The sequence below is a fragment of the Haemaphysalis longicornis genome, unplaced genomic scaffold (assembly GCF_048455015.1).
Source record: "Haemaphysalis longicornis isolate Haplotype H1 unplaced genomic scaffold, Haemaphysalis longicornis Haplotype H1 scaffold_3, whole genome shotgun sequence".
NCBI lineage: Eukaryota > Metazoa > Arthropoda > Arachnida > Ixodida > Ixodidae > Haemaphysalis > Haemaphysalis longicornis.
Genome location: NW_027526335.1, coordinates 171,607,198 through 171,668,145, shown reverse-complemented (window position 1 = coordinate 171,668,145; position 60,948 = coordinate 171,607,198). Strand labels below are relative to the sequence as shown.

At 48.1% G+C, this 60,948-nt stretch overlaps 1 protein-coding gene across 1 annotated transcript; it reads left to right on the top strand.

Annotated features, from left to right (window-relative positions):
* Nucleotides 1-15,940: 15,940 nt before the first annotated feature.
* Nucleotides 15,941-27,973, top strand: LOC144173538 (sulfotransferase ssu-1-like). The gene is made up of 3 exons (XM_077701917.1): nt 15,941-16,063; nt 16,224-16,295; nt 25,885-27,973. Exons 2-3 carry the CDS (start codon nt 16,239-16,241, stop codon nt 26,860-26,862), a joined length of 1,035 nt encoding a protein of 344 aa, XP_077558043.1. The 5' UTR covers nt 15,941-16,063; nt 16,224-16,238; the 3' UTR covers nt 26,863-27,973.
* Nucleotides 27,974-60,948: the final 32,975 nt, after the last annotated feature.

Below are 60,948 nucleotides of genomic sequence, written 5' to 3'. Positions count from 1 at the left end.
TTATATTTAATAGGCCTCCTGCTCGGACGTTCCCACGGCCATGGAGCGATAGTAAACGCTTCCTGTTTAAATGGAAGACATGCACATGTAATCTCGCCAGTGTGGTCACTGTGCAAGAACTAGTGGTCTTCCTGCACTCTAAACGGAAATACTCGGTATAAGGAGTAAATGGCTTTTCCTCTAGCCCACTACGTATACGGAGTGTTATTTACTCCTCCATGAGGAAGTACCCTGGAAACTCCCATAAGAGAGGGAGCTCTTTCAGGCATTCGGTAGAGTATTTCTTGCTCCGATAAGAAAAAGAGCTTTTGGGGGCATTTCGTGCTGTCCATTACTCCGCTGAGGAGAGGAGTTTTTCTTGCATTTAGCGGAGTATTTGATGTCATTCGGAACCACCCTGAACGAGGGCGTGCTTAAGCATCCGGCGGAGCATTTCATGTAACCAAAAGCTCCGCCATGAATTTGAGTGTTTTCGAATGTCTAGTGAAGAATTTTGTGTTTTTAAGAACCGCGCTGAGCAGTCATCAGCTAGGAACGGAATGGGCCTGCCTCGGCCGCCTGCAGAGGTGCATGCCGTGACGTATGTGCGCCGTTTTGGCGAACCAAGAACTGTAGGACCTGACTGCCACTCTCCCGCACGAGGGCTTTCGCACCTCAGTCTAATGTGGACTCCTATGAGTGATAGAAAAACTGACAAGAACGTCTAGCGTATGACAAGGCATCCTTTGGTAACAGAAAGCTATTATACAACCATTCATCACCATTACAGCACTCTCTATCCATGAGTAGCGCTGCCACGTGAGGAAATTTCAAGCTTATAGCGTTCTCTAGGCTCGTCGAACAGATGGGACAATTATCTGTTGCACAACGCATCCTTCAATGGCCACTTTCACACGAGCCGCGCGGTGGGTACCTGTGACCTGGCTGATTTCCAAACACACTGAGCGTCATTGCTGACCAGTCAGACGGTGCGCAGTTCAACTGCGAATGGAACAGCGCCTGGCACTCGTTCGTCATCGTCTCCGTCCAGTAGTAAAAAGGGCCATGAAGATAAAATAAAAGTCTCGTTAGTTTAAAATACTGCCTTGTCTGATAACTATGGTACCCATTTTATCGTAAGGGTTACATATATAACCTAGATATCAAAGCAAACATTTGAAGCAGCGGCCACTCCCAAGCCCTTTCCCGACGATTTCACAATGACGTCACAGACTCTTGTTTGTGCGATTGGTCACTGACCGAACCCACCGACAAGAAACACGGCCGGACGAAGGTAATGAGGTCGATACTTAAGTTTGATCGCACCATTTAAATGCTAGCGTGCACAATTAACACACTTGAAATCACAGCCCAGTCTAAAATGACCAAGGAATACCGGAGAAACCTAACAAGAATTCCTGTTGTACGACAAAAACGTTTTTGTGACAACAGAAGCCCTGTGGTTGCGACAAAGCCATCTGATGTTACGACACACATTCGTGTCGTGAAGACAAAGTCGATTTTCTCAACGACAAACATTCCTGTAGTCACAACAGAACTGTCTGTCGCTACGACAGCCATCACGCTACCGTGACATAGCCTGCTGCCAGAATAATGACACAAGAATACGACAAGACGACAGTACAACACGCCAAAATATGACAAAATACAGGAAGGCCCGATTTTTGTTTTTGCGCATGATAGGCCACTTCAGTCTCTGTTACCACACAGAACCGCGAAATTTAAGTTTTTCAATATTTCTACCGTTTCTTCTTTGTTTAAAAAGCGTTTTTGTTGGTGTAATGGAGCTGAGATAGTTACCAAAAACGGGTTCTTTTGAAATAAACAGAATTAATATACAGAAATAAACAGGCCCTTGAATCTCTCCGTTGCAACGTCGCCTATGAAGTTTTTTTTTTTTTTTTTTTGCAGCTTCGGTGGCTGACGCTTTCTTTTCAAATAGACCTGGGGTGGTAGTCTCGTGTTTTGTCCGTTTAGTGTCCGTTTCGAAGTGTCCGTTTTGAGCAAGCCCTGTCTGGCTAAAGGCGAACACCCGGATGTGACTCAAGGCAAACACGGCGCAGCTATGAGCCGCAGCGTTTCTAAACAGACGATTTCGAGCAGGCGATTTTTCGTCCCCTTGTTGTTAGTTTGCTGGCGGAACAATACACACATATTAGATAGTTTAAAATGGGTTTATCAGTTTAAATTGTGTTTAGAATAACAGGTCTGCAAAAGTCAACCCAAAGCCCTCCTACAACTGGAAGTGCGTCACAAAAAAACGGACGCAAAACGGACGTTTTCAAAACGGACAAACACGAGAATACCACCTCTGAACTGTTCAAAGCGGCTACGCCCGCGTACTACTGTCTACCTCCGATGCGCCGCAGTCGGCGATGTTTACAACCGCGCTCTAGCAGACGGCGCCTCCGGCAAATCCGCGTGCACGTGCCGTGAGCGCCGAACGGCTTGCGCGGGTTATCGAGGTCTGCGGCATTTTCCCCCAATTATCCAACGACGTGGGGCTTGTGGCTCTTTTCCTGGCACCGCAAGCAAGCGTATACTTGCCAGAAATGCCTTTTTTTGTTTGTTTGTTGAAGTGGTGGGGCTATGTTTCAGATAATGAGAGTACGAGTTGGCGCGGGAGATTGGTGCTCATGCCCAAACCGTTTATGCGCCGTTTATGCGCTGCGGGAGTGTGGGCTCAACAACCCGTCTGTTTGTCTCGCGTGTACAGTCGCGAACAAATGAAACGCGACCAGGAAAAAATGAATCAGAACGCACAAATGGCGCGATTGCTTTCTAGGCAAGTCCAACTGACGCGGGGCTTAACTACAGTAAAAAAGTTGTGAAATGTGGCTTTCCAACAGACGTGACAGTAACGAAATCACAGTGATTAAATTACAGTAATTAAAAACTTTCTGCTATAATGAGTAATGTAATGAATATTTTTGAGTGTTGGTAATTTAGTAATGTAATAAAGATCTTCAGGCCAGAAATTTCATGGAACTTACTCATGACTTTTCCATTTACTTTTCCATCAAACACGATTTCAAACATGCTGCTACTGCGCACTGCGCAGTAGCAGCAGAGTAGCGCACGCAGCCGTACGTTCGCTGATGACGGGAACAGTTCCTGAGACGCAGCAGAAAAGCGCCGGGGCCGAGAAGACTGCAGTTCGCGCTGCGCACAAATTTCATATTAGGGAGTGTAGTAATCGTCAGTGCATTTTTTACGCCTATCCTTGCTTCTGTTTATTTTTTGCCATCATCTGGTAACCGTACACCACCGTTAGCTGCCGACTGCGCAACTTGCGAAGGGGGCATCGGTGGAGGGTGTCAGCGTAGGTGAGGAGGAGCCCCGGAGTGGCTCCGAGTAAATCGATTACACCGGAATGAAAACTAGGGGGGGGGGGGGGGCAGGTCAGACATATACTACTTTGCACTGAAAACAGATCCAAACCTACATGAAAGCGGTCGACAGGCCCGGATAACATTCCTTCGAGAAAAGTTCCAAAACTATGAAAACAACACTATATGCCGTAGCCGGGATGGCAGAAATTGTCGTATTTGTGCTGTGGCAATCACTGTAATTGCGTTACCTTGCTACGCATGGGAATTGAATCCTCTTTGCGATCCTCAGCGGAACGATCGAATAGATGCTTGAACATCACACGCTCAGTAGGCCATTAGTCTCTTGGCTGCATGGCATAGCTTGAGAAATGTTCTCTAATCCATGATGATAAAAGTTCACAACACACGGACACACGGTTCTGCAAGGGAGCTACGCAGCCGACCAAGATCCACTCCAACTCGCAAACCGGGCTCGCTCGTGAGCACGAGTATCACATTCCCCTATCCGACAAATATGGAAAGATGGGAACATTTCATCGCCGAAGACTCACGGACTCTGCTCAGGATTCAAGCCAACACTTGTTTCCACAAATCTACATGGGCGAAGATGTGTGGTAATGAATGTGCGACATTAACTTTAAGCTGTCTAAATACGGGTGTACACCCGAAGCCTGGTCATACGCAAGCATACGCTCTGTGGTGAACAACTCAAACTAAGTCTGGACGCTATAGAATAGACGAAAACACAACAACTACTCAAAGATTTCATATGCAACTTATGACAACACATGACAGGCTTTCTAACCAACTGTCACCTCAAGATTAGCGTGAGCTGATTCTGGGGGCCTGGAATTCTGGCTTGATCCCATACGGTCTAACATCTCTTTATTTCCTCTTCCCGAACTTTCCATCTTATTCAACAACCACATTTCTCTCTCTCTCTCTCTCTCTCTCTCTCTCTCTCTCTATCTCTCTCTGTCTGTCTCTGTATCTCTCTCTATTTGTCTGATAAAAAGCCCAAACGGTCAGTCAGGCCACCACGACAACCACTTTTAAACTTTGACACTTTCTTACTCTCTCGAGCTGAAGAACACCCCGCAGCCGCAACTTTTCGAGCCCATATAATAAGCCACGTAAGATTAGATGTCTTAGGAGTTTCCTGTGCCGCGGTGCTTAAAACCATTGTGGCTAGCCTAGATCTTGTCAGTGCATTTCAGTACCTAGAAAGCGCGAACGGTAAATACAGCAGCGGCGTTCCAAAACACTCCCTCGTCACGGCAGTAATGCTAGCGCTTCATACATCTCATAAGACCTAAACGCAGATTTCATCTGCAACATTTTTCAGTGCCGGCCAAAATTATGCGCTTTCACTATAGAGAAATAAGGCAATATTTATAACTGTTGCAAGTAAGCGTCATGAAAACATCAAAATTGCAAAAGCATGCACAACCGCTTTGCAAGACGGAAGCATGTCACCAAAATTGAAAGCCACTCAGACTGAGCTTCGGAAAAAAATCATGAATTCACGGAGAATTCATGACGCCGAGAATAGGACCCTTATGTATATCTGTTTGACTGATTGTAGGGTCTAACACGCCGACGCAACGCAGGTGATGAGGTGCGTCGTAGTGGAGGGCTCCGGATTAACTTCGACCACCCGGGCATCTTTAACGTGCGCCAAAATCTGATACGGACCGGCGTTTTTGCTTTTCGATTCCATCCGAAAAGCGCCCGTCGCGGCCGGGAATCCAACCCACGTCCTCGTGCTTAACAGCACAACGCCTTAGCCACTGAGCCACCGCGGCAGGTCTCATGTATATCTACCCGTTTGTTTTGTCCAACTTTTATTACCATCGTGTTTTGTCGTTTCGAGATAATTCCAACTTGCCTAAAATGTCCGTGCCGTTGTCTGGAGTTGTCCGTGCGCACAGCATTGTAAGCCATCTATCGAATGCGGCGCACACTGATGATGATGATGATGATCTTGCAGTTATACCCTTTACAGCGGGTGGGTGAGAGATCTCTACCCTAAACATTAAAAAAGGGTAAACACTACGCACGCACTCTACGTACAGAGCTCAGAACCCGTGAAGGCCCAGTGGCCGAAGAACCCGAACCCATCATCCTAGTCCTACGCCAGACCACGACCCATTACTGTCTGCCAAGGTTCGCCCTCTTCCACTGTAGTTAGAGTTCCTGTATATAGCTCCCCTAGGGGAGCAGAGTTGCGCGTCTATCCGCCATCGAGTTCCAGGTCATGCAGGAAATCCACCCGTCTCGCTTGTAGGAGCTGCCGCCGGGCCGCCGCGCAAGGAGCAGCGGCGAAGAGTGACGAGAAGCGCCGCGGACGAAAAGTGGCGCACTATAGTTGGCTGCTTAGCTACGCCGCTTCCGCCGATTCCGCAACCACCGATGCCCAGTTGAGCAGAACTGAGTGAATACGGGGTCTAGTGCGCAGCACTGAAAGCGTGCTTTCCTGGCGAACTGCAACTGGCGGCATGTGGCAATCAGACGCGGAACTCTCGCGCTACCATCCGCGCGCCATCTAGGGAGAGCGCCTTAAACTGCTGTAGCAGAGAGCGCGAATTTCAAAGGGTACAAAGCGCAAAAACAAAGCAAAAACCATAAACTGTCCACGATAATTCGCGGAAAAAGAGCAGTTGCAATTGCAGTTGAAACTGCAGTGACTACAGTGAGCTACACGAGACGGCACAGCGGTGCAATGCGTATATAAGCGCGTTCCGGAATCAACTGACGATCATCAGTGGAACGTGCATAGACCTCGTCTTTGCCAACTGCAATCTAGCCCCCCCTCGAAGAACCACTTACTCTGCACTTCAGCGATCACAAGGCAATGATGGTGAAGGGTAAACGCAATCCGGAACTCGTCACAATGTACCACGAATATCGTCAATAAAACAGTGTATATATACAGTGCACACACGTTCGTCGATTCAATAATGCATTTAATGCGCGATAATTTGTGTCAATTCAGCCCAAATGGGGGAATAAAATCACACATCTCCACGCCGTGTACGATGCCGAGGGTGCGAAGTGCTGGGACGCGAATTGTCTTTCACGTGGCGCCTGTCATTTACAGTGCATTTACTGCACCTCAAAATCATTTAAAACTCAGAGTGCATCAGCACGCACGCACGATGACACTCATCACACAGGCAATACACAACTTCCGTCCCAGTGCTTCGCACCCTCGTCATCGTTCACGGCGTGGAGACGTGTGATTTTATGTTTGGATGACCTTTAAATTCTTCGTTTCAGTTTTTTATGCCTTTCTATGTCGTTGTTTTTCTCAAGCGCGGATGTCTTTGACTGTCGTCATCTTGCTATTTTAAAGTGTGCCAGAACAAAAACTGCAGCTGTACCAGGGCAGAATAATGAACACTGAGTGATTGTTTGATTGATGGACCATTACTTAATGTTTTACCGTAAGAGCAATGTGAGGGGCTTACATGACGGTGGGAAAATGCCAACAAGGAAGTTAGTGCTTCGTGGTTACATAATAAACGCACAAATTTTGCAATCAGTGGCGCAAAATTTCAATTTTTAATTTACAAAGACGTATTTGGCTTATACAAGGCATGAAGGTAAAAACTGCTGCACGGCGAAAAACAAAAGCGTATAGTGATGTTTTAAACGCAGCCCCCGTAAAAAGAGAAAAAACTTGATTGCGGCAGGTATCAGTGGCTAAATGGTTTTGAATTCTTGCTTAAAATTTAAATTCACTGTTATCATCATGTCTAGAAATCATTTTCGGTTTCGTAATTGAAAAAACAACCAGCTCAACAAGGCAAGGCCGAGGAAGGGTACCAACACAGCGCTGTACCCTTTTACATCTTTCTCTTTCTTGTGAAGCCGGCGCATTCCCCCCCCCCCCCCCCGCTCCCCCCTCACACACACAAAAAACCTCTCTTCATAAAAAATTCCTGAAGTGCGTAAGGGCCACGAAGAAGAAAACAACTTTTCTTCTACGCTGGCAACGTGCCTAGATAGGCGAGGTGGCGTAGCACTGGGCCCTTCTCTTCATATCCGGGTTCAAATTCGCAGGGATCACACACGTGGTTTTTGTTTACTGTTTGTAGCGGCGGCCATTTTCTTGACCGGGCAACTACAACAATAACGGGGCTTTTTCGCAAAGGGGGCAGTTAAGCTTTTTCGCCTTAAAAATCGTGACAACGAACAAACCTGTCGTGGGCTCCATTTGCACAAAGACGCATAAAGTTCGGGGTCGGAACATTTTATCATTTATATAATACGATTCCGGGGCACAAGCTGCTGCTGAAGCTGAATGTGGCCACCCGAAAGCCAGGAACTGTTGGAACTGTTCTCCACTGGCCAACCCACTAGCGATTGGCCAAGAAACGGGGTAGCTTATAGGGATAATGCGTCCCCCCTCAAGGCTTTATGAAATGAGTCTGTAAGAATCTAAGCCCTCCAACCAGGGCAGTAGTAGCCATGTTCAACCTCGTAGCCACGTGATTAGACAGCCGGCTTAAAAAAGTGGCTGAACGTCAGCTCAGTTCAAAGCAAATGCACGCAATTTATTGTGATAACGATTCTCTGACCAAATGTACACGAAATGCTTAAAGAGAGGCACCTAATCCAGCTTCTTTTTCAGGGTTTACTCTCAGTGCCCATGTGGCGGCCGTCAGGTTTGCGAAGCGGACGTTCGCACAAACGTAATACATGATATAGACAACATTCAGAAAAAGAACCATTCCCTGTGATACCAGCAGTCGAAATGTATGAATTTTTGAATGCAAACAGATGAATAAATAATAAATTTTAATCAGTTTTCTTTAGGGATAAAATTCAATCAATCTATCCATTGCTCAACGTCAATGACTTGATAATTTCAATCCATCGGTAGATTTGAAGCATATAATGCCAACACTACCATGGATGTGTTTATTGTACCAAGATGGTAAGTTCGGTGAGTGGTACGGGTTCATACTGAAAAAATAACCAGCGCAAGAAAGACAAGGACGAGAAAGGATACAAACACAGAGCCGAAATACAACTAAACAAAAGCGTCGAAAAACACGAAAATACGATGTAGCAATAAACAAAGTTGTTATTAGGTGTTGCCAGGATTTCGTTTTCAAAGCAGTTAAACGTACTTAAAAGGGAAAGAAATTTCCTCAACCCTCGTTTAAGGCCATCCAAGGTTACCTTCTATTGACACATACATGCCTTTGTCGCAATCTTAAACCGTTGGTCAGCTTGAAATGACCAGGCATTATCATACGAAAACATATTTAATGTGGACAACTCCAGTGACTTCTCTACTTCATTGGTCACCACCGCTGACACTAGAGCTGCCAAAACCAAATTTAACAGCATGATCATGAATGGCACAAAATGTTTTATTTTTATTGCGAACCAGCCTAGACAATGAAGATGACGAAGAAAAAAGACGCCATGGCTGCCAGCGCAGGCTCGCCGGCCGCACCTACTCGGACTCCGACTCCGAAAGGAATGGCTGCCAACGCAGACTCGCCTGTCCGACATTCTCGGACTCCGAAGAGAATGGCTGCCAGTGCAGACTCGCTGGTCCCACCTCCTCGGACTTCGAAAGGAATGGCTGCCAACGCAGACTCGCCTGTCCAACATCCTCGCACTTCGAAAGCCATGGCTGCCAGTGCAGACTCTCCGGTCCCACATCCTCGGACTTCGAAACGCATGGCTGCCAACGCGGAATCGCTGGTCCCACATCCTCGCAGTTCGAAAGGCATAGCTGCCAACGCAGGCTCACCGGTACCACCTCCTCGCATTTCTAAAGGCTTGGCTGCCAACGCAGACGCGCCTATCCCGCCATCTAAGAATTTGAAAATTACGGCACTTAAAGACATTCTGACAACCAGTGGTGCTGGCTGGGGCAGATCTGCGCTGCCTGTGCCGTGGTGTTTGTTACAGCCCTCTTCGCAGCCATTGTGGGATTGGGCGTCTACATCATCAAGCAGCGAAGTCACCCCGAATTCACCAGTACCCCGTTTTGCTGTCCTGAAGAAGCCCAAGAAATGTATCAATACGTGAACAACAGCGTGTATTCTTGCAAATACTTTTTCGCGTACGTGTGTAGAAACCGCACTCGTGGATCCCCGGTGTTCAACATGAGGTGGTGGAATAAGGTTGTTCTAACGGGAGTGCCACCGGAGGGTACCCAGATCAGCAACGCTGGGCTCTTCCTTAACGCCTACAAGTCATGCGTGGAAACCCTTTCACACCATGAACTGTTCTTTACTGAACTGGCTGTGGTTTTCGCCAAAACAATGAGCCAGCTGCTCTTGACGCCGCACACCAGAAACGCCTTAGCGTACTGCATCACCATGTTTCATCGATACAAACTTTCATATGTAAATAAAGCATCTTTATACGAGTCTTCTGCCGTTCTCAATTTTCCAGTCCATCTGTTGTGCAGCTCGAATCCGTTGTCAGAACTGGCTCTCAAGGGTGCAGCTCTCGCCCTTAGAAGCACACTCAACATGAGGGCGACTGAGAAAGGAGCAACTCAAATTAAGGAGCGATTTGCACCCCTTATCCAAGCGGATGCCACCGTTCTCCAAATATCTTCGTTGAGTGGCGTAGCCGGTAGGTATCTCCAGTCTCCATATATATTGCGTCTGGAAATCCGCCGATCTCCTACACTGATTTCTCCCGATTAGATGGTATGTGATAGTTGCATTGCCTCTCGAATGTTATCGAGAAGCGCTAGGTATGTTTATGCCCAACTGCGGGCCCGGAGGACTTAAAGTACGCAAGTGCCAAGCATGTGGTTGTTTCAAAGAGAGTTCTTAGTTAGACCGATGTCGTTCTGTCAAAAACATTAATGCATTTCTCCATATACCAGTTGATCCACCAAAAATCTCTGATAAGATATCTGGACACACGAAGCGCACGCGAAAGCGGCCTTTCATTTTGTCGAAAGGGTTGCTTGAAAATCACCACCACTGAACTGTTCTCGGTATGACAATACACGCACTGATCATGAAGGAGGAGTGCGATAGCATGCCTTTATCTCATAAACATCTTATTGATAAACACTTAGATTGTTCGTAGATAAGTTCTCGATAAGACAACACACGCACTGACCATGAAGGAGAAGTGCGATAGCATGCCCTTATCTCATAAACCTCTTATTGATAAACACTTAGATCGTTCGTAGATAAGTTCTCGATAAGACAATACACGCACTGATCATGAAGGAGGAGTGCGATAGAATGCATTTATATCAAACAACCTCGTATTGACACCTGGCCCCCGGATCGACGGGCTCCGTTTGGCCGGACATGCCCATTTTGCACCACGTCGGCATCGACCTCCGACATACACCATCTTCTGTGGACTTGCCGTGGCCTCCAACGTTCCCGACAGCAAGTACTACATAGTGTGGGACTCAACCCAGGCCGACCTCCCGACTACAGACGCTGGCTCTTTGGGCCGTATCACCGGAGCCTTTTAGACTTTCTTAGTGAAAACTTCCTCTTTATGTACATTTAAACACACTCGCCTCCACCGTTTTATGCTGCAGAGCAAACTTTCGCAATTAAAAAAAAAAACTTAGATCGTTCGTAGATACGTTCTCGATAAGACAATACACGCACTGATCTTGAAGGAGGAGTGCGATAGCATGCATTTATATCAAACAACCTCCTATTGATAACACTTTGATCGTTCGTAGATAAGTTACTTAGTGCACGAAAAATCGTGGCACAGGCTTGTTCTTGGTTTGAGATTTGGGCCTTTGGAGGTTTGACGATCGATTGGACGCACTTTTAGCGAAGGTTTTGACGCACTTTTCACTTTCGCGCTTCTCAACTTTCTTTGTAAAGAAATTGTAAATTTATTTCATGTTGGCCGGCTATAGGCACTTCTTAATCGCCGACAATCATTCGCACTGACGAAGGGATGATCGGAGGTAACCAGGACGATACCGATCATGTCCACGGAGCGTGCCTGCGAAAAGTTCACCTTATTTTATTCCTGTGTTTAGCTTCTCGTGTTTGTCATCCACCCTAAATTGACAGCAACTCTACTCAATTAAAAAAGTCATCTATATTAAACCAGCCACTATCATTTTGTTACGCGCGCTAACCTTGCAGTGGCCCCTATGTCTACCAAAGGGGCGAAAAACTGGGGCTCATAGTTATCTTTTTAAGAGAATCTAACCCGACTTAGAACAACAGCAAATAGACAAAGAAAGTAGATGGAAGCGGTTAATAAACTTTATTTGCCTAAAAGCCCTTAAAACGCAGCGTTCCGTGGTAACGGTAAGAAACGTTTAGGGCACACAAAGTGAGAACAACACGTGGAGAGATTTTCTATTTCTCTCAGCTATTCAACCCGTGTTATTGAGCGTTTAACATATTTTAGGGTCCCGCTTCCGGGGTTCACTACGTGTTTATTCAAAGCACATCCGGCGACAGCAAAAACTCTATATCCGTTGAGCGCTGTGTCGGAGCACGTCCTGTTTTCTGCAAACAGCGCCAGTTTTGCTGTTTGTGGTACTATTTTCCGTGTCATTTTTTTGCACAACGTCTTGAAATTCACTTTTGAAGCAAACTAATTCAAACTGTTCTGTTTTATTTCCCCCGTATTTTCTTGTTCAGTGATATATGAGCGCACTTTTCGTTTACAGGGGCTCAGTTTCACACATAGGTATGCAGTATCAATGGGCATGAACTTCCGTTTGCGGCACTTATAGTTCCAGTTGAAAAACGGCTGTGTCTAGATATCTCCCCGACGCTAGCATAGACACTCAATTAAAGCGACGCCCATCTGCGTTTTGATGAAAACTCGCGCGTACAGCACTACTTCCCCCTCCATTAACGTAACGTAACATAAACTATAACCTAACCAACAAAAAAACGCTTAAAACACTGCAAAATAACCTAAGCCACGAATTACGAAATACAAAATAAAGATTTAGGAAAAACACTGGAGGCAAGAGCTGGACTCGAACCACCTCCCTTGGTAACAGAAAGTTGAGGCGAAACCTCTGCACTACAATGGCAGACGCTCGCGGCTGTGCAAGCCCAGCCTTGAAAATTCAAACGTCGTCGGACGCCACTCTAGCCATAGCAGTAGCGCTGAGCTGGAGTGCTGTCGGACGGAACTTTAGACCCTGAGTTAAGAAATTGCACGAACTCTATTCTCAATACACATTTAAAACTACTGCAACAACCCTAATGAGTCAATAATCTGCCTCCCGGCCTTCGCAGTGATGGGAACCTTGTGGAAGAGGAACTGCTACATTTTCTTCTTCAATACACAGTAGACGGGGCTGTTTCTAGGGCTACGTAACGCTACAATTGTCTTCTGTCTGTCTGTCTGTCTGTCTGTATGTATGTTACGGCATACTTCACCACGAAGTATAGATAAGAAGGGCGGTTCCAAACGACTAATGCTAATTGATTCAGTGTAGGATTTCACGCGACGTAGCAACACGTGGGCTGCGAGCCTCGCTGTAGTGGAGGGCTCCGGAAGAATTGTGACCACCTGGAGATCTTGAACATGCGCCGAAATCTCGCAGCACCGGTGTTAGCGCTTTTCGCCTCCATCAGAAAAGCAGCCACCACGGCCACAATGGAACCCGTGCCCTTGGAGTCAGCAGCACCACGCCTTAGCCACTGAGCCACCACGGCTGATAAAAGCAAATAACCACCAAAACTGCTGGCCTGGTTCACCCCTTTCCACATCACTAAGAGCAAAAAAAAAAAAAAAAACGTCAGGCACAGCTGAAGCAGAATAGAAGTGTACATAAGCAAGAGAACCCGCGTTGTTTTACCTCAGGTTGTGTAGGATTTTACAACAACAAATGAAAAAAACAATGTATTGAAAATTGGCACAAAAAGGAAAGATGATAAACGGGAGTACAAACAGGGGCCCGGTAACGGTGCTTTAATTAATGTTTTCGCTTAGCAAAACAGCCTTCCGGTCAAGCCAGGGCCGAAAAGTGGAGGCTGGGAGGGTCGTATAAGGAAAGCTCTCCCTTACGAAGCACAGGCTTCGATTTATTTTTTAGGCTTAGCCTTAGCTTTGGCGGTACAACGTCATTCACGCGGCTACAGGCGCTCCACAAAACTGGTTATTACAAAAACGAGCTTTTACAATGTTCTTGTCGTGGAAACGGTAAACAAAAAGGAAGTGTAGGCGTGGTTTCCTTGAGCTTGAGTCTTACTCAGCGCTTTCCGTCTGGGCTTTTGTATATGCTATGTTTAGACATTAAAGGGGCCGTGCCGACAAAAAAAGACGTCCCCCTCGCGAGGGGCAGGATCAAATGCACAGCATTTCCGAGGGGGTGCGCCGGCAAGTCGTATCTCTCGATCGCGGGACCCGTGTCGCCATCTTTCGGAGGCGCGGGACAACTTGTGGCGCTTTCGAAACAAACCAGAAATGAGTGAAGGATATAAGGCGCGTTCGGTGCATCGAAATCTGTGTCGGTTTCGTGGCTCATAAAGAAGTCGGGTCACAGGGAACGTGTTACACGCCCGAGCACGAGAAAAGATGGACAGCTGCCGTCCCCGCCAGTCATTCACTTGGCGCTGTAGCTTCACCGCCTGCTCCGACCAATGCGAGTCAGTATTGCGAAACTGCGAGAGGGGTACTCCTAAATAAGTTAGGTCTCTATTCCAATTGATTCCGGCGAAACAATCGGGAGTGGTTCCCCATTCTCCTAACCAAAATCCGCAGCTTTTCTCGAAATTCAGGGCCGCACCTGAAACCTCGCAAAATTCTTGTGTAATGGCAAGAGCGTTCTCCACGCTGGCCTTGTCAGTACAAAATAAAGCGACATCATCGGCATATGCTAAAATTTTCACTTCGAAGGACGATAGCGTGAACCCTCTAACATTAATGTCCTCTATTATGCGCATGCATAATCGTTCCAGATATAAGCAAAACAGGAGTGGTGATAATGGGCACCCTTGACGAACCGATGAAAGAAGGTGGATTGGTTGGGTTAGCCGATTGTTGACTGTCGGCTCTGTACTCGACCAGAGACAATTGATCACTGCTTTGTAGACTGCAGAGATGCTGTCTTTTTCTGGGACATTCTACAGCGAACGCTCAAAAAACTCATAGATATTACGCCTTTCTCTATCCGATTTTTGCCATTCGACTATCCTGGTGAGCCACCTTATGACATGTTCGTGTTGATTGGTTTGTACAGTCTGTGGCGATGCCGCTTATGTGATAGACATGCTGAGCCACCAAGATCAACTAAGTCTTATTTCACAGAAACTGTGGCATTTGTACATAGTGTGTATAGTTCACTTGACCAACCACCTGACTGGTTCCCTCTTTTGAACGCTTGTGTGTGTTTGCCTTAATTTTGATGTATATTTGCTTGTCATAACTTCAGGGTATTCTTTTGTTTGTTTGTATTCCTCGTACTGCAACGTCTGGGCGTATTTTCCCATGTAATAAAGAAAAAAAAAGTTTAGTGGCTCAGTCGGTAGTGCGCCGGGCACCTTGCGTCCCGCCCGTGGCGTCATGGGTTCGAAACTGGGCGCCGGAAACTGTTATTTCTTTTATATTGTAGTGGCCTGGCTGCGGACTACGACAAGGCGCGCCTGCGGACTACGACAAGGCACGCCAACGCCGCGTGACATTGTGAGTTACTAAAATGCTATGCATTTAAAAACCCGAATTCCGGCACCTGCTTTTACAGGATGAACATGAAGGGTGGGATCCTACAGCGAAACACTTTCGTGGCAGGAGCGGCAGAAGTTTATCGTCTCTTGACGACATTTGCAGTGAAGCAGGCAGATACGCAGCGAAGTTTTTGACGTGCGGTTGTGATGGTCGCATCGAAGCCTGTCACAGAAAGAGAAAACTTTATATGCAAAACCGCCAACTCCTCAAGAGTTCCTGCGCTACCTTTTAATGGTGCAGTGCGTCACACCTCACCCATGCGGGTGTCCTCTGCTAGGCGACGCAGTATTTCTTCAACGGAAGAGTCTTGGTCAGTCCTGGTGACTTCCCATGACGATGGGGCAGGGCCGTATATACACAGTACTGACAACATCTATTATACTTTATAAATTGCTACTAAAGGAGCTCTTGCACGTACAAACACGTGCACAAAAGTTGAAAGATGCTTGAGACGCTGGTAATTACGATTCATGCCTGAAAAGTCAAAATGGGAGCTACAAATAATGCAGGAAATATACTACTGTTTTTTTTCTTTTTCTCCCAACTGCGTTTGCAAAGAGAAAAAAAAACGACGGCCAAGTTTGCTTTCCATGGAAACCGTTCAGGTGAGCACAAGACACGCTCAGCAAAATAAAGCCGAAAATTTTCAAAAAGAATCCTCTGCACGCGCAGCGGAAATAGCACACGGAAAGTAACGTTGGATGTGTCATTCGAACTGCTATTAAAAAATGTTTTTTTAGAGCGGAAGCGCCTACCAGCTACCGGAGTTTCATTGCACCGCCTTTTGGCAAAGTGTGGGCAATGCTTCCATCTGCTAATTTCCTTTGCCACTATCATCATTTAGGCATACTGTGTTTCATCAATATCAAAACTTCAAAAGGTGCAGCAATGCTACTTCCGGTGGCGGGGCCTATTCCGCTTACTTTATGTGCCACTTCATCAACAGGAAGGATATATATATTTAATGACAAGCCTAGTAGACCAAATCCCGTCTGCTCTTATCACGAACAACGTACTCTGACTCGCTCTGCATCGAATAACAGCGCATACCCAATAGCGTAAGCTTGGAACTTTGTGCTGTCGCAGCGCTGTTTTTACCACAGGCAGCCCACCACTATAGGCGATGGGCATGTTCGATTGACGAATAACTATGAATATTTCCCCATTTGCTAAATGCATCAGTATACCTCTCATTCATGTCATCTGATTTATTTTCAGCGCACGGACCAACACATGGCGCCACCCCCGAAATCCAGCGAAAAGGAAGCTCAGGTACAAGACGGCATGGCGGTATGTATTCAACTGTCTTCACTCTGCTTTATACCTCAATAGCAGTTAGTAACCCATATTTTTGCCGCTTTGGAACGCGCTGCAAATCTGCGCTGTAATTCTCAAAACACTCAAATTTCTCTTGAAACTAGTAGAAATTGCGTACTGTAAACCCTCGTTAACTCGAACTCGCATATCTCGATTTACCAGTTAGGTCAAAAAATTTTCACGCCGGCCATTTACCTCCCTCTAATAGGTGCTATGCATTTGCCCACCTATAACGTTTTTTCGGTGAACTACAGATATCTCGAAATGTTGATGGGGAGGACAGGGAGCTAACACCGCTACGAGCAGCTGATAAAGACTCGCTGCGATTGCTTAGCTGCCACTACGCGCCGAACACCGTCGTGAACGGCAAATTTGAAATCCCCGCCTTCACGGCAGTTTTCTTGGTTTTCTACATGCAGTAATGCTACCCTTCCTATCCAACGAGTCAAGCAACTGTCGGTAAGGTAACGTTTGCGTCACCTTGGCGGCCATAAGTTGCGTCACTTGTGCGCGGGTGATCACGGGTAACAAAAGCTACCCTGTGCGGCGGAGCTTTTTTTCAAGGACTACATCTTTTTTCAGTGACCTCGCAAGATATTTTTGGCATTTCGCTTGACCCGAAACTCCGTTTACCTCGAAGTTGTTAGCGGATTTTACGAATTGAAGTTAACCAGGGATTACTGTACTTGAAAATCTAACCAAGTCTGATCACGCTAGGGGACTTGGAAGAACAAATTGTGTTGAACTCAAGGCTAATAAACGTTTATACATTAAGCCTCCTTCATGTGGGGCCGGAAGCATCAGAAGACGCGATGTCAAAGTGCAGCTACATTTATTATGAACCCACGACGCATCACAACTCGTAATCAGTCTGTTACAATCGCGTGTATCGTTACTTATGGGATACATTAGCCGTTGATAGAAATTCTCGGTTTGTCGTTTTTGCGAGGAATACTTTCCATCCGGTAGACAATCAAATATTGCGCCGAGATTCACCCCAACCGACAGCCAATGCAGAATTCATCCAGTCTTTGTGAGCACCCTTACTCAACCTACCAGTGCCGGCTAGCGTAACCAGTTTTGGTGCAAGGACTCTGGACCGCTTCATGTGTGCATTATCATCATCCTTAGCGGGCCCACACCACTCATTATTGCGGTGTGGGCCCGCTGGATGCTCATTCGAGCTTCCGAATAAACGGTCGCCCTTAGCATCGACCTGCCGATTGAACCTAGTCCTCTCAATATTAATTACCCACCTCCAGCTCCCTGAGCAGTTGGCTGTGAGGACACAGCATTAAACACGCCTAAGATCCCACTCCAAAGGTTGTAAAGTTTGAGCTGCTTGTGACGTACGTAATGAGAACACGTTACCTCTATTTCTATCATGGGCACTAAACTCCCGAGATAATAGGCCGTACAGTTCACGTGATGACCAGATTCTGACACAGTATTTGGGACAGAAAGCTTTCTGTCGTTCGCCTTGCTGATCGAGTACACGTATTGCCAACTTACCGGCACATATCGCTAATTATTTTCGTCGCCCGTCACTTCCCAGCGAAGAACTGCTTTGGGCCCAGTTACGTGAAGCTTTTTTCCCTGTATTACAGCCCTTCCGTGCTTCAATCCGGGCACCCGTACCAAATTTTCGTCACGGGCGACAGATGCAGCGAGGGACGCCATTGCGAATTCCAATCGGGCGGCCACCCCTGCCCAGGGTGACAGAAAGCTCGTCCCTGAGGCGGCGCTACTGGGAAAAGCTTGGTTTTTTTGCATTTTGGCACTAAACAGCGGTACAGAAATAAGCGTCCGTAACTCCGGTGTAGAGGTAGTGGGATAAAAAGAATGGCGGAGGTTAGTGTGCTTTAGGTTTAAGTACAAATCAAAGTCACGGTGATGTAGTCGCTAAGGAGCTGCCTATGCAGCTCGCGGACACAATTTCGATCCGTACCGCAGCCGTTTTTCTGATGCAGGCTAAAATGAAAATTCCCCGTCTGTAGCAATTTTAAAGCGTGTTAAGGATTCCCAGTGGGTATAAATCATTCTGCAGTCCTCCACAGAACTTCGCCCCGTAGCCGAGGAGCAACTTTGGTGCTTAAACCCCCTAAAATGCTTAATTTCCCATACGTCGCTGTAAACCTTCTTCGTGAGTGACGCGACCCTAAAGTATGTTTCAGGCTCCATCAATCTCTTTTTTATGTGTCACGGTAAACAAGAAACTGCGCTCAGCGCTCAGTGTTTTCCGTAAGCGTCCGCCACGCGAGATTTACCGCGCGTTAGTTTTCAAGCCAGCTTAAATCTTCCGCAGACATCATTACTGCGGGCATTGCAACCCTCCCAGCTGCTTTGTTGTGAAGGAAATCCGCATACGTGCCAACGCCCGCGTTCTTGATTGAGCCGCCGCCGTGTTCGTTTAGCAATGGCGCCAGATGCCTTTTGGCTTTTCTTTTTTACTCTCAGCGATAGTGGGTTACTGAGTGTCATGTGGAACGGATGGTGCCACCTGTTCAGACATACGGCGCGAAAATGAGCAATTCGTTGCACAAAAGAGGAGCTAGACACGGCATAGTGTTTACACTCTTAGCCAAAATGGGAGAAAATAAGACTAACTGCAGCAATTACGCCTCGCGAGGAACATTTAGTCCCCAAAAGACCAAACGCGCCAAGATTAGGGCCGTGTGCAAAATGAAGGGACCAAACGTTGGTCCCTCGACGCGAATGGGACCAACGGAAAGACTAACAGCGCCCTTTGCTCCCGCAACGTTGCTGTTGCTCCCCCTGGAGGGGGTCATCCGACTTGTTTCTACTTGTTCGGCGGCCAGCGGGGACGGACGTGCGAAAGGTGAGCTGCGGCGGCGACGGCTTTTCCCCATTCGCCCTTTTTTTGAAGTTCGTGAGCTTGCATCTTAGCGTCAGAGTGCCAGCTATTTTTTAAAACCAACGCCAGTCGATTCGCTGTGCGTTACTGCCGACGGCGACCTAATTTTTATTTGTTTCGGTCAATATTTACCCAATTTTTTGCTTAACCCTAAAATAGTAAAAATGCAATTTCTCTTTAAACAAGTGGGCCAACCGCATAAATAACCGTCCCAGCAGGAGCAGCGTACAAAAAGGAAGCTAACCGCTAACTTCTTTTCTGTTGAAATTGCAGTTTTAATACATTTATAGCCAGAAATGTCAAAGCGTGGTTAACACGTGGCCGAGAATCTTGAAGGGCTCTAACTTTTTAGGCTAACATATGAACACTAAAATAACAACATGGTGCTGTTAGGACACAAGAATTACTCGCAGACATATTAAATTTTAAATGAAAACGTGATATTTTAAGCAGGAGTCTGGCAGAACGCCGGAACTGCAACGGACGCGTACACTCTGAGGCTGAGTAGGGCAAAAATAGTTGCACCCTCGTAACCGCAACTACGTCCAGAATAAAACTAGACAAAAACGGTTGAAATCTGATGTAAATTGGCTGAGTAAGGCATTTTTTTCCATAATTTGCGGAACCCGAACTTGTAATCTGCCGGACCACAGCAGAACGGCAAAATGAAGTCTTCCTCGAAGGCGCGGTCTGACCGCCGTAATAAAAATCCTCTAACAAAATCGTAGAATCTTTATGTATCTCACGGCAAGGTTTTTTTTTTTTTTTTAGAATACAGTGTCCTCTAATGGCCCCTTTTCCAGTACCGGCCCCCCTTGGCAGTAACCAAACTGGCAGTAACGCGCCCCCCCAAAAAATTGTTTGGCTTTCGGGGAACTCGTTCACGAAACATTCTCGTCCTGCAGTCCTTCCCGCACCCACCCGTCACCCGTGCCTTTCACATGAATTTCACAGTAGCAGGCGCACGCTCGCGTGACTCATCTAACGTGGCCGAAAGCTTCCTTCACTTTTTTTCATTTTCGTTGCTCCCTCACTGGTGCAGCCAAGCGCTCGCAGCGTGGTCAGCCTCAAACATTTTTGCCCCTTTTCTTTGAAAGCCTTTTTTTGTGTGCACGTACGAACTCACTGTGAACTGTCCGCAAAGAGGAAATAAAAACGTGCAGCCATAGCTCCCCATGCAGAAAGCTGAGAGGACGCCGTTTTGTTTGTTTCGCCCGAGGCTATTTCTTAAACATTGTTAAATTTATTAAACATTGAGAAAATTTGGCTCTTAATACATTTTCGAAATAAAAACGCATTCTTCGACACCGCCATCACAGCCAGAAATCAATAATGACCTTGTTCTATACAAACCCGCACCATCAGCGCAGGAAAGCAGGTTTTCTTCCAATAAATAAATATTCCTTCTTGTTTTCTTTTTATTTTTGATTGCAGTCAAACCATTTTGATTTAGAGCTGGTGCTGACAGGAAGCGTCTCTTTCCCTACATGTCTTGTGAAAGAGAGGAAAGAGGCCCTTGTTTCGTGCTACGTAAGCCTCTGAGAATGATAGCGAACCTGCATGCGAGAAATGAGCAATCTTTCTATTTTCTGTTGCCCTTATACAGTGGTTCAATGCGTTGAGTGAGGGAGCATGAGTCCCCAGGTTCTACTGCTGGTTTGAGTGGCGTCTTTTCTGCTGGAGTCGGAAAAACAACAATGTCTGAGTTTCGCTTGTTAACTACCGTGGCCATGGTCTTAATTAATCCGTAGTTTTATACTCGGTGCAATTCACAGGCCACATTTGGCTGCACTACATAAAGCGTTGATTTTGCTTCTTTTTGCTTTTTGAGGTACTTTTTACGGATGCTTGTTAGGGCTGCTGAATAACACTTGTTTTGTTGCCCTATTTATTTCCTGCAGGAGCGTGACGACATACGCCCATTGCCGACAGCGTCACGGAGGATGGCTGTCTCCTCTCAACGGACAAGTACCTCAAGACAAGTGGAGCACGCTTGCGCCAAGGACAGCAGCCATGTATACCCGGAATAGCCCAATACTGGGCGCATCGCCTCAATAAGGTGTGCCGTACAGGCCTTCGAAATAGAGACTCCAACATCAAGATTAGAGTACGGTTTACTTTTGTTGTGTATGTTGCTCACACAGTGTTGCAATAAAAAGCTTGAAAGTAACATTTTCTTTGTCGTGAGTACTTTGTCGTGAACAAGTGGCCAAGAAATACTGCTTCTGGTCTCTTGTGTTTACTCCTGTCTTCTGAATTGTCGGTCTAATGGAACGACAGTCACTCATGGGGTACTTGCACGAGCCAGCACATCGTCTTTTAGTATGCACGGTTAATCCAGAGGGGAGCATTTGCAGGGATGAACATTTAGTCTTGAAAGCATCAATTGGTCTAGGAAGAGTAATGGGAAAGATTAACGATTGATACTCAGAGGACCAACGGTTGGTCTCCAGTCGACTAACAGGGGTGACTAACAGTTGATCTGCAAGGGACCAACAGTTAGTCTTTATGGCGGACCAACAGTTGAACCATCAAGGGACTAAGTGTAGAGGGACTAACAGTTGGTACCCTTGCCGTTAGTCCCAAAAAGGACTAATTCTAGTGGCAACGCAGTTAGTCCCCAAAAGGACTAACGCCGATGCCCCGTTAGTCCTTTTTGGCTAAGAGTGTAGTCCCGTCAGACTTGGCGGCGAAGCACCGAAATTTACCTTGCCGATTTCTCCCGGCGGTTTATCATGAGAGCCTGTGGGGCACTCCAAGGCCATTTTCTCACTGATGACGGCAGTGAAAAATTTGTGAGGCGTACGCGTACGTACTTCATGTGGGCCGCCACCCATTAAACCTGTAGACAAAACTTCACATCCACACATACCCGCAGGAATCTGTTGCCGTGTGAACACTGCCCGCCTTTTTCTTCAGGCGGGCAGCATAATAAATTTATTGAGTTGCATGAGCTACACTGGCCGAGGTTGAGCAGTTTTGCGTGGTTCCTGGGGTAGCCGTGCTGCGCATGCGCGAGGAGCAGTGACGTCACACGATGCAAAGAACGTTGCTGGCTTCCCGGCGTCTCTCACGCACCTCATGCGCCCACCGGCTTCACCGAGATCCGTTCCGCATGTGGCGGCCCGGTCCAGTTGATGATCATGCGAGGGGTGGCCGGGTGTGGAACCGATGGCTCGTGCGTCGCAGCAACACCGGCGTGCGCCTGTGGAACAAGCTTAGCTCTGGGGCGATTTGTGACGCTGCGCCGGAGCCGCTTGATAAATATACATGTGTCACATTATGCGTATACCATGTGTGTGTCATTGAAACAGCTGTAAGCATGATAATCAAGCTAATCCTAGACAGTCAGTAAAGCTAAGAATAACCAGCTGAACCCTAGCTCACACCACATATATCCTGACATACCCGAGCTAAACCACTACTATTTTTTTTGCGCTTATCTAATACTTTGCGCGCGCACAAGGCTAATGCGCCAATTATAATCCGTCGACTTAGCCGGTACCCGTAATAATAGATCCTTTCATTACTTGCAGACGATTTTAATTTATGTTTGACCAATTAGAATTTATACAGTACTGCAGTGAAGTTAGAGGTTCTGAACTATCGGATTGTTATTTTAGTAGACGGCATTTCGTGCGCTTCCCGATTAGGGAGAGCTGGTTCTTAGCTGGGGCAAGTTGAGGCCACCTTTTGTTTGTTGGGACAGATTCGTGGCCATTTTTTTTTCAAAATGTTATCAGTCCGTCTCCAAACGACCCGCCAACACGGTACGACCATGCAGCAGACTATGGCCAAGGCAGGTAGGCGATGGTAATCATAAACGCAAGAACTCGAAGGGTGGCCATGTCAGCGAGCGCAAAGTGCGAGAGCGCCACCGAGGCAGAAGACATCGCCATAGCCCCGGCGATCTCTGAAGCCACCTGCGACATAATTGTGAGCGACTCGCAAGAGGCCGTCCGCAACTTGGCGAATGGCCGAGTGAGCGGCAAGGCAGCCAAGACCATCGAGAAAACGGGTGTCCACGAGGAAAGAAGAGTAAAAATGAGGTGGATCCCGGCGCACGCGGGCGAATGCTCGCCGTACGCACCGAAGCACAATGAGGCGGCCCGCATGGAGGCGCACGCAATAACACACCGCGCCCCCAGTGTGGGGAGTCTTTCTGAGTGGGCATGGCGGGTGGACACTAAAGACAGACCCAGGGGTCACGGCGAAGTAAGGGCGTATCCGCCGCCCCACCGGGCGCTGGGTCGCGAAGAGGCAACGTATCTCATTAGGCTACAGACGGTGCAGGTCACGCCACCGGCAGCGCTACACAACATGTACCCCGACGAATACCCTAATCCCGAATGCAGCATGTGTAAGAAAGGGCCGGCCAACCGGTGGCACTTCATGCGGGATTGTGCCTCCGACCGGAAGGCGCAAGTTTCGAAGAATACCCAGCGGAAATACAAGGAGCCATCCAGTCAACCAACTAGACGGATCAAGCATGCGTCACCCAGCAGGTCTTTACTGCGCTCGAAAGGCACGGGCTCCGCAAAAGGGTTAAAGCTTAGTAGGGCCGCACAGAAGATGCGACAAAGGGCCACGTCGGGGCGGTGGTCGTAACAGACTGTAGCCCACTGCAGGTTTTATTGAAATAAAGTAATTTCCAGTCCAATCAAGTCCATCAGTGACCACATGCAGCCCTGAGCGACCAGTTGTTCGCAGATGCCGGAATGGAGATTAGCTGGTGCAAGTTGTTTCCCACCTGCTTACCGTCTGAAAACATTTCGTGGCAGTGCCATTCCATGCTAAATTAGTTCTAAAGGCTGCCTGGGTAAGCACAGTGGACGATTTTATTTAGCTCGTTTATTTTTTACATACATACGCTAGCAGCCTGGGCGCCTAACACAGAGGTGGGGGATTGGTTTCAACACAGAAAAACACATTTAAACAACGCCATTGTGAAGATAAATGAACCACATGAACCGTAGGAACGGCAAATTTGAGAATGAGTTACCATAGGAAATGCAAGGTGCGCGGAAACAGCTAAATGCTTGAAAAAGAAACTGCAAAGTTGCAGTAGACATCTCAAATGAAATCTTCAAAGGAAATTAAAATGGGAGTTTGAAAATATGACGTCTCTGTTAAGTTGGCAACGTGGTTGACAACAAATTTTATTCGGAGAGGCTGAGAAGATCCGGATAATTTGGATAAGTGTTTGTTCTGGCGAATGTCGGAATAAAATTACCCGCATGATCAAAGCGATATGAGAAAAAAAGGCGGCACGTATGGGAATGCGTGCAAACGAGTGGGCGTTGTGGTACAAAAACCACCAGGAAAATTTTCTGCGCGAGGAAATGGGCGGGAGGTGGATTTGAAGATGCAGTGAAAATGCACTTTGGTGTCGACAGTATGACAATGAAATGAACTGCGCAGCTTTATTTCGTGCGAACTTACGAAAGTAACTACGTCATCAGATAAACGATTGTTCTGTAGATCAAGCAATCTTCAGCAAAAAAAAAAAAACGAATGCCAGGGCCAATATTGTTAGTTATGTGGCTGATACACATGTATATTAAGACCAATAAGGGAGCGAATACCGAACCCTGCGGTACCCCATACTTAACGAGTAAACGTCTGGATTAATAATGCCCCAGTGCGGTCAATTTGCAGTGCCTCAATCCCACAATCAGTGTTTCGGTCCAACCGGAGGTTAGCAATTCATAAAAGCAATCCCTTATGGGGCACGCGATCGAAACCCTTCGACATGTCAGTGAAAATGGCATCGATGTAGAAAGAGAAATGCAAAACAAATAAACGAAAGCAAGAATTTTCACTGCTCTACGGAAATGTTACGTAGTCGTATACGTATGTATTTGTTACGTAACTACTTAGTGTTACGTAAAACTACGCGGGGGATTTATATAGTTCGAATACGCTAGGCAAAACTCAGGTAAATAAAACGAAAAACATTTTAATTTATTGTTTTTTGTCTTGTTCGCCTTAGTACTGCCTAGTGCATAACTAATCATGAGCTTCTTCTGCAACTTATATGAGTTATATCGGACGCTGGAGACGACACCGCTGTCGAGAAAGCGATGCAAAGTTTCCCTCCATCTACCTTTACGACCATCTTTACGTCCATTTTTACGGCCAAAACAACTCATCAGGTTGCCGCAGATGGCATTTTTTTGCCTTGCACGTAGCAAAGGAACGTACGTGCATATAATGTAACTCTGTTCTTACGCGTAAGTAGGGACGATAACGTGTTGTCCTATCGTTACATAGTTACGTATGCGCTCCTTTCTGCCTCGGATATACGACCAAACGTGTACTCTATACATATACCTCATAACAGACAAAACATTGAAACCCTCCCTTCTTTCTTTAGGTAAAGTACATATATTCTTTGACCACTCACACACTGCCTCTCTTAACATTCGCGTCTTCCAATAATTCCTAAGCGGCCAATGGCATTGGTACTTACAATTAGCAACAGCAATTCTGCTGTGATACAGAGCCCAAAGGAACTCTGCCCTTAAAGGCTTCCTCGTAAGGGGTACAAGAAAAGGGGGGAAGTAAGAGCGCCCATGGTGCAGGTGATTTGTTTTTGCTTGGAAGTAACCAAAGGTAACATTCTATGTTATCCAACTTACTTAGCACAGTTTTCGAAATCACAACATCGTGCTTCGACTTTTTCAGATCTCTGGGGCTCGGTCTGCGTTCGAAAGCAGTCATCATGTGGTCGAAGCAATCTACTTGAACACGGTCTTCCCTGCGGAAAACGTTCGCTCTGCCCTGTCCTACGAACCCCGGGAAGGCGACGTCTTCATCGTCAGCTATCCCAAGTGCGGCACAACATGGCTTCACCACATCGTACTCAACATCTTGTCGGGTGGCACGCTGAGTCCCAGCATGCTAGAGCGCCAGAGGAAGGACGCATTCCTAGAGTTTGCCGGGGCGGAAGGCATTCTAAACTCGGGATCATCCACCCCCATCATCACGCACCTACCGCCCCACAAAGCGCCTCACTCAGCCAATGCCAAGTACATCTACGTGACTAGGAACCCGTACGACTGCTGCGTATCATACTACTACCACGTCAAAGGGTTCCCGTGGTATCACTTTGCCGACGGAACGTTCAGCGAGTTCTTCGATATGTTCGTTAGTGGCAAGGTGGATTACGGCGACTACTTTGATCACCTGCTGCCTTGGTACGAACGTCGACACGACCCGAACGTGCTGTTCATCACCTACGAATCAGTCAAAGAGGACACTGATACTTGGGTCTTGAGAATAGCAGATTTTCTCGACAAGCAACAGTACGGCGATTTTCTCAAGACGCGTCCAGATGTGCTGGAGAAGGTTTTGAATGCTGTGAGCATTGATACAATGAAGAAGTTAACTTTCAGCATTGGGGACGAGGCTGAGCAGGCAGGTGCGGTTTGTGCTGACGCTACGGGTGATCTGTCGGTCGCAACACAAAATCCCAGTAAGCGCGCTTCTCGACAAGACCAGACCACGGGCCTGGTGTCTGGGACGTTGGCTCGAAAGGGTATCGTGGGAGATTGGAAGAACCATTTCTCGCCAGGGCAGATCACGGAAATGAACGCATGGGTCGAGGAAAAGACCCGGGGCAGCGACGTCATGGGCCTGTGGAAAAATAACGGCCTTCCATGAACGAATAAACTGGCTTTGATAATTGCCCACCATGGTTAAAACTACTGCAGCAGAAAACCAAAATATAAAACCATATCCAAACCCAGTATATAGAATGCTGAGCGTCCGGAAATAGTACGGCATCATTCATAAAATGTGAAATGTAGATTAATCAAAATTTTTCAACCGAATGTTAAGAGGGTTTGATATCAAAAAATATCTGAGATATCCGAGCTTCTTTTACTCCCATTTCACTCTGTACAGTAAAGCAGGGGAAAGTCATGGTTTCAACCACCACTACGCACACTTTTGCACTACCGTTGATTATACTGTATTCTTTTTTGTCATGCCAAATTGGTCGGGAAGGTCTCTTACGTACGAAGGACTGATTTTGCGCAGAATACGAGCATGTTTACTTTTTGGTTCCCAGGCCCGCCCACAGATGGCGCAACCGCCTCGCGGTGGTTACTAATTACTAAAATTAGTACTTTTAGTGGCCGTAGCAGTGGTTAATGTCCCTGGAACCAGCGGCGCCGCGGTAGTCTGCCACACGCGCTTGCATGTGAGTGGCGGCGTTGTGGCGAGAAAATTTTAATGCGTCATGTCGACTCGTACGACAGGTATGAAGTGCCCATTTTCCGCTATATACGCACTGATAAACGACGAGACCACCGTGGGTCTTTTATGTCGAGGAATCCGTCGATCGGGATCTCAGATTTTACCGGCTCAAAAAACAGCAGAGTGGTCCTAGTAATTCGCAGTGACAACTTTTCTAGTGCGGAATGTTGAGCCGAACGACTCGAATGAGTATATCGCTGCACCGGGGAAGCACAATCAGGTGACGTTTACGTTAACTACTCCATATATTTCAACCAAAGCGAAGTTCAAAGTTAAGCGCCTGCAAGCCCTTTTGGCCACTACACAACCGCCGCACTTGCTTACAGGGGACTTTAAGGTGCACCACCCAGGTTGGGGCAGAGTAAAGGCTACACAAAGGGGACGCCGGCTTTTCGATGTGCCCAACGAAGGACGACCGCCAGTGGAAACAGCGGTCGCCCCACGCTTTTTTTTCGGAGCAGGACTACAAGTGTATTGGATGCGACTATGGTGTCCCCTATGCATGCCGTATAATGGCGTCATCACTACACGACGTTTGTGTTTGGGGGGGGGGAGTGGGCTTTGATGAGATTGTTGGCGCACCGCTGTGTAGTGATGACGTTAAGAGCCACGTGTGGTGCATGATTGTATTTAAGTGTGCTTTCTTCTTATAAAGATTTAGTTGAGAGTCAGCGCCGTCTTGTGTCCCCTCTTCCTCGTCGTTGTGTTCTTAAGCGTTGTTTAGGATGGAGCATGGTGTCAGCAGCGTCGTCACTAGTTCCCGGAGTGCATCGAGACGGGGTAGACGCGGTTAGAATTAGCTGTATTTACGCTATTTACAAAAGGGGAAATCAGAGACCGCAGATGACCGTTTTAGCTCCTGCCGGGCGCCACACCGATCGTCGTCTTTCGCGACCTCCACAATTGGCATTATGCCCTGCAGGGGGATTTCTCTTTATAGCAGTGGCTTTTACCACTTCGCCAAAGAAGGCTGCACCGTAACAGTTTGAACGTCTCGCGCGATTCGCAGGAGAGGAGAGCGCCATGCGAGAAAAACGCTGTCCCCAGATGACATTCGAGCGTCAAGCTATGCCCAAAAGCTCATTCAGAGAGAGAGGGAGAGAGAGAGAGAGAGAAGTAAACTTTATTGAGAATATCCGGTGGAGGTAGCGGGGAGGACCACGCAGGGTCGCCCGCCACCCGACGTAGTTAAGGCGTCTTCGGGGAGTTGCCTCCCCGACTCCCGCTAGGCCGGCCCGCTGTCGACTTGTGGGGGGTATACCCCCGGTCTCCAGCCGGCTCAGCCCCACGTGATTGTCGGGCAAGAGCACCTCGAGCCGCTGGACGGCCTGAAATTGTTCTGTAAGCGCGCTGCGCGAGCTATGTCTTCCGGCAGTCGCCCGGGAGAGGCGACCGCTTCTTCCGGATGTAGGTCACAGTCCCAGAAGATGTGGGTCAAAGTTGCTTTAGCTCTTTTGCACACACTGCACACTTCACTTTCGAACACTTCCGGGCACACGTAACGCGCAAGCACCGGGGTGAGCACAGATCTAGTTTGTAGTTGTCTGTATAACACCGCCTGTTCGCGTGTCAGTCCCGGGTGGGGCGGGGGCATGGTTCGGCGACCGTACCGGTACCAGCCCAGCACCTCCGCATACCCGAGTAGTGGGTCCGTTTCGTTGTCGTCATCACTGCACATATCAGTCTTCACAGTCCGCTCCTTCCGCCGAGGCGAGGGGGGTGGGGGCGGCCACGCGGTTGGTAAGGACTCGCGCCGCGGCGTCCGCCGTCTCATTGCGGTTGGGATGGCTGCTGCTGCCGCTGCCTGTAATTATTGTATGCGCTGGGAACCACCTCAGATGGGTGGCTGGCACCGAGTCGTTCACTGCACTGCAATGTACCACGCGCACTGCACTGGCACACACTGAGTTGCGGGTGTAGTTCTTGATTGCCGAGCGGGAGTCCCTCAGTATCGTCGAGCACCGACGGTCCGTGAGGGCAAGCGCAATGGCCACTTCCTCTGCTTGGCATGCCGACGGTGCCCGGATGCTGCGGGCACTGTAGAATTCACCGGTCGTGGCCTTGACCGCCACTGCCACGTAAGTGTCTTTTCTGTCTGCGTACTTGGCCGCGTCCACGAAGAGGGCGCCGGTGTCGTTCGCGTACGTGTCTGTAAGGGCCTTGGCTCTTGGGGCAAGTCTCCCCGGGTTGTCGGGATTGACATTCCGGGGGAGCGGTGTTATCTTGAGCCTTTGTAGGGTTTCCGCCGGTAAGACTCCGGCTTCTTGCTGCTGGGGTGGTGTTGTTGCCCCTGCGAAGCCCAGCCGGGTGAGGATGCTCCTGCCCGTTCTGGTCGTCGAGAGGCGTTCTAGTTGTGCGGTTCGTTGAGCTTCTGCAATCTCTTCGAGGGTGTTGTTGACCCCCAGCTCGAGAAGCCTGGCCGTGCTGGTGCAGTTCAGAAGCCCCGGTGCGGCCTTGTGGGTTTTGCGAATTGCTGCGTTGATTTTGTCTCGTTCTTGCACTTTCCAGTAGTGGAACGCACCGATGTACGCCACGTGACTGGTGGCGAAGGACTGGACCAGTCGGAGGAGGCTTGCTTCCTTCATTCCGTGGTGTCTCGTGGCTACCCTCTTCATGAGACGGATGGCCGTCCCGAGTTTGGTGATGAGTCGGTCTACTGGGGTGCCGTTGCTTCTGTTGGCCTCCACGAACATGCCGAAGACCCGGAGCGTCTTGACTTTGGGGATGACGGTGCCGTCTTTCGTGTGAAGAGTGATCTTCGCGGAGTCTTCCGTTGCCTGTGTGCGGTACCTTGCCGGTGGAGGGATGATCAGCAGTTGGGATTTTTGCGACGAACACTTGAGGCCCGTACCGTCCAGGTGGTCTTCGATGGCGTTCACTGCCGACTGCAGCGTCTCCTCGATGTGGCCGTCACTGCCCCCGGGGACCCACAGCGTGGTGTCGTCCGCGTAGATGGTATAGCGGACTTGTGGGACCTCCGAGAGCAGTCGGTTGGCCACGCCGATCATGACGAGGTTGAAAAGGAGTGGTGATATGACGGAGCCCTGGGAAGTACCGACGCTCCCCAGTGCCCTTTCTGACTGTTGTAAATTTCCCGTTTGGATCTTCAAGGCTCGTTCAGACAGGAAGTCCAGGATGGAGTTGTACGAACGTCGTCCCATGCCCAGCCTGGAGACCTGCACCAAGATGGCCGACAGGCGCACCTTGTCGAAGGCACTCTGGAGGTCGAGGCCCAGCACCGCCCTGTTGTCGCGGGTGGGGACGGACGAGTCGAGGATCTCGTGTTGCAGCAACAGCATTGCATCTTGGGTGCTCAGCTTCTCCCTGAACCCTAGCATGGTGTCGGGGTAGTGGCCTTCGGTTTCTAGGTAGCGTTGCCATCTGTTCCTGAGAACGTGCTCTAGGACCTTTCCCACGCACGATGTAAGGAGCACATGAATAGGCTCGCAAGGCACCGTTGGATGCAATTTTGCACCAACCTTGAACCTCGAAAACCGCTGACTTTCATTTCCCACATTTTCCGCGACCTGAGAGCAACACTGAATCAAGCTCATTCCTTCTTCTCGATAGCTCTCCAGCGTGGTGTCAGTGAGGTGGGTGTAGCTGACGTATTCAGCGCCAAGGTTACAGCTCTCCTGAGAGTTTCAGTGATTTCAGGAGTCCTGACTGGTTGGCTCTCCACAGCGATGCTGTTTCATATATGAATTATTCACTGTTCATTAGCTAATCACAGCGTCCTTAAACCTGCATTGTTCGCTCCGCCGAAAACTCTCAACTTTTAGTCCTTCACACGACAGGGTCAAGGATTAATGACCGCAAGCCGACTATCCGATTTAAAGCAGGCGGAAAGAAAATACAAAAAGTGGGAACCATCCGCATACTGGGCCTATGGCTTCAAGCCTGCGGCTGAAATAATGAGACAATAACTCGTGTAGACTGCAGTGCACAACAGGCTAGTAAGCTCATTCGCAGAATTGCAAACAAGAACTCAGGCATGAAAGAAGCCAACCTCTTCCGACTTGTTTAAGCGTTTTACATCAGCATAATCATATACAAAGCACCATACTTAAATGAGTACTGACACGAAATTTTCGTGTTACGTTTTTTTCGCTGCCATCAATGCCTACAAGCCCACTAATCATAGAATGGCACATTACACGGTCGATCGCCGCGCAAACAATCAGTTACGGCGTTGTTTATTCGTGTCAGTTTTGGTTTCGACAAAACAAACGCCGAGCGGCCGCAATGACAGGAGGCCGCCCGTGACGTCACCATTCTTGTCGCACCACTGCCTGTCTTAACGCGTGCGCCCAGACCGGACTATCCCCACGCGCCGGGCAGCATGACGCCAGTCCCAAAACCATGACGTGATACACACGGCGTAGCAGCGCGCACCAACTACAGCGAGCACGTCGGCTACGTCACGGGAGCGCCGAAGTCGGTAGTATGGGTCGAGGAGCAGATGATGTCATGCTGGTTCTGGGCTTTCTCGTGCGGGCAAAGATTAAAATGAATTTATAATATGTTATACTGAATGGGTACTGTAGAAACGTGCTGGAAGATATCTCCTAATAAAAAGGAAGCCTTTTACATAGTGATCCCAGCTTTGAAATTTCGTGTCACTACTTCTTTAAAGCTAACCAAATACGAGAAAGACAAGCTAGAGGAGCTCATCAGAAAAAAGCACCAAAACTATCCTAGGACTTCCCAAATCTGCGTCCACAGATCACCTCATAAAACTAGGCGTCTCCAACACAATAGAGTTGTCAACCAAGACGGGCAGACATATCCTGAGCAAACTATGCATCCCATACGAAGCCTCAGCCTACCCGCAAGAGAATATTCCGACGGGAATCAGAAAAACTATCCAAATATCTCGCCTTCAAAGAACATGAACATAACGTTTCATGAGGATAGGTGACAGAGCAGGGCCGAAGCGCTACAGAACAAGTTCGGAAGACGGATGCTGAGGGATGTCGTCGCAGAAAAGAAAAGATTGCGGCTGCGTCCGATGGGAACATCGCCATACGCGCATGATGCAGATGAGAAATATGTCTATCACAACGGCGGGACAAGTGGCTATAGCGCTGGCTTATAGAACACCTGCTCTGGACGGGCTGCTCACTGGAAGCGGCACCCCTTCGAGGCAAAGGACTCCAACCTGGCAGACCACCTGACCTCCATTGCTGGATATCGGGATCCCACCAACGCTCCTTTCTTGCGTTTTTTCGAAAAACGAGATTTCACTTATAGGCCGCCACAATGAGGGCTCCGCCATTTGGCGTGGGCAGCGCCCACTAGTAGCTGGCCGAATTGGACTTGGGAGTTCGCTCCGCGGAGTATGGTCGCCAGCAGCGTTCTGGCGCATTTTTCGTTGTAGCGCGTCTTACGTCCTTTTCCGTAATATACTTTAAATAGGAAAGTTGTTGCATGAGACCAGTTTAAGCGACCTGGCTTAAATTGAGGGATTTTTGGGTAGTGGTAGAGCTGAAATTCGTCTCGAGGTAGCGTGGCTCACGGTGCGTAAACGATACCGTGTCGAACATATATTTCGAATACTTCGTCACAAGTTTTTTTTTGTGGTTTGTCTGTGTGCGTGGGATGACGTATGGGGTATTTTGATCGCTGCACGGCAAGAACTGATGTTTGTTAAAACGATCTAGCCGTCATTCATTCTGTGCCCATGGGCAATAAAATGAAGCGCGTGTCATGGTAACACAATTCTGGCTTCTAATCCCTGTAGGGTGTAATACAGGTAGTTTTGGAGGAACATAGAAAGTATTTCGCATATTATATAGTTTGTAATAAATCGTATCAATATATCAACACATCACCCCCAGCCACCACTGCCGCAAATTTTAAACAAAACTTCCTCTCTATACAATTTGAAGGTGCTCTGCAGCACAATTTAGCCGTGCAAATAATAAATAAAAAACAAAAAGGCGCCAGCACAGCGGTGTATCTAAGGACTTATTAGGCGTCCGCTGCTCGGCGGCCAGACAAGTGTTCGCTGTTGCGTTCCTTAGTTTGATGTTGCTGACAAAGAGACACCACATTTGGCCAATAGACCGAACTCATGGCTGAAGTGAGCGAGTAAACAACTTTGTTTTGCCTGAGTCGCGGATGGGGGAAGAAGGGAGGTGGAATCCTCTTCAGTAGCCCCCCCTTCCTGTGAGCTTGGCTGGGGAAAGGGACAATCTAGGGAGGTAGTAGTCACTGTGGAAACCGCCAGGGCCAGCCAATGTAATACGTGGAGCTGGGTATGCCACAATGGGACCACAGCAACGGTGGAGATGGAAATAATACCACCTGCGGCACACTCAAGTTTCAGTAACCCTTTTCAGTTTGGAGAGAAGGTACGTATAAGGGCAGATAAACCACTGTTATTTGCTATCCACCTGCAACTACGTCCCAACGGCTACAAGCTTTCGGGCACAGCTACGAAGTGGTGGCCCTAACTTTAAGGAGCAGGAGGAGGAAACAACTTTATTGAGACCTGCAGATGAGACGTGGCCTAAACGTCGCGTCGGTCTGCCGCACGTCGCCTGCTACCTCTTCATGCTGAACCTCCGAAGGAGGTAGCACTTTCGGGTCGCTGGCGTTCGAGGGCAGCCAACACCTGCTGGACGGCCAGAAATTGGATGTTGTAGTCCTTGCTTCTCGCCGCGTCCATAAATTGCGGCGGGATCACTGTGGCTGCGTTGGCCTTGCTTGGATTCACTTCGCAGTTCCATAGGATATGAGCCGCAGTGGCTCTCTCCTTCTTACACAATACACAGTTATCACTTACATACACTTCAAGGCACATGTGCTTGGCTAACACCGGGGTTAATAGCGAGTTCGTTTGTAGCTGTCTAAATGTCACTGATTCTTCTCTTGTCAATTTTAGGTGAGGTGGCGGGTGAGTCCGGCGATTAATGCGGTACCACTCGAGGATGTCCCCGTATGTGATGAGTGGCTCCGTCTCCACAGGCTGGGTCGACTTAGGGGAGGAGGCCGGACTATCAAGCGCGCCGCGGCAGGTGAGCGCGTGCGCTGCCCGGTCGGCCTCCTCGTTCCTGCTGTCATGCCCTTCGCGGAGACCCAGGGGGCCCGCATGCGCTGGGAACCACCGTAGAGTTATTGGCATCGTCCGGGGGGGTAGGGCACCGCACACCCTCACTGCACCGGGGTACACATAGTTCGTGGCATAGCTCAGTATTGCGGGTCTTGAGTCACTAAGCACTGTAGTGCACTTTGGGTTCGTGATGGCTAGCGCGATGGCTAGCTCTTCTGCGTGGTGGGCGTCTCGGGCTGTGAAACTTCCTGCAGTGTACGTCTCTCCTGACGCGGCTGCTATCACTACCGCGGCGTAGGTATTAGGTCGGTTGGGATACGTCGCGGCGTCAACGTAGTAAGCGCCGTTGTCTGCAGCGTGTGTAGCGGTAAGCGCCTTCGCCCTGGCGAGTCGGCGTTCTTGATTATGCTCCGGGTGCATATGTCGGGGAACCGGAGGCACGTGGAGGCTGCGCAGTAGGCTCTGTGGCAGGGATAACGGGACGTTGTTGTCCTGTGATTCTTGTCTGTGGTAGCCAATGCGCTGCAAGATGTAGCGTCCAGTGCGGGTCTGTGACAGTCTCGTGAACTGTGCCATGCGCTGGGATTCGGCTATTTCGTCCAGGGTGTTATGAACGCCCAGTTCGAGGAGCTTGTCTGTGTTGGTGTGTAGGTAGAGGCCGAGTGCCGCCTTGTATGCCTTGCGGATGATGATGTTGAGCTTTTGGCGCTCGACGGCCTTCCAATTGTGAAAGGCTGCCACATAGGCAATGTGACTGATTGCAAACGATTGTATTAATCTGAGAAGGCTAGCCTCCCTCATGCCTGCATGGCGCGTGGACACCCTCCTTATAAGTCTGGTGGCTGCGGCGACTTTGGTTTCCAACTTGCTGATGGCGAGGCCGTTCTGTCTGAGCGCATCTAGGTGGAGGCCTAGTACACGCAGAGTCTTTACGTGTGGGATTGTGGTTTCGTCTCTTGTTCGAAGAGTGATGTTTGCAGCCGTGGAGGTACGGGTCCGGCGCTCGTGTGGAGGTAGGATTAGAAGCTCAGACTTGGTCGGGGAGCATATTAGGCCAGTGCTCTGAAGCCGGTCCTCGATAACGTCAATCGCTTGTTGTAATGTAGCTTCAATGTGGTCGTCGCTGCCTTCCGTCACCCATAGGGTGATATCGTCGGCGTAGATGGTGTGCCTGACGTCGGGGAGGCTAGCAAGATGGTTAGCCACATCAATCATTACTAGGTTGAATAGCATGGGGGACATCACCGACCCCTGCGGTGTCCCAATGATGCCCAGTGATTTTGAGGGGAGCTGTATATCCCCGGCATGGATAGTTGTGGTTCGGTCGGACAAGAAGTCTTTGACGTACGAGAAGGTACGCCGTCCCATGTTGAGGCGGGATATCTGCTCTAGGATGGCTGAATGACGGACTCGATCAAAGGCGCTTTGAAGGTCCAGGCCCAGAACCGCTCTGTTGTCGTGGGTGCGAGTCGGCTAGTCGACGACTTCGTGTTTGAGTAACAGCATGGCATCCTGAGTTCCTAATTTCGCCCGGAAGCCGAGAATCGTGTTCGGGTATAGCTCTTCGCTTTCCAAGTATAGCTGCCACCGATTGAGCAGTACATGCTCAAGGAATTTGCCCATGCAGGATGTGAGTGAGATGGGGCGCAGATTGTCTATGTGAGGAGGCTTCCCAGGTTTAGGTATTAGGACTGTTTTCGCCTCCTTCCAGCGTTTTGGTAGTCGACCGCCACGCCAGCACTCGTTGTAGAAACGTGTGAGAGCGGAGACGGCCGCATCATTTAGGTTGCGGAGAGCTTTGTTCGACGTCCTGTCGGGTCCTGCTGCCGATCTACAGTTGATAACTTTAAGAGATATTGCACTTGTCTAGCTTTTTGGCACCGCTCATTCCTCTAGGCAGAAGACGACTTCGAACGGAAAGAACTCGAGCTAGAATAAAGCAATATTGCGAAAATTGCGACCGCTACCACGGTATGTATACGTGACTCGGTATACGCAAGACCCCGAAGACATTGCGGCAGGGAACAATTAATTAGGTTTTCACTAACTTCCCTACGAACAGTGGATACAGCGGCTGCCGGGTCCAACCTGCCCTTCCAGCGTAGGCTGCCGGAGAAGTCTCCGGTGCCCAGCGCACGCCACATCCCCGGTTGGGGAAAGGGCAAAGACAGCCATGGTGCGCAATCCTTCCTATCAGACATCAAGTTCTGCTGTCTCCATAACGGAATCCATGAAGTAACCTATTCCAACTGCCCGGCTAGTTACGATAAATTTACCCTATTAAGGATAATAAAAAAGTCGGTGCTCAGTGTTTAAGGCTGTAGTTCTATTCAAAAGCAATTCCCAGGGTTATGCAGTAGCAGTTCACAAAGCAAGTGCCGTTGCGAATGCCGCGTTTCCAGGCGCTCGAACCCCAGTAATTCAAAGGTCCGTCCCGCAGGCAGTTCTGCAAGCGGTCGCTCCGCTTACTGAGGTTCTTGTCACGGTGACACATATAATCAGCTTTTTGGCGACAGAGTTAAGATGCTCACTTCAGGTTGTTGCTATTGACCACCAGGCTTATTGTAACAGCTTTGAACCTCACATTGTAACTCATCCCGTAACATGATAGGGTTTAATGCGCCGACACAACGCAGGCGAAAAGGCGCTCTTGAATAATTTTGACCACCTGGGGATTGTCAAAGTGCGCCGAAATCTCATAGACACGGGCGTTTTTCCCCTCATCACCTCCATCAGAAAAGCGGCCGCCGTGGCCCCCCAAGCTATTTCAGGCTGCTCCCCCTAGAATACGGCAGTATAAAATTCAGACTGGGATAGTAATAGGCCGCTCTCTTCGAAGGTATACTTCAGGTTGTTAGTAAGGAGGAATCCGCAAAAGCTACCACGGCAGTCGACATTGACAGCGACTCTTACTTCATGGACGTGAATTATGTTTCTACAACAAATTTTCGCCCCACCACGCAGAACAGCTGTATCCCTCCATAGATGAAGCAAATGTTGCACGATGCAAACGAGCAAAAAAACGGTTCCCTACAACTGCAGCTATACTGCACTGATATACTGGACGCCATTGTTGCGTCAACAGTTCACGTGTCAGAATTGCGTCTGTTTACGGGTTTCAGTGGAAATGCCACAAGGCTGAGCAATAGGTTCAGTACGCCTGCTGCAATTACAGTGACTGGTTCACGTTGGTTTTCATCGCAGGAATCATGATGAGATAGCTTAACGTCATTGATAGTGAAAACAGATGTAAAGTATGTATTCAAGGACTCAGCTGTTGTGCTGTTTCGTCCGGTGGATGGTTTTGTGGTACATTTTTTGGGAATTAAAGTAATCTTTAAATTTTCTGGGTGAGTTTGTAATGAAGCTCGGAAGGGGACGTTCTTGAAATATGGACATTGGCCGTCTTAATATTCGATTTCATGTCATCAATTGCAGTACAAAGAACCTTACTAGAAAGAGTGGGTTCGTTCTTCAGCGATTTCATAAGTATTTTAAATCTCCGTTTTGCATGGATGAAACCTTGGGTCATCCATGGCTTATTCTTATTCGTTCGTTTTGTCTTTACTGGTATGTAGTTGTGAATGCAATGCAGTGCAATGTTTTTGAATGATTAGCACAGTGTTTTTATATAGGTGGAGGATTGATTTGAAGCATACGCGAACTACTCTAAATGGAAGGAAAGGTAATCAATTATGGTTGTTTCATCAGCCTTAGTGAAATCAGCCAATATGGTATGTGATTCCCAATTATGTTTGCCTCTTTCAATGGGGAGGGTACATAAAATTAGTTTGTGGTCTGATATACGGTAAACATTTTTGTTTTTGAGTCATGGGGTTGGACTGTATGCTTGTAAAAACCAAGCCGAGTATGTTTGATTTTGTTCTTTTCACAGGTTTTGGTTCCTTCTCGATCTGACTTAGGTTAAAGGCAGAATTATGTGCAAAAGTATTTCTGAGCATTTTCAGTGAAATTGCTACGTTTCTCAGAGAATGGGCGGAAGGTTGAAAGCTCCCAACAAGAAAACTCTTGCCCCACCCACATGAATTTTTCTGTAGCCGTTAAGACCATGCAAGTTTTCTGTCTCACAGCTGGCGCTTCAACAAACACACCCTTCTAGATCAGTGCATGAACCAAGTATCAGTTTGCAGATGATTGCCTCTACATCGCATCCTTCAGGCATAATAGTGAAAGGTATCTTTTTGTTAATAAGAATGACCACGCCTCCACCTCGTGCTGCTCTATCTTTGCGTAAGTAACATAGCCGGCAGTGGTATTTCAACATCCATGACATCATGCGTAAGCCAGGTTTCTCTTGTTCCTAAAAAGTCTGGTTTTTAGGCAACGAGCAACGATTCAACAGCATCTGGCCAGATGCTGGCCAGCATTGTAAATAAACCGGTTTATTTACAATGCTTCTCGCGTGTACATCTTGGAAGACTACTTTTTGGCACGTTGGTTTGGACGCCGAGGGCGTAGTTGTTTTCCTCGCCTTGTGCCTTTTTTCAAAAGGAGAACCACTCGAATCAGTGCGTAAGACAACATTGTCCTTTTTCCTTCATACCACTAATGACAGGTTGTTTGTCCGGAGCTAATCATAGGGTAATAATACGCTACTGACTTCGCGCTAATGTGTTTGCGCTAATCAATTAGCACATGCTAATGAGACTTTGTGCCCATACTCCTTTCTTGGCTTTGCACAGCTCCATACCTTGTTTTCGTATGTCCCGTACACTCACCGAAAAGACTTTGCCTACAGATGCATCTGATCCTTTACACGTGTGGCAATTTTTGAACACACGCGCTCTGTCACGAAAGTCAAGAGGTTTAAGAATTACCGGCCTTGTTTTGTTTGCGGTAGGTTCCCCTCGCCTATGTATTCTTTCAATACTGACAGGACCAATCTCGAGCTTGCCTTTAAAGACCGTTTCATTTACAGTTACTTCCAGGGTGGAATTATCCTCATTTTGGTTTTCGGGTATTCCGTATATTATGAAGTTGCACCTGCGTGAATGGTTTTCCAAATCGTCTACCTGCAGGTCGAGGACAGACACAACTCTTTGCAGTTGTGCATCCTGTTCAGCACAGCTCGAAATTTTCGGCGTTCAGAACTTCAAGGCTTTTTAGTTTTTTGTCATTGAAGCGTGTCTAATTTGAATTCCTTGATTTCGCCAGAAATCAGCTCCGACTTTCCTAAACGCTCTTCCATTTAGAGTCCGGGCTTGGTTTTCACGTCACCGGTGAGCAGCGGTAATTCAATAAAGTACCAAGCCAGTTCACAAATGCATTAACACAACAGCCTCGGGACTGGTAGCGCAACGATTCAGCGAATACCAGAACGGAAGCACTTGTAGTAACATTTTTTCACATGCATGAAAAAGACGAAGGGGTTATCTATACGCATGCCGAGCTTGCTGCCGTGCATTTTGACCAGGGTTCACGCGCGCTCGTGTGAGTTACAACGTCAGCGCAGCTCTCCTGTCAAGGAAAGAAGCTCCTGTATGGGGTTTGGCCAAGATTTTGAATGGTTTTGTTGTCATTTGAGAATCATGGGCTTTGCTTTTCAGCCATGAAGGGTTTTGGTGTTCCTCGTGAGATAGTATAGCGGTAAAGTAGATGTCTTTCAACTCCCCCGGTCAGGGTTCCTCGCCCTGGTCGGCTTTCCTCCCCATGCAAAACTTCTCTGTGGATGTATTTCTCAACAGAGGAGTTCGGAACATCCCCGTGGCCCGGGGTTTAACAAACGGGGCGAAATTCGGTGGAACAATTCGCAAGCAATGCAGGCGGACCTGCAAGGGGTGACTCAGCATTTCAGGAAGATCTCGGAGGTGAGACCGTTCCGCAGGGGTGGAATATTCTGCCGGTCATCTGACGAGGCCTGTGTCATGGATCTTCTAGCCTGTTGTCAGTTCTCTTCAGTGCCGGTGAGAGCGTTTATTCTTCCTCACCTTGCATGCTCAAAAATAGCGTGAATGGAGTTACCAAGGCCTTGAGTCCACCGGAGGTGCTGAATAGTTTCGCAGCGGCGGGTGCCATTTCGGTCTTCCGGTGCACCAGAACAGTCAACGACAGAAAGATGCCAACGGAATCCGTTATCGTGACCTTTGGGGGAATCAACTGCCCCTCGGAGAATAAGGCATTGCCTTTGCTGTTCCGAGTGGAACCCCTTCAACCGCGGCCATTCCGATGCCACAAATGCTGGCGAGACGGACATAGCATCAAATGTATAGTTGCAAATTGAACTTCCGGTGTGTGTCGTGTGGAGGAGCTTATGCTGCCTCCGTGTGCCAAGCAGCTGAACCCTGATCTTGCCTTTGCCAAGGATCGCCCATGGCCGAGTACTCCAACTGTCCGACTCGTGCCCAGGATACAAATGCGTTGTAAATCATAGAGAAGAGAAGGTGCTCACGTGATGAAGCTATAGCGGCGGTCAAATAAAGGGCGCGTGGTTATGCTACTGTAGCTTCCCCCAGGACTCTGTCAGAGAGCAGTCAATTTCCAACATGATCAATGCTTCGGTAGTGAACTCCATCAGTACCATTGTACAGCCACTTATAGGATCTCTGTCCGAATGCATGAGTCAAATGCGAGCCGTGACTCAGAAAATAGCAGACTTTTTTGCAAATGTTCTGGGTGATTTACTTCGGCTTTCAGCTTGAGCCTGCAGGAGTTGCCTCCATTGTTGGTGGCGCAAGTGGAAAACCACCTGCACCTAATAATACAGACTTAGCAGAAGCAGCAGCTTCTTCAGCATCGGTTCATCTGGCCCCATTGCCACCTTCCATCGCTACTGGGAGGTCCTCCGGACTCCCCGCCGACTCCTCTTGTAAACATGTCATCCCCTTCGGATCAAAATGCGGCAATCACTGATCTAGGACAGTTTACTGTGCGTCAGGAATGTCGTCCGCTTGTGTTGAGGACTCGGATGAGAAGGAGGTAGGCCAGTCCTCCCCACTGGCCCAAAAGCGGAGGCTCTCCCCCACTGATGAGGAGGCCAGTAAAGCTTCCAAACCAAACAATATTAAAAATCCAAAAAGTTCGCTGCAGTCTACCAATCAGCCGCATGACATAATACAACAGGCTATATCATCGGCACAGCTTGGCTAACTATGGCAAGTATACGAGTACACCAATGGAATTGCCGCTCTGTTTTCTCTGTTTCTCTCGATCTTAATTGGCTTGGGGCTCAATACCACCCTGACGTTATCCTAATTCAAGAACCTTGGCTTTCTCCCCAGAAATCATTATTTAATTATTCCAAATTTACGTTCGTGTTGTTCGGACAGGCAAGGTAGAGCGGGAGGATTGTTGATTTTATTATCGCTAAAATTCTGCCATAGTGCACACATGTCCTTCGTTTATCTCTCATCTGAGAGTGAAATTCTTGCAGTTGACTTTGAATTGCCAGGAAATGTTTTATTTTCCCTTTTAAATGCATAATTTCCACATGGGGTGACATCGACAGGTTCACTCGATGTAGCTTTGGCGGCTTGTAAAGATCATGCCATATTCGCAGGAGATTTCAATTCTCATCATGTGGACTGAGGATATCATACTGATGCTTGCGGGAGGCGTTTATGGGAATAGATTAGCTACCAGTCTTTCTCCTGTCAGAACTCGAGAGTGGCTACATGCCTGCGCGGCAAAAGTAAGTCGGTATTGAACTTGACTTATGCGAAGCTGGGTCTTGTTGCTGCGTGGTCTGCGGCAGACTGTGCAACATCTAGTGACCACATTCCTGTGGGTTTTGATATCCGCACAAGGAAACACGTTACCCGTAGGGAGCGCTCCTTTGTAATAATGAATCGGTATGGAAATTTATTGCGTTGACCTATAGCTTCGATACTCACTCAAGAGAAGAACGCTCGTGCTAAGGTGCTAGCCTCAATAATTTAGGATTCCTCCACTCCAGCTAAATGTACGATTTCTTCCGTTCAAGGGAGCTCAAACAGTCCTTGGTGGAATGACGAATGTACGAGGGATTTCCACCGAAGAAAAGCAGCGTGGAAAAAAATTACAGTTGAACCAGTGTGCCGAAAATTTGAGAAATTTTAAGTGTTTTCCCGCTATGTTTAAACGTTCTGTTCCACAAGCAAAAGAGATATATAACACAAGTTGCTTCTCTTTCCTCTCCAAAATTTGTAATAAGCGTGCTCTCTTCATGCTCTTGAGAATTAGGAAACAACAGCCATATTTCACCAAACCTTGATTCCTTAATACCAGGGTGTCGTACCGGAACCAAACCGAACCCCAAACCGGAACTGAACCGGTATTTTCGCCGGAACTGAACCCGAACCCGAACAGTTATTTTTTGAGCCCACTGAACCGGAACCGGAACTGAACCGAAAAAAAGAAATCGTGGTTACCGATTCATTACGAAACGGTTCGACCCTCCGTTTCCGATGTTGCACAGTCAATGCAATTCAGGCCTTTTTTCTTTCACGTGCCACCAACTTCGTACCCGGTCGCGCACTTCCTCTCCAGACAATTGAACACTATCACGCTCTTTGTAACAACAGGTTAAATGAATAAGCACCAATGTAGCAATTGTCTGCTGCTGCTGGAAGCGCGAGCGTAGTTCAAGCTGACCAAACGAAATGTCATTCTCGGCAGCTTTCAGGGGGTATAAAATGACTTTGCCCTTTTCTAGCTGCCACTTTATTGGAGACGTCAAGCTGCAGGAGTGCTCCACTCCGACAGCAAAAGCCCACACCCGATGTGTGCAAACTTTTTGCATTTCATATTTTGTTTAAAAGGTCCGACAACTGCAAATTGTTAGTACTTGACAAGTGTGACCTAATGAGCTGCTCAGTGGCTAAGCCGGTTGCTGCCGACCACAAGTGGCCTCAATCTCCCTTCCCCACGACCGTTTTTCTGAAGTAGATGGATATCGAGAACGTCGGTATATCAAGATTTTGATCCACGTTTAATATCACCAGCTGGTTAAAATAAGTCTGCCGGCCTGCAACATAAGCTGCGCCTCGGAGCAGAGATATAGCACTAGGGCATCAAATACGCCAGCTTTTTAAAAAAATGTGTTAACACGGAAAACAACAATAAGAAAAGGCGAATCACGTTGTTTTAAAATATTAAGCAAAAAGGAAGTAAAACCGAATAAGTAAGAAGAGCACCAAATCGTGGATATTGCTCTATACATTTCTTTGCCCTGCCTTTCACAACCAAATGTGTCATCAATGCGAAAGCAGTGAAGTTCCGTGGTCAGTTTTTGGGGACAGTGAACAAGTTCCGTTTTTTACAGATACAAATAACAGCAGATATGTCAGGGAAAACTGTTAAGGTGCGCACTTAATCCCTTGGCAATAAACTGCAGCCCTCGACCTTGTCTTGGAAGCAGAAACAGTAGTAAAGCAGATGACACGTGCAGAGAGGCAGCCGGTTCCTCACACTGTCCCATTCGCCCAGAAATCCTCTTTTCTGCTTGTTCTGCAGTTTTGCCTCTTTTAGATCTGCTTTTTTTCGGAGGTGCACTTCTGCTGACTGCCCAACTCCTACATTACTTCTACTCCTACTCGTTCCGGAGGGGAGTACTGCTGTGGACGAAATAAAGAGCGTCTACACAAAAAAGTCCCATCTCATGCTCCGCGCGTCATATTTCCCTTTCAGTTTGTAACAGCATAATCTGTTATAATATTCCGCAATGTAGCAAACGGAACGATGGCCGGGGGTCAGGCGGTACGATGACATACTGATTGCAATGCACACATCCGGTATGGCTATCGCAAAAAGAATTGCAGTGGTCAGAGCAACAATGCAGTGAATGAACGTTAACTAAAGCTTACTTTTAACACAAGTGTGGCTAACACATTCGATAAGGTGACAGCTAACAAATTATTCAGGCCGACCAAATATTTTAATTCATTGGTGGTATTTATGTACCTCTTGTAGGATTTTTGTTTAATTTATTTATTTATTTATTTATTTATTTATTCATATTTTTTATATTTTGCAGACACATATGGCTATCGCAGGAGTTGGTATGTACATGGAGTGAAATAACACTGTTCTGCACAGATCAATTCAGACAAAATCGACAACTGAATAGAACTCACGCATGTTTCCCGAAAATTAGACACAGCCGGTAACAACAAGTACAGGAAAGATTGAATTATACAAAGATTCACGCAACACAATCAATTTAAATTACACCAACATTTTTCTAAAGGCAATGCCCTAACTTTCCTTGGTAGTAAGCTCCATTTTTCAATTGTTAAGGGGAAAAAGCTGTACTGAAATAGATTAGTGTTTGGTCGAAAAGGTGCAAGGTTAAGCTTGTGGCTATTTCTAGTACAACTATAAAAAATGTGCGCCATTTGAACGCTGCGCCATTTGAGCGCTGGTATTTGAACGCGCCAGTACGCAGGCCTAAATTTAACGCTTCAAGGTTAGCCTGATGGCTGATTCCATAGCGACGATTGCAAATTCAACAAAAAAGGATAGGGCAGAAAATACATCCATCGTCATATCTCCTGGCGGTGGCTTTATGAATAGTCGGCAGGACAACATAAAGGATGGGTGAGAAAGTAGGTGGCAAATCCTCGCCACTTCATCTCTTTTTTTTTGCTTTGCAATTGCGCCACTGCCCTTGGGGAACAGCAGCATTTTGAATTTTTGTTTGTATTTTGATTTGACTGCTGTTTCAAACTACTGCATGTTTTTTTCCCTCTTCAGTGATAATTGAACTCATCGAACCGGTTCGCGAACCGGTACGCCATTTTGTCGAACCGGAACTGAACGGAACAAATGATTTCGCCTGAACCAGAACCGTAACCGAAGCGGTAATTCTTTCGGTTCGACACACTGCTTCATACACACGCCAACAGCCTTAAACCTTCTTCCTGATCAGTTGGCTGTAGGACTGCAGGCTCGTTTCACTTCGCGCTGCCCAGTACTGGCCACACCGGCCACCGGCTCCCCTGTCCTGGGCCCGGCTGCTCTGAAGTTTGAAGAGGTTACAAAGGGAGAGGCACTTACTGTTACAGCAGTATTGAATTTTTTTGTTTTTTCAAATTTTTAGCAAAACTGTACCGCCTACTATCCCACTGCTATTTTTTCTTAGTCTGAAACTAATTCATATGCTTCTTCAACAAAGAAGCCACAATCAAACGGCCAATCCCCAGAGTGGGTACGTGCCATCCTTGTTATAGCTCTAACCAAACAAACAACTTTGCTGCACAGACGATCCTGGAGCGCTTCTACACTTCACACAGCCGAAACCACCAGGGCACCACCCACTTCAGCGCTGAAGCAGAATGCCTCCTTCGACGGGCGGTTGTGACTATTCCAGTTGCTATACAAGACCTGCCACGCGGAGTTCATGATGGGGCTTCTTTTGGCGACCACCATGGCCGTCACCACTGTTGGCTGGCGTTCTGCGTTGCTCCCTGCTGCTATCAGCAGCAAGTCAACGATTAGCTGCATGAAGACGAAAGCGTTACCCACCCGAATGCCGACAGTGCTACCGTGCCCTTTGAAATATGTGCCAAATAAGGGCGTTTGGTGATTTTTAAAGGGGAACCCTGATGCGCCTTAACTATTCTGCGAGAGAGCGCTGTTGTTATTTTAACGTGGAGATTTTACCTTTACCCCCAAGGTTTCTTTCGCGACTGTTGGTGGCAACAGCTATCTCCCACGTACAAATAAAAGTTATTGGAACCACTATGAATTGAACCTGGAACGAATAGAAAAACGGAATGAGAGCCCATTGTCTGGCCGATTGAGCTACGAGCCCACGCGGAGACTGGAGAGACAAGAGGCACGCTCACCCAGCACATCTCCGCGTGTAGCCCCGGCATTTTCCGGGAAAGCTATGTGATAGTGTCAAGCGAGCTCTGGCGCCCCTGTACGCTCCGCACGCTGCACGTAAAGCGGCCCTTGCCCCACCCACGACTCCTCAGGTCGGCACTCCTTGAGCGCGGCCTGCGCGTGCGCTGGGGGTCAGAAAAATTAAAGGAAGCTCCCACGAACGCATGGCATCTCACTTCTCCTCCTTCTCTGCCGACAATCTTGTCGCCTCCGTCGGCGTCGGCAGAGACGAAGGAGAAGTTAAATCATCTAACTCATCAGGTTTCAGCTTCCTTTATTTTATAAAAAAATGTTTGATGATGATGATAGTGTTTAATGGCGCAAGGCCAACGAAGGCAAAGAGCGCCAGAGAAAAGGTTATTTAATGAAGTGAAGTGGTTACCACAAAAAGGTAGGTAAAAAAACGTATAAACCGAACATAGTAAAATCAATTAAAGATAATGGTGATGGCTGGTGTATAGGGCCAGATTTGATTATGCGTGATAGGAAATGAGGTTTAAAAACTTGACGTCTGACAAATACTCAAACACACGTTTCACGGAAAACATGGCATCGTCACCTAGAAACAACGATGGATGTAGGCGAATATGTCGTCTGTAGAGTTCTCTGAAGTGTTTGTGTCGTGTTGTGTGAAGTGCCTTGCATATGATTAGTATGGGCACTACGGATAGGGCCTCTCCGCCCCTGCTGCACTGGGATCTAGAAGATCCCGTCAACAGATACGAGTGCGTTGCATGGGTGTGCCCTATCCGCAGCCTACCCAAGGTGACTTCCATATGTCTGTTGTGGGAGTCAGATGTGTACCGTCCTAAGTGTGGCTTTATTACATGTAGTTTATTGTCTGTCTATCTAAAAAACCCTCTGCGAAGCGAAACGCGAGCAAGATTCACACAAAGGAGCCAAGTCAGCCAGTGTCTGAGGATATGGACTTTGACGTTACTGACTTTCCGCCGCTACAACCCCAGTCGTCAGACCAAGTTCCTCAAAGTCCTGCTCGGCCCGCAGGCCCACAGCAGCCTGCCTGGAAACGATCCAACCAATTGCGCATGGGTCGTTTCAACAGAGAGCCGTCGGCAAACTCAAGCTCCTCCCTTCTTACGCTCATTGAAGCTGTGCGTTCAATCCTAGCGCCTTTTTCGTCTCCTGTGGCTCAAGCCATTTTAACCCTCCTAAACACCATTACTCCGCTCTTACGGGAATGGGTGTAAACCATCTCGGGAGTAACAAATCAGTGCTTATGCAAACTTCGAAATCGGGCAACTGTGTTTGAGTGGAATGCCTGTGGTCTGCGCTCCCGCTTGTCCGACCTGCGTCAGCTAGTTAACAAGCATAAATTCCCGGTCATTGCCATCTCAGAATCCCGCCTGCGATCGGATATTCGTCTGTCGGGGTACACACTGCATCAGTCTTCGACGACCTTCAACCAGAGCAGAGTGCTACTCGGAATTCGTCGGGACTTGAACTTTGCGCTTCACACTGTCGCACAAGACGCATCCAACGAATACATTGCAGCAACAGTAAAGCATGGCCGTGCAACCTCCACCATAATAACCGGGTACGTCCCACCAAGGGCAAAATTCAACACGAAGCTCCTGGAAGACATTTTGCCCACTACACCTCCCACGCACTTGCTCACAGGTGATTTCAATGCCCACCACCCAGCTTGGGGCAGCACAAAGACTACATCAAGGGGAAGCAGTTTGCTCCGTGCTGCCAACGAAGCGGGACTGGACGTGTTAAACACTGGATGCCCCACATTTTTCCGCGGCAAATCTTCAAGTGTGTTGGATGTCACTATGGCCTCTGCTTCCCTGCTGCCGTCCGTGTCCTGGCATTCCGATATTGAAAGCTTTGGTAGCGACCACGTGCCCACATACACAATAATCGAAGGAATTTGTGGAGGACCGTCTAAGCGGAAGGCATACTGTGTAAACTGGGGCACCTACCAAAACCTATGAGAAGATAATGCTGGAGCCATCACAACAAGCGAGGAGCTCGCAGTTGCCGTTGGTCGGGCCAAATCAGAATCAACACGGCAAAGTCTACTTCCCAAGCCATGGTCTACATTTGATGGGGCTATGAACACCTTCGCGCTATTCGCCGGAGAGCCGAGCGCCGGGCCAGAAAAACCTTACTGCCAGACGACATCCGAGCTTCCAGGCGTGCGCAGAAGCGCGTTCAGAAGCACATGGCCACGCTTGCCAAAAACCGCTGGGCCCAGTTTTATTCTAAATTAGATCCACGAAAGCCACTGACACGCATATGGCAGGTATTCCGCAGCCTGAGAGCCCCACCCAGTCAGATTCACCCATTTTATTCAGTAGCCCTCAAGCGTGGAGTCAGTGAAGTAGACGTCGCAGAAGAATTTTGCATAAAAGTCAGTGCTCCCCAGAGCCCTTCTCTGATTCCCGCGCAGCTGACCGAGTGGCTTCCTACCACGAATGCTGTGATGATGGATGAGCCCTTTACCATCAATGAGCTATCTGCAGCGTTAAAATCTGTTAATTTGTCCACCTCGCCTGGGCCTGATGGAGTTAGCTATTCGGCTCTGCCACATCTCGGCAACAAGGCTCTTCTGCAGTTGCTGAGTATATACAACGCATCGTGGCAGACTGGCTGTGTTGAGGCAAGCTGCAAAATTGCCCGACTGGTACCGGTTCTCAAGCCCGGAAAATGCCCCACAGACATAAACTCTTACCGACCAATTGCTCTATTAAACTGCATTGGTAAGGTAATGGAAAAAATGGTACTACAGCGGCTTGTCTGGGACCTCGAAAACAGGAATGTCTATCCGCCAGAGATGTCAGGATTCAGGCAAGGAAGGAGCAGCATTGACAATTTAATCGCCTTGGTAACAGATGTTCATGCACAAAGCGCTGCGAAAAGGTTCACCATTGCTGTCTTCCTAGACATAAAGGCAGCATTTGACAGTGTTTCCCACGAAGCAATTCGAAGGGAGGTGGCATTTGTAGGACTTCGAGGCCGAATGCAAGCCTGGATCGGTGATTACCTAAAGGATCGGTATGTCTACATAACAACCAAAGACGGTGACACGACACGACATGCCATCACGCAGGGTGCCCCACAAGGTGGTGTTCTGAGCCCGACACTGTTCAGTATATGCCTCATCCGCATCACAAAGGTACTACCTCAAGGAATTCACATCTCGGTGTATGCTGACAACATCTGCATCTGGGCTTCGGGCAGGAACCGCAGACACATACGAGCAAAAGTGCAGAAGGCTCTGTTCGCCATTGAAAAATACCTCAGCAGCTGCGGGCTGCTTCTGTCTCCTGAGAAGTGCGCTGCCATGGCATTCACCAAGCGCGATGTATGTGGATACCCATTGGAGATAAATGTCGTGCAGATACCTATGTTTGAAATCACAAATTTCTAGGCATTACAATTGACCGTTCGTTGTCCTGGGCTCCCCGTATCAGGCGGCTAAAGGAGCGACTTCTTTCGTTCGTTCACGTTTTGCGGATGATGACAGGAAGCACCTGGGGCTGCTCAGTGTCAGCACTCTTGCGACTCTACAAAGCGCTTTTCGTAGGCCTCTTGCGATATAGCCTTCCAGCTTTACATGCTGTGTCCAGGACGAACTTGAAGGTTCTGGAAGGCTTGCAAGCTCGAGCACTGCGAACATGCCTGGGCCTTCCAAAATGCACCTCCACGATAGGAACCTTATGTGAGGCAAGGTGCTTTTCTGCGACCACTCTCCGTTCACACAAATTGCTCCGTACTGGCCTTCGACATGTTTCTCGATGCTTTGCTCATCCACTGGCTGCCGCTTCTGCATCTCGCGTGGTGCACGTCCTGCCATCTAATTACCTCCGACCCAAGCTGCCTGCTACTCCACCATGGTTGTACGCGGCATGGGCTCTGTGCACCACTGTACCTGGAATAGGCAAAAAGTCGTCTATGCCAGCATCTGCCTTGACATATTTTGTCTTGGAGCATATCCAAATCCGTTATCCAGACCACATCCTAGTGTACACGGATGGATCCGTGACTTCGGCGTCTTCGGCAATCGGCGTATGGATTCCGTCAGCGGGACGGTCCATTAAGGAAAAGCTCAGCCACAGAACATCCTCCACGGCAACTGAGCTAGCAGCTGTCAGAGCAGCACTTCTTTACATAAGCGGAAGACCCACTCGGCGGTGGGTAATTCTTTCCGATGCCCGGCCAGCCTTGCAACTACTAAATAAGCCGCCTGATTGTCGCAATCAACTTGTCTGCGATATGAACGAACTATTTTCTAGTGCGGTGCGCGAAGGACATGAAATTTTCCTTCAGTGGATACCAGGTCATTCTGGTATAACGGGCAACAAGATCTCCGATGCGGTCGCCAGAGAAGCCCACGACCTCAACTTCACCGTTGGAATCCCGTTTTCCAACGAGGATAGCAATGCAGCTGCAATCGACCTAGGATGGCAACTCCAGCTGCCGGCTTGGCAGGATCCTCTGAGCAGCTATGCGCCTCTTCATGATATAGACCCTCAGTGCGATTTCCCCTATCCACGGGGTCTGCCAAAGCGCACTGAAGGCGTGTTACACCGGCTGCGACTTAATGTTGCATACACCCGAAGCTTCTTGTTTAAGCTGGGCTGGGTAGAGTCGCCATTGTGTACAGTGTGCTCTACTACCGACAACATCAGGCACATTTTAAGCCACTGCTCGCGATATGCCAGTCAGCGGGCAACAGCGTCGAATGCACTTGTGTGACTACGACGCGGAGGTACTCTAGAACTTTCACACTTCTTTGGACCCTGGCAAAATCGCGAGGAGGCAGTGCTCGGCACAAAAACACTGCTTACTTTTCATGCGGAAACAGGGCTAGAAGAGGTTCTGTGAACTCTCTGAGCTTGTACAATTTGTATATGTGTGCATTTCCCCTCTTACTCCCCTTTCTTACTTTCCTTTTCTTTTCTGTATATTTTTCGCTGTCACCTCACTATATTCACCCCATCTGGAGTAGCAAGCCCTACCGTTAGTGGGGCTGACCTCTTCAGCTTTCATTAAAGGCGTTCTCTCTCTCTCTCTCTGTTCATTCCAGTGTGTTTGCCATGTTCTGCGCGGGTGTTGTCTTATGTGTGGATTGACGTCTGTATAGGGTATCGTTGTAATGTCTACAGTGTTCCTGAGTGCAGGAGCAGCGGCCCTCTCGTCTGCCAACTCGTTCCCAGCAATCCCAGCGTGTCCTGGGACACAGCAGAGGAGCAGTTGATGCTTTTGCACATACACAGACATGATGATGGTGTTGAATACAAGATTAACTATGTAGTTTTTGGGGGGCTTATGCGATGACTGTGCGCGAACCACACTCAAGGAATCTGTGTAGATGATAGACTTCGGAATTTGATTTTCAAGTATGTGTCGTACAATCAGTAAAATTCCATACGCTTCTGCTGAAAAAATTGTTGTGTGCACGCTCATGGTTCTGGCTGCATTGAAATTCGGACCATGAGCAGCGCAGGAGACCATAGTAGAGGTTTTAGAAGCGTCACTGTAGAATTCTGCAAATGGGTATTTAAACTACAGCGACAGAAGGTGCTGCAGTATTGCAGCTCGCGGTACCCGATTTTTGCCAAGCTTCATAAAAGAAAGGTCACAGGACACATGGCGATCTTGCCAAGGCGGTAAAATGTTTAAAAAGGGTGACCTGTACACATCTAAAAACAAAGCGCTGAGACCCGAGGCTCGCTCTCTCACTCGAAGTGAAAAGGGCAGAGGAACGGATGGGCGATTTACAAACAGCACAGATGTGGATGTGTTGTTAAAGACAGTATAAAAAGAATGTTGATTCAGCGATGAAATCTTAAAAGCATAAAGTAAGTCAATGTACGTCCGTTGGTTCTCAAGGCTCCACTTATTACACTCGACATACAGACTCTCGACAGGGCTAGTACGAAAAGCACCCGACGCAAGCCGTAGCCCCAAGTGCAGCACTGGATTAAGCATTCGCAACGCTGTTTTAGTCGCCGACCCATATACCACACTGCCATAGTCTGAACGAGAACCAACCAAAGCAGTATAGAGCCGTAGTAGGAGTTCTTTGTCAGCCCCATAGGATTGGTGGGAAAGTACCTTAAGGATATTCATTGTTTTCATAGATTTATACTTAAGTTTTTTTATATGTGGGATCAATGTGAGTTTGTGGTCAAACACCACACCTAAAAATTGTGCTCCTTATCACAAACTTGTGCTCCTTGTACATGATTTTAAAAATATCTGCACGTCATCTACATACATGGAATAAGAGATTGTAGGTGGCAGTGCCTTTCCAAGGGAGTTCATGTTACCTATGAAGAAGGTACAGCTCAACACGCCACCTTGCGGTACGCCATTTTCTTGCACGTAAACCTTTGAGAGTGCACAACCAACTCTTACTCGAAATGTTCTTTCCGACAGGTAACTAACAAGGGTGTTTAACATGTTATCCGAGACACCGAATGACTTGAGGTCACTAAGGATCCCGTAGCGCCAAGCGGTGTCGTAGGCCTTCTCGAGGTCAAAAAACACAGTTACGCAATACTGTTTATGCACGAAGGCATCCTTAATATACGATTCAAGAGCTACGAGTTGATCATTTGTGGATCGCCCCTCCCTGAAGCCTGCCTGGCAGCTCTCGAGAAGACCGTTGTACTCAAGGAAGTACGTGAGACTGCGCTTTATCATCTTCTGAAGAAGCTTGCACAGGCAGCTCGTCAAGGCTATAGGACGGTAACTTGAGGGGGACGACAGGTCCTTTCCCTCCTTCAAGAAAGCCACTACTATGGCCTCCCTCCAAGAGTGTGGGATCTGCCCGGAAAGCCATATCTTGTTGAAAAGGTGAAGAAGTGTTACAAGAGTGTCTGTGTGTAAGTTCTGTATCATTGTATATGTAATGTTGTCTGGGCCTGGAGCTGAGGGTTTACACGTGCTCAAAGCAGCCCTCAGTTCATGCAGTGAAAACTCTGAGTTATAAGAAGATGTTTACCTATTGTTATCTAGTATAGGCTTCTTTTCGGCCGTTTGTTTGTGTTTCATGAAAGTGTTTGTGTCGTGTGCTGAACTGGACACGTGTTGGAAGTGTTGTGCGAGGGTGTCATCCTGGTCTTCGAGTGTGTCCCCTGTTGTGCTGACCAGAGGCAGGCTGTGTGTTTGTTGTCCTTTGAGTTTTCTTATTCTTGTCCATACTTTCCGTGTGTCTGTGTAGGAGTTTATTGATGTTATGAAGGAACGCCACCTCTCTCGTTTTGCCTCATGGCGCACACGTTTTCCTAACGCCTTGGCCGGTTGAACAAAATGAGGTTACCCGACGTGGTGTACCGACGAAGGATACCCCACGCCTTGTTCTGGGCCTCTCGCGCCCGCCTACAGTCCTCATTCCAACACGGCCTCCTCTGGTTGCGCGGGGCACCAGAGGCGTGGGGAATGGACTTTTCGACGGCGTCGAGGATGTGCGCCGTGAGCAGTTCGGTAGCTTCTTCAACGTGTAAGTGTCCTATGGATGTGGGGTGTAGTTTGGATGTCTCTGTAAATGTAGTCCAGTTAGCTCTTGCTTCATTAAACCTTTCACGGGAAGATTGACTGCTCGGGCCTGTACCTATATACGTTAATGAAGTGGGGAAATGGTCACTACCATTAGGGTCCGTGCCCACACCCCACTCGACACATGGCAAGAGAATTGCAGAACCAATAGCCAAGTCAAGATGTATGTGTTGTGACCTATGTTATTGTATCTAGGCTGTTTATTGTTGAAAATGCATGCTCCTGAAGATGTAAGGAATTTCTCTATCAGGCGACCACGGGAATTCATTCGAGAAGAGCCCCAAAGAGAGTTTCAACCATTAAGGTCGCCTGTAGGGATGTATTGTTCGGGCAGCTGGTCAAGCAGCGCCTCGAAGTCAGAGTTCGTAAGTGCAACATCAGGAGAAATGTATATGGAGCATATTGTTATCAACCTATTAAATATTATTGTGCGGATGGCTACAGCCTCAAGGATGGTGTTCAAGGATATAGGGTGGCATGCTAAGGATTTGCGGGTGATTATGGCCACACCGCCAGAAGAGTGTGTGCAGCCATCCCTGTCTGTCCTGCATACCAAGTAACTATGCAATAAATTTGTGTATTTGGAATTCAGATGTGTTTCCTGGACACACATTAAACTTGGCTGATTGGCATGCAGAATCTCATACACGTCGTCAAGATTATTCAGAAGGCCTCTGCAGTTCCATTGAACAATATTTTCTCTACCCATTATTATGTGTTCAGAACTACTAGATTGTGACTATTTATGTAGGGTCTTTCGGGGCTTTGACTCTTGGAAGGGGTTTTTTTACCTTCTCTACTGACCTGGACGTCGCAGCCCGTTCCTTTTGTTGCGATGAAAGCCGGAAGGGCTCGACGTCCATGTCGTCATCTGAAGGCGAGGGGGTGCCCAGCGGACTGGGCCCCCTTGACGTGGTACCCTTTCGGGTGTTCTTTGCCTGCGCTGCCAGTGCCGAAGGCTTGGGGAGCACCACAGATGGCACAGGCAGTTAAGTGGAGGAGGGGGTCGCTGCGACTGCCTCCATCTCCTCCGTGCCCTTGCGTGTGCTTTGGGCAGGTGGAAAGGAAGCAGTGGATGCAGCGGCATCCCTAACAGACGTTGCCTCCACAGCCGCTGCTGGGTGAGCGAGCGGTGCAGAGGCTGGTTGGGCTGCCCGGGGCATCCCTTGGGAAGGCGGGGGCGGGACCAAGTCTGACTCGCGGTACCCGCACCGAAACCAGACGCCGCTCCGCCCCCGGCGAGCAACGTCGGCGTACCTCCCCAGGGGGAAAGAGGCGAACCTCTTTCGCGCCTCTGGGAAGGTGATGTTCTCTGTGACCTTGATGTTTATTATTTTCTTTTCTAGCGGGAACTTCTCGCATTTTCTGACGTATGCCGCGTGTGGGCCCTGACAGTTAATGCAGAGGAGTTGTTGTGAACTACAATTATCTGTGGGATGGTCATGTCGGGTGCACTTGGAACAGGTTATTTGGCCCCGACACGAGTTAGTACCATGCCCGAACCGCTGGCACTTGAAACAGCGCCGCAGGTTCGGGATGTACGTTCCGACGGAGCACCGGATGAAACCAGCATTGATGTGGTCTCGAAGGAGATAACGATCAAAGGTGAGGATGATATGTTTTGTGGGTATTACCTTATCGTCTCTTACCGTCACACCTTGACTTTTCAGGCATTCCAGTAGATCGGCCTCTGTCTCGTTTGCTAGATCTGGCTCCGAGATCACGGCCTGGGAGCTGTTGAGGCTGCGGTGGGGCGTGACCTTGACGTCGAGATCGGCAATTCGTGTCTGCTTCAGGAGTTTCGTGGCCTGCTGTTGATTGTGTACCTCTAAAAGATCTCGCCGGTTCTTTGCTTCTTAGCTTTGTAAGATTCTCCTATAATACTTACTAAGAACTTCGAAATCAGGAACACGGACTGTGAAGCAATAGGCCTGGTTTCTTCAAAAGATTCAATTACCAAGAAAGGTGGGTAGTTGTCAGGTTTTGGGGTTGTCATGGTCGGAAGGGGTGGATAGGATACTTCGGTGCGGCTTTTTTAGGGGGCGATCATTGGGTTTGGGAAATTAAGAAAAAACCATACAGCATGTATAAAAGCAGGTTACGGGGGTACTTCCTTCGCTCGCGTTACCCTGATACCGAGCGAGGTCCCGGAGCTCCCTGCCTGGTAAACAGACAGGGAGCCCATCCGCCGGAGCTTGACCTGGGCTCCGACGGCCACCGTTTGTGGTTTATGCCCTTCACCTTAAAAATCGTAGCCACGGTAGATTACAGCAAGAGTATGGGGGCTCGGGGTCCGCGGTATCGCCAGTACCGTCACCAAGATTGCTCAAGGTGCCCCGTGCGGGGATAAAAAAAATGTTTCCGTTCAGGTTACCAATAAAGGATTAAGTGCATTTACTTGTGACTGGTTTCACACTTTGTGCGCCATGTGTGTGAACGCAAGTGACGTCCGATGGGTAATCGTTGTGAGTGTCGTTTACAACTTCGCTTTCCAAGCACCTTCAAAGTGTGGATTGACGCGCGTTATTATTGTCGCTGTCAAAAAATGATGACAGCTCACACTAACGACTAAGAATGGATTGTAGCGAAGCTGTACGCAACCTCCACGACAATCATGGCTTTTTAAGTCAACGATTGCAGTTGATTTGCCTCTTCTACGCTAGCACTATGATATTGGCACCGTCAATGTTCCTTTAAGTGCGAGCTTCCTTCATTTTTTTGGAAGTGATAATCATTAGATATCCCCTTGGAGTGGCGTGCGCTGTGACGTGCCGTCTCGTTTCCAGCAAGCGTTGGCACAATTACGGCGAACGCTGGACCTTTTTTGCGGCGATCTTGGCCAATCTCCCTGAGTCGGTATGCTTGGCTTGACAGACGTACACCAGAGACACTGGGCGGTCGCCGCGAGGCACGCACACACGAGATCTCGGCACTTTCCTGGTTTTGGGGGGGGCGCACCCTCATGTGCGCTCTGCATTTTCTTTGTATGTTTAACTGCTGACACCAAACACAAACGATTTGCTAAACAGCCTCGCTATTAAAAATGGCCGCTTCTTTTGCAACAGAGACTGAAACTTCTTTAAAGAAGCCGAAGAGGACAACCCTCCATAATACCGGACTTGCTTTTTCAGGTGGTTTGTGAGCATGCAAAATTAATAAAAATAGGTATAGGCAAATATTCGGTGTTGTCGAATGTTCAATCGAATGGCTTTCTATTCATTATTCGCTTCGACCCGAATGCAGCTATTAGATTTTTGGTATTATTCGGCGCTGCACAATAGGCAGCCAGACGCGAAGCTTTCAGGTAAAACCTTCCGAGATGTCATCCCTGGCTTGTCGGAAGACCGAACCGACGCCGACATTTTAAAGACGATAGTCTTTCTTGGGCTACTTAAACCCAGAAATTTTGGTCTGTCTGTATGTCTGTCTGTCTGTCCCTCTGTCTGTCAGTAACTCTATTCAGCCACCCGGCCAAAGTAAAACAAGGCGCGCAATAGTCTTATATAGTCACAGCAAAATGTGCCCAAGTCCGGTGTAATGTTCATACTTACCAACATTTTTGAAGAACAACACGACATTACGCAAATATAAGACAAGAAATTAATACAGAAGTGATATTTGCAGCGTTCCTTTATAAAAAATCATACTTGTTTGATTTGTGCGAGATCAAATACTTCATAAACTGCAGAAAAAAAATTCACTCCGCCGTCGCCTGCTGTCGCCCGCGCCATATAGCTTGTGGCGGCACTTTAAGAAATCAAGTGGCAACAGTTACGAAAGGTTCCACTAGATAGGTTCCACATTCTGCTTGGAACGCACGTGGTCTAGGGAAATGCGGTACTATAAACATTGAAGTAGGGCGCCTCGATTCACGCGCGTCTCCGCCGTACGGCAGCGCTGGCAACGAAGCACCTGGCCGGGAGCAGTAGAACGCGGTAAATTTAAATAGGCTTGAGCAAACCTTTAGCGTGTTTCCCTTGGAAGGAGCGCGGCACAAAATGAACAACATGAGAGGTGAGCGGGCAAGCGAAGGGAGGCATTTACTTGGCAAATTTCGACAAAGACTATCGTCTTTTGTCGACATTTGCCACGAAAGGAGCAGATACGCGGCCAGTTTTTTTTTGTATTCAGTGCCTAGTTGTTGCCATGCCCAGACGTTCGACGAACTCTCGACCGCCTTCAGACTTTCCTTTCAAAGGCGGCATTGAAACGACACCGCTTCCTACTTAGCATAACCAAGCTGGCGCACGTGTACTGCCGGTTCGATAGGAAATTAGCGGAACACTGCTTAAAATGGCGGCCTCTAACATGCCTTTGATTGACTATGACCGCGGCTACGACTGGCTATAATACTCCTTTTCAGCGGAGCGTTCAGGTGGAAATTGTGCAATAGTAATCACGCTGGCCGAACTTTGCTGCTCAATATCAATAGAACTTTCCGAGTCTCATATAGACAACTTGGGGGCAACAGAGTGGAAATTAAGTGCTGCAGCTGTGAAAATATTGCAGCCCCGGGACTAAGGAGCAACTAAGCTGTGCGCAGACTGTTAGCCAACACTTTCCCAATTATATCTCATGTTCATTTCTCACACGTGGTTCCGCGTCACCACATGTGCACGTGATGAGACAGCATCGTTTGCAAGGTGCCGTCTGCGGAGTCTAGCAACGCGGTTTCCTGAACTACAAAAGGCACCTTTTCCTGCAATGGCCACGCAAGTTCGCCCTCGATGCGAAGATATTTGTTCCACGCAAAGGTGGGCAAAAAACCGCTCTTTCAGATGTAACATATCAGCTCGTGCCAGCTCCAGAAGATCATGCCCACACATCTCCAGGCCCAGACATGGATAATGCTTAGGCTGACACTCTGTAAGACGTTTTTTCTTCCGTGATGTCTACCGTACGGCAGCAGGGTGCACGCGACAGTGTTCTTCGACAAGTTTTAGTCTACTTGGGTGCCGCTTTGCTCCCACTATCTCAAAACCCTCCGGTGTGATTGAGGTATCATGGAAGCCCGCTGTTCGTAGGCTAGCCAGGGCGGCAGGAAAGTAGCTTTCAATTCCTGCCAGGCAAGCGAGATGTGAGAGGCTGTTCTGGACAGCAGAAAATGTCAGGCGCAGGCGGGAGCTGCATCTCCCGTAGCATGTGGAGCAACTACAATTTTTTCACGAAACTTAGAAATACAGTATATAAAAGTTGTGTGTGTTATTTGTGAATAAATACTCGACTGATAATCGTTTTTTTTTCTCGAAATGCTGTGCCAACGGAAGTTCTAATTTTTAGTAGGGTCAAGATTTGCTCTTTTTTATCTTCGTAATTTGTGATGTGCACCATTCCAACTAGTCGATTCAAAATTATTTCGCAAGCCACTTTTCGCTTCGAATTCGCTTCGATCCGCAAACTCACTATTCGCACGACTCTAGCAAACACGTGCGGTCAAATAGAATTTCAAGCCACGTCTATGCAATACAAGCACGGGGGCGTCTTTCCAAACGCTTCGCTGCACAGAGCACCCACTTGACCTGTGTGATGTCAGCGCGTGCGCTATTCTTTTGAGCGCCGGCTAAAACGAACCAACCGTTCTGGTCCTGTAACCTCGATGTAGAGAAATAAGTGCTCGCCCTGACGGCTTGGGTTCGAGCCCCAGCAGGTCAATCTTTTAGTTTTTTCATTGCATATTTTTTTTTTCTGTATTTATTTTTTAAAACTGAAATCTACGCGTAGTTTTTGTTAATAATGGTGGTTTGGAATGTTTTAGGTCGCTTTAGGCTTGCGGTGCCGCCAATAACCACGATAAATTTTCGTTCTCCATAGCGCGAACAGACATGCCACGTGGGTTCTCTGTGCAGCGAATTGTTTGGAAATGCGCAGCCCGGGGCTTTACAAACCATGCTATTCCCGGCATTGGCAGACTAGAAAAACAGTTGTCATTGTTGTTCCTTTCTGCATGTCACCACATGCGTGGGGGATTTTCCAGAAGTTGGGAGTTTTGAGGCGCTAGTGTACCTGCTTTACGAAATTCACAAAACTATCTCCTTAAAACGTAAAAGTTGTTCAGTAGTGTACCGCGCCTGCCAGTTGAACCTAATGGTACGTGCGTAGAGAAAGTAAACACCAACAGCTCACAAAACAATGATTCAATTGAAGCTGTGAAGTGTGCTAGTCTGCTTTCTAACGTAATTCGCACCCTAATAAGAATAAAAGTGTGCGTACATGCTCTAGCAGAAAAGTAGTCAGTCATGCAGTTCGCGCCTGAAGACAACTAAACGAAAGGGAGACATAAACGGAAATATGACACAGCAGTAAACAAAGTTTTTAAGTATCGCCACACTTTCGTTTTCAAAGCAGTGAAGCTTATTTAAGAGCCCAAAGAAATTTTCCCAACCCTCGTCTCGAGCCCGGGCTGAACAAGGTCACTTTCAATTGAGACATAAAGGCTTGTGCAATATTTATAGAGCGTCGGCCAGCGATAAATCTCGAAATGAATAAAGTATTATTATATCAAAGCACATTGAAACACTTGTCTGCTTCAATACTCATTACCGTTTATTCCTGAGCTACCCAAACAGAATTTGTAATAGCCTGATCATGAATTGCACTAAATGTTTTATTTTTATTGCGAGCCAGCCTAGACAATGACGACGAAGAAGATGGACGCCATGGCTGCCAACGCAGGCTCACTGGTCCCACCTCCTCTGACTTCGAAAGGAATGGCTGCCAACACAGACACGCCTATCCCGCCATCTAGGAATTTGAAAATTACGGCACTTAAAGACATTTTGACAGCCAGTGGTACTGGCTGTGGCCAGATCTCCGCTGTCTGTGCCATCGTGTTTGTTATAGCCCTCCTCGCAGCCATCGTAGGATTCGGCGTCTACATCAGCGAGCAGCGAACTCACGGCGAAGTCACGGGTACCCCGTTTTGCTGTCCTGAAGAAGCCGAAGAAATGTATCGATACCTGAACGACAGCGTGGATCCTTGCAACGACTTCTTCGCGTACGTGTGCACAAACCGCACTCGTGGATCCTCGGAGTTCAGCATGAGGTGGTGGAATAAGGTTGTTGTGACGGGAGTGCCA

Bases quoted from the DNA above. Each gene is read 5' to 3' on its own strand.
- LOC144173538 (XM_077701917.1), top strand. From the start codon at position 16,239: ATGGCGCCACCCCCGAAATCCAGCGAAAAGGAAGCTCAGGTACAAGAC. The intron at 16,296-25,884 runs GTATGTATTCAA...CGACTTTTTCAG, and splicing joins AGGTACAAGACGGCATGGCG to ATCTCTGGGGCTCGGTCTGC.